Source organism: Nicotiana tabacum, chromosome 8, assembly GCF_000715075.1.
Source record: "Nicotiana tabacum cultivar K326 chromosome 8, ASM71507v2, whole genome shotgun sequence".
Lineage (NCBI taxonomy): Eukaryota > Viridiplantae > Streptophyta > Magnoliopsida > Solanales > Solanaceae > Nicotiana > Nicotiana tabacum.
The window spans coordinates 114,560,234-114,632,322 of NC_134087.1; the positions used below are offsets into that span (position 1 = coordinate 114,560,234).

General features: G+C 39.2%; 3 protein-coding genes across 3 annotated transcripts; 1 reads left to right on the top strand and 2 right to left on the bottom strand.

Moving 5' to 3' along the window:
- Nucleotides 1-2,234: 2,234 nt before the first annotated feature.
- LOC107807313 (putative pyridoxal 5'-phosphate synthase subunit PDX1) lies at nt 2,235-3,613 on the bottom strand. The gene has a single exon (XM_016631667.2). The coding sequence runs from the start codon at nt 3,370-3,372 to the stop codon at nt 2,443-2,445; it is 930 nt and encodes a 309-aa protein (XP_016487153.1). The 5' UTR covers nt 3,373-3,613; the 3' UTR covers nt 2,235-2,442.
- A 44,134-nt stretch (nt 3,614-47,747) lies between these two features.
- Nucleotides 47,748-57,188, bottom strand: LOC107830862 (uncharacterized). Its single transcript, XM_016658533.2, has 6 exons — nt 57,001-57,188; nt 56,259-56,842; nt 55,343-55,532; nt 55,146-55,210; nt 48,992-49,202; nt 47,748-48,501 (listed from the first exon to the last, which is right to left on the bottom strand). Exons 1-6 carry the CDS (start codon nt 57,097-57,099, stop codon nt 48,253-48,255), a joined length of 1,398 nt encoding a protein of 465 aa, XP_016514019.2. The 5' UTR covers nt 57,100-57,188; the 3' UTR covers nt 47,748-48,252.
- Nucleotides 57,189-65,874: 8,686 nt separating this feature from the next.
- Nucleotides 65,875-66,492, top strand: LOC142163256 (uncharacterized). Its single transcript, XM_075220525.1, has 3 exons — nt 65,875-66,051; nt 66,208-66,348; nt 66,397-66,492. Exons 1-3 carry the CDS (start codon nt 65,875-65,877, stop codon nt 66,490-66,492), a joined length of 414 nt encoding a protein of 137 aa, XP_075076626.1.
- The last annotated feature ends 5,597 nt before the right edge of the window (nt 66,493-72,089 follow it).

Consider the following 72,089-nt stretch of genomic DNA (forward strand, 5'->3'; position numbering starts at 1 on the left):
ATATAAAGGGGACCCCAATCATTTAGATCACACATTATTCAATGCAATAGAATATCCTACTCTGTTGTCTCTTGTTTAACGTGTTCAACAAGTGTTCTTCAGCTTTATTGCTTTTTACTTTATTGTTCATACTTCATTGATCTTAGCTGACCTCAAGACACCCAAGAAGGTCAAGCTCGAGGTCCTCACTGATATAGCAACACTTGTTTGGTTCATCAATTCTTTTTATTTAAACTTAATATTACTTGTATATTCATTAGTATTAGAATAAATCACATATATCTTTAAAATCACAAAATACATCTAATTATTACCCTCTTTTTCGAGGTAAACAGTTATAAAAAACTAGTCTAGTCCTACAACCAGATTTCTTGATTACCTGATTCTGTTCGCTCACAAAGTTAATGATATCTTTCCTTCTCAATATTGTGGTGCAAGTGACGTTTCAAATTCTCAAGGACTTTATAAAAAAAAAACATCAAATGATAATCATAAAGTCGATTCAACCTTCTAGCAATTGTTTCGAGCCATGAACTGTGAAAATTACCTAAGTTAAAATATCACTGATTACTTACATAAGTAGTTTATTTGCATCCAATTTACTATTGAAGGAGAAAAGTAAATTTTAAATTAATTAGATAAGTCGTAATTGGCATCAACCATTATTGATGAATAAAAAGAACTGAGAATGTAATTCTTGTTGGAAGTGAGAATTTTGAACTAAAAAAAGTTCTCCATATCTCCCATCTCGCTAGAGTTTTCCCGTCTGATTTCCAGTAACCGCACCTTACCCTGTTTCCATGTGTATGCCGCGCTTCAATACTGAAAGAGGTAATGCATAACATTGCACTCGCGAATTAGCAGGTAGAGAGCCAAGTGGGTTTTTGTTTCTGTTTTCCAGCTGTAATTATCCTATTTTCATTGACATGCTAACCTTCTCCATTCGTTCCAATTTTATCAGATGTCTTGAAGGGACGGCAAAACATAATGGTTGTGTACACGGCATACACACATCACTAGATACGGACATTTGATAGGGGAGAAAACATACTTGTTGCATAGTTGCATAACGTTAAAAGTGTATCTCAACGTACCATTCCCGAATGCACTAATGATAAATTTTCTTTTAACATGTAGTTAAGAGTAAGGTTTGCAGTGAAAATATCACTGACGCAAATTGTGAAGATATTTTTACAGAGCAAAAAACCCACTGCATGATATTGGCATGTGTACCTACCAGTAAATGGCATAAGCTCACGAGTGCAACCATGGAATGGAAAAAGGAAAGATTTGGTAAATGCCACCCACTCAAAGCCGGTTATATATCAAATTGCCCGTGATTCACTGGATCAAACTACAATCGAAACAGAAACCAACTTCTAATGGCATTTCGAAGAAACAAGTTAAATCAGGGGTATGTTCATTCGAATCATCACAAACAATAGGCAACCCAATTTCTTTCTCTAGATATTCAATTGCAAGAAGCTGAAAATAAGTGAACAAGGAAACAATACCAAGATGAACAGAATAGAGCTCTATTAAATTCACAGCTGAAACTAAACACACCAGAAATCAACTTAGAGTGCATTTGAAACCAGAAGGGAGAAATTACTTCTACTTCTACAAGAGGTAATGGAAGGTGAATCCAGCATAGAGGTACACCCACTGCCTCAAACTACAATAAGATATATTACTACTCAAACTAGTTGAAGTTTACTAATATAAATCCTTCAAGTTCATTCTGCTACAGCTGCACTCCTTTCATTAGCTACTCAATAATCTGTCCTTGGATTTTCTAAAATTAGGGATCCTCTAAATATCCCATGTATCCTCTATCGTCCAATCTATAACCAAGTTCAAAACACTCCTGATAAATACCGGGCCTAATGTAAGTGTGCCAATAACAATTAACCTTAACCCAAGTGAGTTCCTTTTGCCAACAAGGATTCTTGATTTCTGTTCCATGCTTAGTCTCTATGGACTGAAAGAAATTGTTCCATGTAACTTTAAGACTACATACATTTAACATACATGCATTTGTGCATCAAAACTTATAGAGATGACTGTATATGGCACTCCTATATTATCATGTGTATCCGGTATCCAGATTCCTGTGCTTTCTTCAGTCACATGCTAATCAATAGAAAAGCCATACTTCCCCAGAATATACGCAGAGACAAATTTTACAGAGCTGAATATACAAATGCATAACTAAATGAATCTTAATCATCCCATTTGAGTAAAAAACATTATCCCATTCCAACGGTTTCAGTACTGAAACCTGAAATAACAACTGGCCAGAAAATCAAAACTACAATATACGGAAGAACATATCCCAAAGTATAAAATACGCTCATCCAAAGCACAAGAGAAGGCTCCTTAACCTCAATTACTGTAAACATTTAAAACGAAATTAAGAGTTTTCTAGACTTACAAACCATCTCACTCGGAACGATTAGCATACCTCTCCACCTTATCATCAAGATTAATTCCAACCATAGCCTCACCAAGCCCACAGCTAATTTCAGCCAGCAGTCCTGGGTCACTGTAATGAGTCACGGCTTGCACGATAGCGCGTCCCCTTTTGGCAGGGTCACCACTCTTGAAAATTCCAGAACCCACGAACACTCCGTCACATCCCAACTGCATCATAAGCGCTGCGTCTGCTGGTGTTGCCACCCCACCTGCTGCAAAGTGAACCACAGGGAGCCTTCCGAGCTGTTTTGTTTGCATCACCAGGTCGTACGGTGCCTGAAGCTTCTTAGCAAAAGTGAAAACCTCATCATCATCCATGTTTCGCAGCACCCTGATATCACCCATCACGGAACGCACGTGACGGACGGCCTCGATGATGTTGCCGGTACCGGCTTCCCCCTTGGTGCGTATCATGGCGGCTCCCTCCCTGATACGGCGGAGGGCTTCGCCGAGGTTACGGCAGCCACAGACAAAAGGAATGCGGAAATTGTGCTTGTTGATGTGGTTCTCATCGTCGGCGAGAGTGAGGACTTCCGATTCGTCCACGTAATCGATTCCGATAGCCTCGAGGATTTGGGCCTCGACGAAGTGACCGATACGGGCCTTGGCCATAACGGGGATGGTTACTGCCTGTTTGATTTCTTTGATAAGCTGGGGATCCGACATGCGGGCTACGCCGCCCTGAGCGCGTATATCAGCGGGGACGCGCTCAAGGGCCATGACGGCACACGCGCCTGCCTCCTCGGCTATACGGGCCTGCTCGGCATTGACGACGTCCATGATAACGCCGCCGCGAAGCATCTGAGCGAGACCCACTTTCACTGAGAAAGGGGATTGCTTTGTAGTCTCGGTGAGTGCACCATTTCCGTAAAGTGTTACCACACCGCTTCCGGCCATAATTGAATTGTGTGTGTGTGAAAGAGAGGAACAGAGCAGAAGAGAAAGGAGGAGGAGATAGGAAATGAAAAGGTGGTGGAGGAGAATAGGAGTAAAGTGGCTAGGGATTCTGTGTCTGAGGATTTCTACCTTGTTTATAGGAGTAGTGACTGCTCTATTAATTTAATTATTAATCGGCTTTAATTCTGAAAAAATCTTCATGTTCTGTACACCAAACAAAATCAACATACTTCCTTATCAGTCCCCGTTTTCGTTTTTTTGTTTGTGATAAACATTTTTATATATGGGGGTGGGCCAGTGGGAGCTCTTTTACACGGTAAGGGTCAATTTGGTTGGAATACGATTTATATCAATATAAGTTGTGTCGGTATAAGTTATATTAGGATAAGTTATGTTAGAATTAGTTATACTGAGATTATTATTTATTCATTATTTGGTATGTTGTATTAAGAATGATAATTGCATAATTTCTAAGAAGAAGGTATAAGTTATATCGGTGCTAATTACCCCACCTTCTATAAGGTATAAGTTATCCCAGTGTTAAAATTAACACCGGGATAACTTATACCTGACCAAACAGACTATTAAGGTGGTATTAAAATTTTATACTACCCTTATACCTTCTTATACCTCATACCAAACGACCCCTAAGTTTTTCTTTTACTTCTCATTTGGTTTGATGTTTGATATTCACGTTGTGCGTAGACTAAGAGCCCATTTGGATTAGCTGATTTGAAGTAGTGCTGAAACTAATTTAATACATAAGCAATTACGTGTTTGGGTACAAATACGGAACTTGATAATAAGTTGTTACAGTATTTGATAAAAAAGTGCTAATAAGCTCTTTTTATGTTAAAATGACTTAAATAATCTTAGAACTGTTTACACTTATAAGGGCATAATTTCTTTAAAATTATAGATTCCAGATCGACTCAAATAAAAATATTCTATTTGTCATTTTATTTTAAATTCAACTGTGCTTAGATAAAATAATTTTTATGATAAATATAATTTATTTTATGATAAGCATATAATCATAAGTTATAATAATTAATAAATTGACAAAAGTTTCTCAATAAAAAATAAACATAAATAGGACAAAATATTTGAAGAGAAACAAAGTAAAAAATATAAACCTAAATATGACAAATTACTTGAAGAGAAACAAACATTGTCTTCATCACCACAACACTTAGAAAGCAATACACCAAAAGTTTGATATATCCTCATTTATTACGTACAGTTCAAAGATTAATACACAATCACGTAGACATAAATGTAAGTATGCAAAGGAATAGAGAATTTGCTTATCTTAAATAGTAAATGAGAATTGCAGTCTTGAAGAGGTTGGGGGGGGGAGGCAGTGAGTATCGATGTAGGAGTTTTGTTCTAAAAAAAATATTTTAAGGATAAAATAGTAAAAATCTTGGTCAAACTTAAAGTGCTTATAAGCTAAAAATTCATAAACTGGGGGTGACCAGCTTATGGTATTTGGCTTATTTTTGGCTTATAAGCACTTTTAACTTTACCAAACGCGTAAATATGCAAAAAAGTGCTTATAAGCTAGTTTGACCAGCTTATAAGCTTAGCCAAACACCCTCTAATTAGGATTCTTATAAAAAAAGGTATTCTCATTGCCTATCATTTAAATTAAGTATCCGTAAAATAGTACAGTTAAATTTATATGTGATTTATTCTTAACACTCAAATTTAACAGTGAGACGCAATAGATTGAAGAACCCTAATTTAGCCACAGTAGCAGACAAAAAGATCTCTAGGAAGATTTTTATTGAATGTATAAGAATCAAAAATAAAATCCGTCAATGTAATACACACTAACTGAAATATACAATTTTGGGTCGGATAACTTAATTTACATTTGAGCCTAAATACAAGTAGGGTATGTTACTTTAACCAGGCTCATCTTTACTACTATTTTCATCTCCAACACCTGTCACGATCCTAAACCCGGACCTGATCGTGATGACGCCTCTCGTAAAGACAAGGTCGGCCGACACTTACCATTTCGACTTTAACAATTAAACAATAATATTCAAGTCTAAAGCATGATAAAATAATCCAAAATATAAGCAGTCAACAATACAAATATGCGGAAGAACAACCAAACACAGGCCGATACCGGGGTGTTACTAGTCATGAGCATCTAAAATCCGAAATAATTAAGAAAAGTCTATAGAGTTCAATACAAAACTAAGACAAAGAGAAATAAGATAGGGAAGAAGCTCTGGGCTGCAAATCCCGACAGCTACCTAGAGACTCCTCGGATCTGCCTGAGCTGGAAAGATCAGCACTCGGGAGCGGGACCAGATGCGCCTGAATCTGCACACGGGGTGCAGGGAGTAAAGTGAGTATTCCAACTCAGTGAGTAATAATCATAAATAAAGACTGAAAGCAGGAAATCACGTAAGGCACATTACAAGCTATAATGAAGCAGTAAAAACAGTAAATCAGTAAAAGATATGTGAAAGTCATTTAACTAAAATGAAACTTCATGAAAAGCCTTTTTCAAGAATTAAGTAGGTAATTGACATGCAATTAAGGAGATAAATACATAAAGGTTCGCCCCTCGAGCACAGTATCAACAAATCCACCCCTCGGGCAATAACTCAGAACAGTACCAGCCCATCGGGCTATATCTCACATCACTATGGGTACCCGCGCTCACTGGGGGTGTGCAAACTCCTGAAAGGGCCCCTTACGACCCAAGAGCAATATCAAGCCATCTCGTGGCCGGCCTCATATCAACAAGCCATTTCGTGGCGTACATATCTCAGGCACTCGGTCTCAAATTATGATCAGTGTTTCCTCACAACATAGGCCCTCGGCCTCATATCAACAAGCCACTTCGTGGCGTACATATCTCAGGCCCTCGGTCTCAAATCATGATCAGTGTTTCCTCACAACATAGGCCATCGGCCTTACTTAGTCAAAAATCCTCACAAGCCACTCGGTAGTAGTAAAACATAATTCTCAGCCCAATTATCATTTAAAAGATCATTTAAGTATTAAAACCTAGTAAACATGGCTGAGTATAAAAACAGTGGAATATACATGACTGAGTTCAAGTATAAAATCAAAACAGTGAGGAAATATCAATAAAAATTCCTGAAGGGTTCAAATAGTTGGCACGAGGCCCAAATATAGCATTTAGCCCAAAAAATGATGATAGCAAATATATTTCAGACAAATACACGATAAAATAGTCATTCGGGACGGACTAAGTCACAATCCCCAACAGTGGACGACCCCACGCTCGTCATCAAGTGTGTGCATCACTTCAATATGGCACAACGATGTGCAAACCCGGGGTTTCATACCCTTAGGAGATCATTTACAATCATTACTCACCTCAATCCGGTCAAATTTCTAGCCCGCGGCGCCCTTACCTCTCGAATCGGCCTCCACTCGCATCAAATCTATCCAAAATCAGAATCACGACGTCAAAATATGCTAAGGGAATGAAGCCCAAGCGAAAATAATCATTATACAACACATATTCCGAAATTACCAAAACTCGACCCCCGGGCCCACGTCTCAAAATTCGATAATTTTTATATTAATAGATTCCTTATCTCCTCATGAGTTCATACATATCAAAAGTTCTGAAATCTGACCTCAAATGGTCCTTCAAATCCTCATTCAAAGGTCTAAGTTTTCAAGCCCTAGTTCTTCAATTTTTGGCTTAATTTCCATGTTTATTTAGGTAGATTTCACATTAGAATCGAATTTTAAGTCCATGAATCTTACCTCCAAGTGATTCTCCTTGAATCCCTCTTCAATCTTATTCAAAAAGCTCCAAAAATGATCAACAATGGAAGAAATAAACCTCAAAATCGCAGACAAGACGACTATTTAAACATTCTGCTCAGGCCTCAAATCCTTCATCGCGATCGCGGAACCTCCTTAGCGATCGCGAAGCACAATTTCTCAGAACCCAAAATTTAACCCTACGCGAACGCGCCAACTCCAACGCGAATGCGATGCTCAAGCATCCTACACTACGCGATCGCGGACAGTGGACCGCGTTCGCAAAGAACAAACTCCAAGTCAAACCCCTGGTCCATTTAACTCTCACGAACGCGACCTTCTCCACGCGTTCGCGATCAACAATCTCTCCACCTTATGCGATTGCATCTCCATCTTTGTGAACATGAAAAACAACCTGGGCTGTCCCCACAAAAGCTCTACGCGATCGTGAGACTCCCTACGCGATTGCGAAGAAGAAAACTCTGCAACAGCTGAAGCTCAAAATTCTGCAACTTTTCCAAAGCATGAAATGCTCCGATTGACCACCCGAAACTCACCCGAGGCCCCCGGGACCTTAACGAAACATGCCAACATATCCCATAACCTCATTCAAACTTTTTCCAACCTTCGGATCGCTCAAAACAACATCAAAACACCAAATTCGCATCGGATTCAAGCCTAAGAATTCCAAAATCTTCTAAATTACGCTTTTGGTAAAAAATCCAACCAAACCACATCCGAATGACCTGAAATTTTGCACACACATCCCAAATGACACAACAGAACTACTGCAACTCTCGAAATTCCATTCCGACCCCTATATCAAAATCTTACCTTCCAACCGGAAATCGCCAAAAATCCAATTTCTCCAATTCAAGCCTAAATCTACACATCCGAGCACTCTAACACATAAGTCAACATCCGGTTGGCTTTTCCAACTTAAGCTTACTCAAAAGAGACTAAGTGTCTCAAAACTTACCAAATCCTCTCCGAACCCGAGCCAAACAACCTGATCACATATAGAACCGATAGGCAAAGCAATAAGAAGCAGAAATGGGGGAAATGGAGCGGTAACTCATGAGACGACTGGTCGGGTCATCACATCCTCCCCAGCTTAAACAAATGTTCGTCCTCGAACGAGTCAAGACACATACTTGAAGACTCAAATAGGTGAGGATATCTGCTCCGCATCTCCCGCTCGGTCTCCCAGGTAGCCTCCTCCACGGGCCGACCTCTCCACTGCACTTTCACCGAAGCTATATCCTTTGACCTCAACTTCCGAACCTGACGCTCCAAAATAGATGTTGGCTCAACATCATAAGTCAAATCACCATCCAACTGAACCGTGCTTAAATCCAAAACATAAGATGGATCCCCAATATACTTTCGGAGCATAGAAACATGAAATACAAGCTGGGTGGCAAAGCAAGCTCATAAGCCACCTCCTCAATCCTCCGAAGCACCTCAAAAGGCCCAATGAACCGAGGACTCAATTTACCTTTCTTCCCAAATCTCATGACACCCTTCATGGGCGAAACTTTCAACAGAACCTTCTCACCAACCATGTAGGACACATCTCGAACCTTCCAGTCAGCATAACTTTTTTGCCTCGACTGCGCTGTATGAAGCCTCTCCTGAATCACCTTCACCTTTTCTAAAGCATCCTGCACCAAGTCTATCCCCAATAGCCTAGACTCACCCGGCTCAAACCGACCAACTGGAGATCTACACCTCCTCCCATACAAAGCCTCATATGGAGCCATCTAAATACTCGACTGGTAGCTGTTGTTATAAACAAACTCTACAAATGGTAGAAACTGATCCCATGACCCTCCGAAATCAATGACACAAGCACGCAACATGTCCTCCAATATCTGAATAGTGCGCTCGGACTGCCCGTCCGTCTAAAGGTGAAAAGTTGTGCTCAACTCAACCTGAGTACCCAACTCTCGTTGCACAGACCTCCAAAACTACAAAGTAAGTTGAGTGCCACTATCTCAAATGATAGAAACTTGGACACCATGCAAACGAAAAATCTCTCGGATATAGATCTCTGCCAACCGCTTTGAAGAATAGGTAGTACAAATAGGAATGAAGTGCGCGGACTTGGTCAGCCGATCCACAATCACCAAAATAGCATTAAACTTCTTCAAAGTCTATGGAAGTCCAACTATAAAGTCCATAGTGATCCTCTCCCACTTCCACTCTGGAATATACATCCGCTGAAGCAAGCCACCCGGTCTTTGATTCTCATATTTCTCCTGCTGACAATTGAGACACCGAGCTACAAATCCCACAATGTCTTTCTTCATTCTCCACTACCAATAATGCTGCCTCAAATCCTGATATATCTTCGCGGCACCCGGATGAATGGAATACCGCGAGCTATGGGCCTCCTCCAGAATCAACTCCCGAAGCCTATCCACATTGGGCACACAAATCCGGTCATGCATCCTCAACACCTCATCCTCACCAATGGTCATATCTCTGGAATCATCATGCTGAACTCTGTCCTTAAGGACAAGCAAATGCGGATCATCATACTAACGCTCTCTGATTTGATCATATAAGGAAGACCGAGAAACTACACAAGCCAATACCCGATTGGGCTCCGAAATATCTAACCTCACGAACCGATTTTACAAGTCCTGAACATCAAGTACCAGAGGTCTCTCCCAACTGGAATAATGCCAAACTCCCCATCTTCACCGCCTTTCAGCTCAAAGCATCGGCCACCACATTAGCCTTTCCTGGATGGTACAATATAGTGATATCATAATCCTTAAGCAACTCCAACCACCTCCACTGCCTCAAATTAAGATCCTTCTACTTGAACAAGTGTTGAAGACTACGATGATCGGTAAACACCTCACATGACACACCATACAAGTAATGCCTCCAAATCTTCAACACGTGAACTATGGCAGCCAACTCCAAATCATGAACGGGGTAGTTCTTCTCATGGGACTTCAACTAATGAGAAGCATAAGCAATAACTCTACCCTCCTGCATCAACACACAACTAATACCAACTCTTGAAGCATCACAATACACGGTATATGAACCTCAAGCTGATGGTAAAACTAACACTAGAGTTGTGGTCAAAGCTATCTTGAGCTTCTGAAAGCTCTCCTCACACTCGTCTGACCATACAAATAAAGCACCCTTCTGAGTCAACTTGGTCAAGGGCGATGCGATAGACGATAACCCCTGAACAAACTAGCAATAATAGCCTACCAAACCAAGAAAGCTGCGAATCTCCGTGGCTGAGGACGGTCTGGGCCAACCCTGAACCACCTCTATCTTCTTCGGATCAACCTGAATACCCTCGCTGGACACCACATGCCCCAAGAAAGCCACTAGAATGAGCCAAAACTCGCACTTGGAGAATTTTGCATAAAGCTTCTCCTCCCTCAATCTCTGCAACACAACTCTCAAATGCTCCACGTACTCCTTCTTACTACGCGAATACACCAGAATATCATCAATGAAGACTATGATGAACGAGTCGATATAAGGCCGAAACACGTTGTTCATCAAATGCATGAACGCTGCTGGGGCATTGGTCAGCTCAAAAGACATCACCAAGAACTCATAATGGCCATATCGGGTCCTGAAAGCCATCTTAAGAATATCCGAGTCCCTGATCTTCCACTGGTGATAACCTGAACGGAGATCAATCTTGGAGAACACTTTCGCTCCGTAAAGTTGGTCGAATAAATCATCAATGCAAGGCAAAGGATACTTGTTCTTAACTGTTACCTTGTTCAATTGCCTATAATCAATGCACATCCTCATAGTGCCATCCTTCTTCTTCACAAATAGAACCGGCGCACCCCAAAGTGACACACTAGGCCGAATGAACCCCTTATCAAGGAGTTCCTAAAGCTGCTCCTTCAACTCCGCTGATGCCATACGATACGGCGGAATAGAAATGGGTTGAGTGCCCTGCACCAGGTTAATACCAAAATCAATATCCATGTCCGGTGGCATACCCGGTAGGTTTGCAGGAAACACATCGAAAAAATCCCTCGCAACTGGAACAGAATCAATACTGGGAGTCTCAGCACCGACATCACTCACAAAGGCTAGATACAAAAGACGAACCTTCCCAACCATACGCTGGGCCTTCAAGAATGAGATCAATCTACTAGGAACATAATCGATCACACCTCGCCACTCAATCTGTGGCACACCTGGTATAGCCAATGTGACTGTCTTAGCATGACAGTCCAGAATAACACGACATGGAGATAGCTAGTCCATGCCCAAAATGACATCGAACTCCACTATACACAATAATAAAAGATCCACTCGGGTCTCCAAACCCCCAATAGTCATCACACACGACCGTTACACACGATCTACAACAACAGTATCGTCCACCGGGGTAGATACATGAACAGGTGAAGCAAGAGACTCATGGGGCGTACCCAAATAACAAGCAAAGTATGATGACACATAAGAAAAGGTGGAACCAGGATCAAATAATACAGAGGCATCTCTATGGCAGACTGCGGAAATACCTGTAATAACAACATCTGAAGCAATAACATCGGGTCTAGCTGGAAGGGCATAGACCTAGCTGGCTGAGCGGGTGGTGATGAAGTAACTGGTGCTGAAGCCGATGATTGACCCATCTACTGAGATGAACTCGCAAGACGACAAGGGCATTGCCTCCATATATGACCCATCTCTCCACACTCATAACAATTCACAAGTGCTGGAGAAGGGGACTGAAGGGAAACCCTCGCACCGGAGTGACTAGCAGATGCACCTGGCGTAGAAGAGCCCTGAACTGATGGAGCATATGACGAACTCTAAGCTATAAGGGCACTGAGTGATGACTGGTTATGATGTGAACTGTGAGAACCATGACCCGATAATTCCCCACGATAACCTGGGCGAGCTGGCTGAGCATGCCTGAATGGACGACCTCTGTCGTGCTGAAATTGACCTCTCGAAGGAGCACCAGTATAACTACCAGATCCTCGAGGCCTCTTGGCCTTCCTCTACTCTCGCTCCTAGAGATGAATAGACTCAATGTCATATGCGATATCCACAACCTCCTCAAAAGTAGCACTAGTCATCCTCTCTTTGGTCATGAGAATACAAAGCTGATAAGTAAGGCCATCAACAAACCTCCTAATCCTCTCTTTATCTGTCGGGACCAACCAAATGGCATGACGAGCTAACTCGGAGAATCTCAACTCATACTGCGACACTGTCATCTCTCCTTGACGCAACCACTCAAACTGCCTGCGCAGCTCCTCTCTGCGAGATTACGGCACATACTTCTCTAGAAAGAGAACGGAGAACTGCTGCCAGGTAAGGGGTGCTGCATCAATAGGCCTACGCCTCTCAAAATCCTCCCACCAAGTGAAGGCAGCTCCAGAAAACTAATAGGTAGTGAAAGTGACCCCGCTGGTCTTTAGAATACCCACTGTACGAAGCATCCTCTAACACTTATCCAAGAAACCCTGGGCATCCTCGCCCTCTGCACCACTGAAGGTCGGAGGCTGAAGTCTACCAAACCTCTCCAACCTACGCTGCTCATTCTCTGGCATGGCAGAAACTATATAGTCCTGAGCAGCTGCAACCGGCTGGGCTGGATGTGCCCCCAGTGTCTGAAGTCCCTACACGACCTGCTCAGGTGTGCGAGCAGCAAGAGTCTGATTGCCTCCCCCGGCCTGAGAAGTAGCTATGGCTGTAGTGGCTGAGACCCCCTGAGCTAGGCTAGTTCAAACTGGTAGAATCTGAGCCAAGGCCTCCTAAAGACCCGGAATCACAATGGGCACAGCTGGTGCCTGAGCTGGTGCTGCTGGAGCATCTATAACTCGGACCTGATCCAGAACTAGGGCAGCTAGTAGATTTGTAGGTGCTGCCCTAGATGTTGTGCGGGCCACACCTCTGCCCTACCGCGACCACGACCACGTCCTCGGTCTCTAGTGTCCACAGCTGGTTGTATTGGTGTCGTCCATCCTGACCGGTAGCGAGTGTCCTCACCATCTATGAGAGAATAGAATAACAGAAGTTTAGTACTCGGATCAACAAATTCGCACGACAAAAATTTCAGGAACATGAAATTTTTCCTAAAGGTTCTGCAGCATCTCGAGGATAAATACAAACGTCTCCATACCGATCCACGAGAGTCTACTAAACCTGCTCATGACTCGTGAGACCTATGTAACCTAGGCTCTAATACCAACTTGTCACGACCCTAAACCCGGACCTGGTCGTGATGACGCCTTTTGTGAAGACAAGGCCAGCCGACACTTCCTATTTCGACTTTAACAATTAAACAATAATATTCAAGTCTAAAGCATGATAAAATAATCTAAAGTTTAAGCAGTCAACAGTACAAATATGCGGAAGAACAACCAAACACAACCTGATACCGGGGTGTCACTAGTCATGAGCATCTAAAATCCGGAATAATCAAGAAAAGTCTACAGAGATCAATACAAAACTAAGATAAGGAGAAATAAGATAGGGAAGAAGCTCTGGGCTGCGAACGTCGATAGCTACCTAGAGACTCCTCGAATCTGTCTGAGCTAGAACGATCAGCACTCGGGAGCGGGACCAGATGCGCCTGAATCTGCACACGGGGTGCATGGAGTAAAGTGAGTACTCCAACTCAGTGAGTAATAATCATAAATAAAGATTGAAAGCAGGAAATCATATAAGGCACATTACAGGCTATAATGAGGCAGTAAAAACAGTAAATCAGTAAAAGATATGTGAAAGTCATTTAACTCAAATTAAACTTCATGAAAAGCCTTTTTCAACAATTACGCAGGTAATTGACAGGCAATTAAGGAAGATAAACACATAAAGGTTCGCCCCTCGGGCACAATATCAACAAATCCACCCCTCGGGCAATAACTCAGAACAATACCAGCCCCTCGGGCTATATCTCACATCACAATGGGTATCCGCGTTCACTGGGGGTGTGCAGACTCCTGGAGGGGCCCCTTACAGCCCAAGCGCAATATCAAGCCATCTCATGGCGTCATCACTAGGCTCTCGGCCTCATATCAACAAGCCACCTCGTGGCATACATATCTCAGTCCCTCGAACTCAAATCACGATCAGTGTTTCCTCACAACATAGGCCCTTGGCCTTACTCAGTCAAAAATCCTCACAAGCCACTCGATAGTAGTAAAACATGATTCTCAGCCCAATTATCATTTAAAAGATCATTTAAGTTTTAAAACCTAGTAAACATGGCTGAGTATAAAAACAGTGGAATATACATGACTGAGTTCAAGTATAAAGTCAAAACAGTGAGGAAATATTAAGAAAAATCCTTGAAGGGTTCAAATAGTTGGCACGAGGCCCAAATATGGCATTCGGCCTAAAAAATGATGATAGCAAATAGATTTGAGACAAATATGCGGTAAAATAGTCATTCGGGACAGACTAAGTCACAATCCCCAATAGTGGACGACCCCACGCTCATCATCAAGTGTGTGCGTCACCTCAATATAGTACAACGATGTGCAAATCCGGGGTTTCATACCCTCAGGACATCATTTACAATCATTACTCACCTCAATCCGGTCAAATCTCTAGCCCGCGATGCCTTTGCCCTTCGAATCGGCCTCCACTCGCGTCGAATCTATCCAAAATCAGAATCACGGCGTCAAAATATGCTAAGGAAATGAAGCCCAAGCGAAAACAGTCATTATACAACACAAATCCCGAAATTACCAAAACCCGACCCCCAAGCCCGCATCTCGGAATTTGATAATTTTTATATCAATAGATTCTTTATCTCCCCACGAGTTCATACATATCAAAAGTTCTGAAATCCGTCCTCAAATGGTCCTTCAAATCCTCATTCAAAGGTCTAAGTTTCCAAGCCCTAGTTCTTCAATTTTTTGCTTAATTTCCATGATTATTTAGGTAGATTTCACATTAGAATCGAGTTTTAAGTCCATGAATCTTACCTCCAAGTGATTCCCCTTGAATCCCTATTCAATACTCTTCACAATGCTCCAAAAATGATCAACGATGGAAGAAATAAACCCCAAAGTCACGGACAAGACGACTATTTAAACATTCTGCCCAGGCCTCAAATCCTTCATCGCGATAGGGGAACCTCCTTCGCGATCGCAAAGCACAATTTCTCAGAACCCAAAATTTAACCCTACGCGAACGCGCCAACTCCCACGCGAACGCGATGCTCAGGCATCCTACACTACGCGATCGCGGACAGTGGACCATGTTCGCAAAGAACAAACTCCAAGTCAAACTCCTGGTCCATTTAACTCTACGCGAACGCGACCTTCTCCACGCGTTCGTGATCAACAATCTCGCCACCTTATGCGATCGCATCTCCATATTTGTGAACACGAAAAACAACCTGGGCTGCCCCCATAAAAGCTCTACGTGATCGCGAGACTTCCTATGCGATCGCGAAGAAGAAAATTCTGCAACAGCTGAAGCTCAAAAATCTGCAACTTTTCCAAAGCATGAAATGGTCCGATTGACCACCCGAAACTCACCCGAGGACCCCGAGACCTCAACCAAACATGTCAACATATCCCATAACCTCATTCAAACTTGTTCCAACCTTCGGATTTCTCAAAACAACATCAAAACACCAAATTCGCATCGGATTCAAGCTTAAGAATTCTAAAATCTTCTAAATTACACTTTTGGTCAAAAACCCAACCAAACCATATCCGAATGATTGAAAATTTTGCACACACATCCCAAATGATACAAAGGAACTACTGCAACTCTCGGAATTCCATTCGGAAACCTATATCAAAATCTCACCTACCAACCGAAAATCGCCAAAAATCCAATTTCACCAATTCAAGCCTAAATCTACTCCGGATCTTCAAAACTCATTCCGATCACGCTTCTAGGTCCCAAATTATCTCCCGAAGCTAACCAAACCATCGGAACTTACATCCGATCCCTCTAATACATAAGTAAATATCCGGTTGACTTTTCCAACTTAAGATTCCTCAACAAAGACTAAGTGTCTCAAACCTTACCAAATCCTCTCTGAACCCGAGCCAAACAACTCGATCACATATAGAACCGATAGACAAAGCAATAAGAAGCACAAATGGGGAAAACAGAGTGGTAACTCATGAGACGACTGCCCAGGTCGTCACAACACCCCCCTCAAGCTGGAAAGGCTGGACATTCTAAGTTTGACAATGAATCCCTGTTGTTGTACATCAAGTAAGGATTTAGTAAAAATTTTGGCAGACTGAGTAGAAGTAGAAATAGAGTGATGAGAAATAAGACCAGCAGCTAATATATTCCGGACAAAGTGACAATCCGCCTCGATGTGCTTAGTACGCTCGTGAAAACAGGATTCTTTCCTATGTGAACAACATCCTAATTGTCACAATATACCTGGACTGGACAGGGATTATCAATACCAAGTTCACCCAACAAACGAACCAACCAAGTAATTTTGGCTACCAACATTCTGAGGGCCCTATACTCAGCCTGTGCAGAAGGTAATGCTATGATGGGTTGCTTCTTGGATTTCCGGAGACAGGACAACCACCAAGTAACAATAGAAACCCAGATCTTCTGCTATTAGAATCAGAGTATCCTTTAAAGACAAATCAACAATATTGTTCAAGAAGAGCCCTAAACCAAAGGTACCAGCCAAATATCTCAATACATAATAACCAGCCTCTAAGTGAGGCACCCTAGGAGCAGACATAAACTGACTGAGGTGTAGTACTGTGAAAGAAATATTAGGTCGAGTGTGTTACAAATAATTCAGTTTACCAACCAATTGTTTGTAAATGGAAGGGTCAGGAAGTAGATCACCAGATTCAGCTGATAGTTTAACATGAGATCCAATGGGGACACAGATAGACTAACAATAGATCATTATATTCTTGGAAAAGGTCATTAGTACACTTATGCTGACCAACCAAGAAACCATGAGGAAGATTAACAATTTCAAGACCAAGAAAACAATGGATTTCTCCAAGATCCTTAATTTTGAATTGGGCATCAAGAAAGTGTTTGAGGGTAGTAATTTTATAAATGTCATCCCCAGCTACTAATATGTCATCCACATACACAACTACAATAGTGAAATGATCCCTTGATAACTTCCTAAACAGAGAATAGTCATTTAGACTAGGCTAAAAACCCTTGGATAGCAAAGAAGTGGAAAGCTTAGCATACCACTGCCTAGAGGCTTGTCTCAACCCATAGAGAGACTTATTTAGTTTAAAAGCTAAGGAAGCAACAGGAATAAAATCAGAAGATGCGACCGAAAGACCTCGAGGAATTTTCTTGAACACTTCCTCATCTAAATCTCCATGTAGAAAGGCATTATTTGTATCAAGTTGGTAAACAGCCTAGCCCCTTTTAGCAGCTACAAATAAAAGACATTTAATAATAGTCATCTTAACTACAGGAGAAAAAGTCTCATTAAAGTCTACACTCTCCTGTTGAGTATCACCCCTAATTACTAACCTTGTTTTAATAGACCCATCAGACCTTTGTTTAATTTTGTACACCCATTTACAAGGTATGGCCTTTTTACCGACAGGAAGAGGGACTATGTCCCCAGTGTTGTTGGCTTCCAAGGCTTGAAATTCCTTAATCATAACCTCTTGCCAAGAAGGTTGAGAAGAAACTTGATGATAAAACTTAGGTTCTTGGAAGTAATCTCCAGAAGACATAGAAAGCACCCTAGAAGTAGAAGTTGTATTGCAAACATAAGCACCAAGATATACAGGAGGAGGATATTACATCTCGCGTTTCTCATACGTTAAAGTTTCATCTTCAGTTAATTGACATAGAATCGGGAATGAGATTATCTTGAGGTTAGCATATTTATGCTATTTATAACAACCGATAAGTAAGTGTCATGAAGGATAAAGGGTGCACGAATTAAAGAAAATGAGTTTCGTTGAAGGTTGACGATTTGGGATAAAATACGGTCTGAGGTATAATATCCGATATTTAAGGACTAGTACCATACAAGGTACCATATGACCGTGATAGTATAATGTATAAAGTATATTAAAAATAAGTAGAATTTTAAGTAATTTGAGATAATTCTTAATTATGCGGGTAATTGGTTAATTACGAGGTAACAGGACATTACCTAATTAACTAATAAGTGGATAAAGATTAAAATTCCCCCAATCTCCACATGGCAGCATGCCACATCCTAAAGAAATGACTCTTTGTCATTTCTTATTAGGTGGCATAATGTGTTAGTTACACATTCACTGGTTTCCAATATTTTCCATATCAAAGATACTACAATGACAAGTGGGGACGTTAGTCATTCTGATGAATTTCAACAAATTAATTCTCAAGATACTACAATCAAATTTTAACATTTCCATACCAAAGACTCTACCATCAGAAGTGAATTCATATAAGCTTTCAACAAATCTCACCCTCAAACACTACAATTAGAAATAGAGGAAACGTTGGCCATTCTTAGGAGTTTTCAACTTTTCATTTTCAAACACTTGAATCAGATTCCAAATATTACATTAAGCAACGTGATTCTTCAACCAACCCAACGAGAATTATTGGAACTTTAGCAACATAAAATCTTGCGATTCTAACGGAGTGCGGTGCAACCTTTTTCAAGAACATCATATGTATTTTTTCTTACTCCAGGTATGTTAAGTCTAAGCCCTTCTTTCATTTTGGTATGATCTCGTAATTACAAAAGTTTTATAATGAGGCATAAAGAAAAATTCATATCCCGATATTTACATATATTTTTCATAGTCGGTAAGTACAATATTCAATTGAGTATTTCTTTCTTCCAGTCAAAAGAACAAAGAGTCTATATATACAGTGTTACAGTATTTTCATTACCATCGAGCTATAATCGATGAGCAAGCCCCTATTGTGCAACCTCTGATCAGATGGTAAGTTATATACCGAGCCTACTATGGCCGAGCACCTATGAGCGAGCCTAGTTGGCCGAGATACAGAGCCTAGTATGGCCGAGCATCAATGAGCGAGCCTAATACAGTAGAGCATCTATGAGCGAGCCTACTATAGTAGAGCATATATATATATATATATATATATATATATATATATATATATACTGAGTTTTATAAGGTCGGACAGCTATTTTACTTACTATATTGAGAGAGTTAAGTCAATATTAGCAGGTAAGCATATCTTCAGATTATCTTTGACCCCTAGTTGCTTTCAGTTATTATATTATCACTTCAGCTTTAGCTTCAGTATATTGTCTTACAAACTCAGTACATTATTTCATACTAACGTCCCTTTCTGGGGGAGGTGCATTTCATGCGTGCAGGTTTAGACAGACAGACGGGTAGACCTCCTCAGTAGGTGTTGTCCGAGTTCAACTTTATTGGTAAGCTCCCCGTCCTTTGGAGTTGCCGGGTCTAGAAGTTTTGTGTAGATATTGTATATATATATAGATAGGCTATGGGTAGGTCGGGACCCTGTTTCGATCATAGTACACCCATCAGTAGAGGCTTGTAGACATATCCTGTCAGCTAGTACAGTATGTTGGGCTTGTAGGCCCTGTACGTATATTTTGTTGGCTTGTCAGTTGTAGTAATTATGACGGCCTTGCCAGCCCAGCTTTATGTTGACATTAGTCAGTGTTAGTCTCTATTCAGTTTTATATTTTTCTTCGCACATTATCTTGTAATGTGGGTCATGGCCAAAGTATGACATTACATGTTCAGAGTCTTTTAGTCGCAAGTGGTACGCAAGGATAGGTGAGGCACCGGGTGCGGGTCTCGCCCCCAGGCTCGGGGCATGACAAAAGTGGTATTAGAGCAGTTCTGTCCGAGGGAGTCTACAAGCCGTGTCTAGTAGGGTCTTATTTATAGATGTGTAGTGCACCATATTATATAAGTAGGGGACTATAGGGAATCTAGGAGTTGGTTACCCTTCTTTCAAATCTAAATCATGTTGTAGCACTGAGTTATAAGAAATTTGAGTTAAACTTATGTGTTAACATTTGCATGCACAGATGACAGTAACTAGGAAGACTACAGCTAGCCAGAGGAGAGAAACAACAGTAGGTAAGGGGACTAGCATGGTACCCCTAGTAGATGGGGCCCAATCCGAGGCCCAGGGAGAGACCCCTACCCAGCCATTACCGGCTCCTCCGCCACGTGAGGAGATTCCTAGGGAGACTGCACATCTAGTTCCCCCTCCGCTTCCATCATATCGGGACTTGAGGAGTGCGATGCATTTGTTGGCACAGTTGACAGCTACCCAGCAACAAACTAGGGCATCCGTTAATGCAGGACCTTCTGAGGGATCTGGGAGTTCAAGGGTTCGAGAGTTTATTGCTTTGAGTCCCCCAGAGTTTAGGGGGATAGATCAGAGGGAGGACCTGCCGGATTTCATAGATCAGCTTTACAGGATCTTTCGGGTTATGCATGCCACGGAGAAAGAGGCAGTTGAGCTAGCAGATTTTCGTCTCCGAGATGTAGCCATCCTTTGTACGAGGGATGGGAAAGGTCCAGGGGACGTGATTCACCTCCTGCTATTTGGAGAATTTTTCAGATGCCTTCCTTGATCAGTACTTACTACAGGAGATCCGACATGCCTGAGTCGATCTGTTTCTAGCCTCAAGCTGCACAATATGAGTGTTCGAGAGTATAGTCTCCATTTTGACTCATTGGCCAGATATTCACCATCCACAGTTGCTACTTTGCGGGACAGGATCCACAAGTTTATAGCAAGGTTGGCCCTAGAGTTGACCGAGGCATGTGCTATCGCTACATTGCAGGATAGTATGGATATCTCCTGGATTTAGGAATTTGCCCAGAATATAGAAAGGGGTAGGCATCGGCAGCAGGGTACGGAGAGGACTGAGTCATGGCAGCATAGGAGGATGAGATTTGCTAGATCTCAGGAGCAATCTCAGAGTAGTTATAGGCCTCAGTACTTCGAACGGCCACCTAGACCTCCGCCACCTCAGTCATAGGGTTGCGGGTATGACCGTTATACTTAGTCAGGACCAGGGGAAAGCTCCCAGGCATCAAGTTTGCAGCGACAACGAGGTTCATGGCAGACATGACCATTTTCGTTGTGATGTGCCATCTGTGGTAGAGGACATTTGGGCCAATGCCAAGCCGGTTCTGATGCTTGTTATATATGTGGACGTCTGGGGCATATGATACGAGATTTCCCAAATAGAGATTCTGGGCATATGGTACAACTAGCAAATTTAGCAATAGGATCATCTATGTCTGTGCATCCTTCAGGGCGGCGAGACTCATACTTCGGCTGGTAGAGGTCGAGGCAAAGGTAGAGGTTCCAGTTCAGGTGGTAACCAGAATCGTAGCTATGCGTTAGCAGGTCAACAGGACCAGGAGTCTTCACCAGACATTGTGACAGGTATGTTGACCATTTGCTCTCACGATGTTTATGCCTTAATAGACCCAGGATCTACTTTATCATTTATTACCCCATTGTCACGGGGAAATTTGGTATAGTGTCTGAAATGCTAAGTGATTCTTTTGCGGTATCTACACCAGTCGAAGAATCTATTATTGCTAGACGGGTTTATCGAGGTTGTATGATGTCAATTTGTGGTCGACAGACCTCAGCCGACCTAGTTGAGCTAGAGATGTTGGATTTTGATGCAATCATGGGCATGGACTGGTTGGCATCTTGTTATGCCACAGTTGATTGTCGAGTAAAGATAGCCAGATTTCATTTTTCGGGTGAACCAATCCTTGAATGGGTAGGTAATACAACGACACCCAGAGGTAGGTTTATATCCTATTTGAAGGCGAGGAAAATGATCGCAAAAGGGTACATTTATCATATTGTGCGAGTTAAAGATGTAGATGATGAGATACATATACTTCAGTCTATTCTAGTAGTCAAAGAGTACGCAGATGTATTTCCAGATGAACTTCTAGGTATTCCTCCAGAGCGAGAGATTGATTTTGGCAGCGATTTTCTTCCGAGAAAGCAACCGGTATCCATCCTTCCGTATAGATTGGCACCTGCCGAATTGAAGGAGTTGAAGGAGCAGTTAAAATATTTACTGGAGAAAGGTTTCATCAGACCCAGTACCTCACCTTGGGGTGCGCGGGTACTATTTGTATGGAAGAAAGATGGCTCGCTGAGGATGTGTATCGATTATAGGTAACTGAACAAGGTAACTATTAAGAATAAGTATCCACTTCCAAGGATAGATGGCTTGTTTGATCAGTTGCAGGGAGCTAAATGCTTTTCAAAGATAGATTTGAGGTCGGGGTATCACCAGATCAGAGTTCGGGAGAAAGATATTCCCAAGACAACCTTCAGGACCCGATATGGCCACTTTGAGTTTCTGGTCATGTCCTTCGGGTTGACGAATGCACCTGCCATATTTATGGACTTGATGAATAGCCTATTCCTACCATATTTAGATCTATTTGTGATAGTCTTTATTGATGATATTCTGGTTTATTCACGTTCAGAGGATGAGCATGTGGACCACCTGCGTGCGGTACTCCAAACCCTCTGTGCTAATAAATTGTATGCTAAGTTTTCTAATGTGAGTTATGGTTAAAATCTATAGCATTCTTGGGGCACATTGTATCCGATGGAGGCATAAGGTAGACACTCAGAAGATTGAGGCTGTGAAATCCTGGCCTAGACCTACCACTCCGACAGAGATTCGTAGCTTTCTAGGCTTAGCAGGATACTACCGGAGGTTCGTAGAGGGATTTTCTTCTTTTTCAGCACCATTAATGAAGTTGATGCAGAAAGCAACTAAGCTTCAGTGGACAGAGGCCTGTGAGCAAAGTTGCCAGGAGCTTAAGAACAGGTTGACCTCAGCACCAGTTCTAACATTTCCAGAGGGTCCAGATTGTTAAGCCATGTATTGTGATACCTCAGGTGTCGGGTTAGGATGTGTCCTAATGCAACATGGGAAGGTAATTGCATATGCTTCAAGGTAGTTAAGGAAGCACAAGCGGAATTATCTAACCCACGATCTCGAATTGGCTCTGGTTGCCCATGCACATAAGATATGGCGGCATTATTTATATGGTGTTCATGTTGATGTATTCATAGATCATAAAAGCTACAATATATCTTCAAGCAAAAAGAGTTGAATTTGCATCAGAGGCGATGGCTTGGGTTATTGAAAGATTACGATGTTAACATTCTCTACCATCCAAGGAAAGCTAATGTTGTAGCAGATGCCTTAAGTCGCCGATCTATGGGTAGCTTAGCACTTGTAGAGGTTGCAAAAAGACAATTAACTAGAGAGATTCATCAATTGGCTTGTTTGGGGGGTTCGGTTAGTAGACTTCGGCAATGGTGGATTTGTACTCCAAAATACTGCAAAATCATCTCTCTTAGCTGAAGTAAAGGAGAGGAAGTACGAGGACCCAGAGTTGGTCGAGTTGAGAGAGCGAGTTCTGTAGCAGAAGAATCCATTGTTAGAACTCAAGGGAGATGGGGTTCTCAGATGCAGGGGTCATTTGTGTGTTCTAGATGTAGCAAGGCTAAGAGACAGGATTATGTTAGAGGCACATTATTCGTGGTTACTCTATTCACCCTGGGTCGACGAAGATGTATCATGACATTAAGGATGTGTATTGGTGGAATGATATGAAGAAGAACATTCCTCACTATGTCGCACAGTGCCCTAGTTGCCAGCAGGTGAAGATTGAGTACCAGAAGCCCGGAGGACTAATGCAGGCTATAGAGATCCCGACATGGAAATGGGAGGCGATAAACATGGAGGTTATCACAAGTTTACCTCGTTATCATCATAAGTTCGATTCCATATGGGTGATAGTCGATAGGCTCACGAAATCAGCTCATTTCCTACCGGTCAGATCTATATATACAACAGAAGATTATGCAAAGTTATTTATTAAAAAGATAGTGCGACTACACGGAGTGCCAATATCCATTATATTTGACTGTGGTGCCCAGTTTATGGTTTGGAGGACATTTCAGAAAGTTCTAGGGACTCAGGTGAACCTCAGCACAGCTTTTCATCCACAAAATGATTAACAAGATGAGCGCATAATTCAGACGCTCGAGGATATGTTACGAACATGTGTGTTGGATTTTAAAAGAAGTTGGGATGAACATCTACCTCTTATCAAGTTTGCTTATAATAAAAGTTACCACTCTAATATTCAGATGGCTCCTACCCGAGTGGTTCCCACAGATGATGTATAGATTATAGAGGACTTGTCATACAAGAAAATTCCGGTTTCCATCATAGATCGACAAATCCGTAAGCTACGAAATAAGGAAATAGCATCCGTGAAGATTTTATGGAGAAGCAAGAAGGTGGAAGAGATGACGTGGGAAGAAAAGGAAGAAATAAAGTCTAAATACCCCCACCTATTTCAAGTAGGAGATATGGCTCGAGGTGGGATACCTTAGCACAACCCTATTCAGGCCAATATGTTCTCAGGTAAGCTCTTATTTTTTACTTACCGAATTTATAATAGACAGCTGTGTGAGGCCAAGTGTGGAATATATAGTATTTTTTTTGGTCGCGTGCAGGGTGATTTTAGTCTAGTATACATAGGAGACTCTGGAAAAAAATTTCCAAGGTATCCAAGAGTAAACATTCGAGGACAAATGTTTCTAAGGGGGGAATGATGTTACATCTCGTGTTTCTCGTACATTAAAGTTTCGTCTTCAGTTAATTAACATAGACTCGGGGATGAGATTATCTTGAGGTTAGCATATTTATGCTATTTATAACAAGTATAAGTAGGTGCCATGAAGGATAAAGAGTACAAGAATTAAAGAAAATGAGTTTCGTTGAAGGTTGTTGATTTGGGATAAAATATGGTCCTAGCTATAATACTCGATATTTATGGACTAGTACCATACAAGGTACCATATGACCGTGAAAGTATGATGTATAAGGTATATTAAAAATAAGTAGAATTTTAAGTAATTTAAGATAATTCTTAATTATGCGGGTAATTGGTTAATTACCAGGTAACGTGACATTACCTAATTAACTAATAAGTGGATAACGAGCCTAACGGGCTTTTTCCGTTCTGGGCTATTTTTTTAAAAAAAAAAATTTATCTAAGACACTTTCTTGTAAACTATATATGTATAAACTAGTATAAATTGCTTATATATAGTTATATAAATATATATAGTATATATAGTATGTATAGTATGTATATATAAGGGTGTATTATGTGTATATATAATTATATATTGCCTTATGTAATATATATTGCCATATATATATATATATAGTTTATATGTATATATGTGTATGTATATATACATACACACATATATATATATAAGCTATTTTTTTTAATTTTTTTTATCTAAGGCACTTTCTTGTAAACTATATATGTATATACTAGTATAAATTGCTTATATATAGCTATATAAATATATATAGTATATATAGTATGTATAGTATGTATATATAAGGGTGTATTATGTGTATATATAATTATATATTGCCTTATGTAATATATATTGCCTTATATATATATATATATATATTTTTCGTTTCAGGCTATTTTTTTTATCTAAGGCACTTTCTTGTAAACTATATATGTATATACTAGTATGAATTGCTTATATATAGCTATATAAATATATATAGTATATATAGTATGTATTGCCTTATATATATATATATATATATATATATATATATATATATATATATATATAGTTTATATGTATTAGATATATAATATATATACTATATCAAGTTTAAACACAAAATAAATTGCAAAGAAATATTCAAGGGAATGTCTTATATATTTTACTATTATGACATTAACAAAGAATGACAATATCTTTCTTAGTTTTCCTCCCCCCAATGGAATGAGCACAACAAGGTACTAATACCACCATTAAAAGGAAAAAAAAACTAAGGAAGATGTGCCAAAATACAAGTTATATGTTAGTCTATGTATTATCTCTAACAAATCTCATAAATCCTTCAAGGTCCGGAGGAATTTCCGTTGGTGGTGGTGGAAAAGAAGCTTGTTCATCACCGCTTCCGGGCGAAGCAGCATCCTGCGCAAGTTCCACTAGCATTTCTTCATAAGCTTCATCTATCTCCGGTTGTGATTCTGCAAGTCCAAAATTTCTTCTTTCCGAACGGATCCAATCTCTGAAGAGTACTGATTTTTTCAAGTTCTCCCTCATAGACGCTCTATGATCACCGATTTGAAGTCTCGCTTGACTGAATGCGTTCTCGGATGCCATTGTTGAAGCTTGAACACTTAAAATATCTCGAGTCATCCTTGAAAAAACCGGATAGTGTTTTTGTTTGTCCTTCCACCATTCAAAAACATCGAAGGAGCCGTCGGAATTCTCTGATTCAAGTCTCTGCGACAAATAAACTTGAAGCTCATTTAGTTGTGAACTATCACCAAAATTATCAACTTGAGAACCCCTGAACTCCGTCCAAGAACTAAGGGCTTTTAGGCCCGCAGTTCTTTTAGATGCTTGCAAACTAGACGAAGTAGGAGTTGGAACATTTGGTCTAGCTTGATCTAAGGCAAGTTGATAAATATTATAAATTGTTTGAGCATTTATTTTAATTGAGGCTTTTGCATCTCCAAGTGTAGCAAATTCCTCAGCTGAAAGTGATAAAGCATTATAAATTTTTGAATACCAAAAGTGAGGACCTCATAATTTCATTGTAGGATTTAACAATGCAGCAATACCAAAAAATAGGGGGATAGGGAAAAAATATTTTTTAAACTTAGCTTTCATAGAATTAATAGCTTCTTGATAAATTACTTCACCCTCTGAAAATTGAGTAAATAAATCTACAAGTGCTGTAATATAAACTAAACAGTTAGAAATAGTAGGATAATATTGGCCAGATAATTCATTTGTAGAAATATGAAATTGTTCTAAAAAGTCTACAAGAATTTTAACATTACTCCAATCTAGATTTGTAAGGTGCTCATCATCATCATCATCACCATCACCTACACGAGCATTATACGTTGCGCTTATTGGGTTCCTATATTCATATGCAACAACTAAACTTTCATACATGTAATTCCATCTAGTTGGACAAGGTTTAGGAACCTTTCTTTCTCTAAGGCCAAATTCATCACATTTTTAAAAATACTCTCTAAGTCTACTTCTACGGTTTGAATAAAAAAGTCAATTAAGAGCCATTTTAACCTTCTCAATTTCTACATTTAAAACTTTCATACCAGCATCGATGATTAAATGGTAAATATGACAAATACATCTAACATGAAAAATATTACTAAATGCAGGATTTAGTGTAGTTGTAAGCAAGCCTATAGCGTTAGTGTTACTAGAAGCATTATCCATTGAAACCGACATAATTTTATCTCTAATGCAAAAATATCTACAAATATCTGCAACTGTGTTAGCAATAAACTTACCTGTGTGGCGTGAATTAATTATTCTATAAGCAATAATGCGCTTTTGCATTATCCACTCCTCATCTATCCAATGACTTGTAACAGTTAGATAATCACAGTCATTACCACTTCTACCAATATCAGTAGTAATAGCAATGCGACAATCTATATGAGTAAATAAATAGCGCAAATATTGTTCATATTCATGTTTATATTTATAAATATCGCTCTTTACGGTTGTGCGAGGCCATCCTTTATAAGTAAGATTAAAAACTCTTCTAATATAATGCACAAAATAAGGGTTAGAAGGAAAACTATAGGGTAAGCACATAACAGTAACCATTTTTGTCAATTCTTCACGATCTTTATTTGGATCATAATATAAAATGTCACCGGTAACAGTGTTAATTCCCGGTTGAACTAGATTTGAACCTGTACTAGGTTTAACCGTAGTATCTACACTTGTCTCCTCTTGCGCAGCTTTCATTTGAAGATATTTAGCTTTATCTCTAGGGTGTTTCTTATGTGTCTAGTCAAACTACCCGTACCGCTACGGTCTCCAGTAAATTTATGAACTAGTTGAGACCCACAAGTTTTACACTTAGCCTTATTTTGTTCTCTTAGTTGAGTAAAAAAATGCCAAACAAGAGATGTTTCGGGTCGTTTAGAAGGTTGTCTATTAAAAGTAGGGGTTACTACAGGAGGGTCAGGCAGGGCATCAGTTGGGTTATTAACAGGACTAGTAGGGTTATTAACAGGACTAGTAGGTGTATCATTTAAATCCGGTTGCATTTCATCTAAATCATCATTTTCCTCATAATTTTCAAAGATAGTTTCATTAGGATAAAGAACATTCATAACTTCTTCATTTAATTGTTGACCCGGTGCAACATCATGGCAAAATTGACTATCGAAAAATTGAAAACAAGGATTGTCACTATCAAGAATAATGGGTGGAGGAGGACGGGTAACAGGTCTGGGCCGGGGAGCCGGGGGAAGAGTAGTAGCTTGGCGACTAGATTCACCAATTTTAGATTTTCCCTTACCCTTACCACCAAAAATATTTTTCAAAGAAAATGCCATATTAATTATAATTATACTAAATAAAACTAACAAAACTATAATATTAAAACTTAAGAGTTTGAACGCGTTTACCGAATTGAAGAACAACTTCTTGAAAATTGAATATCGTTGAAGACTTGAATACTTCGATTCACCAACTTCACAATTTTTCACGAAATTGCAATAATAAAGCAAGCAATTATAGAAGAAAATTAAAGAGAGATTGATGAATTTGTGAGTAAAAATGAAAGAATGGGGGGTATTTATAGTTGAGAATTGGGAAAAAGTGTAATTATAAAAAGTTTGGGGTTAAAGCAAAGTTTGGGGGCCAAATGGCTATTTTTTAAAGTGGCCAACGGATAAATTTTGAAGGCCAACGGCTAGATTTTAAAAATCTGACCATTGGTCTTTATTTTTAAAAAAAAAAAAATTAAAAATTAGCTGTTGGAGCCCGTTAGGCCCGTTAGGCCCGTTGGGCCCGGTTGAACCGGCCTAGGCCCGCCTGCCGGTCCCGGGCTTAACGGTCCTGGGCTCATGGGCTAAATGTGTTGAACCGGCCCACCACGGGCTTTTACACCACTAGAGCCCAGGCCCGGTTGATCCGGCCCGTTAGGCCCGCGGTCCTGGGCCGGTCCCGGGCCAGGTCCGGGCCACAATACAGCCTTAGCCCACCACGGGCTTTTACACCACTCGAGCCCAGGCCCGGTTGAACCAGCCCGGTTGGCCCGTTAGGCCCACGGTCCTGGGCCGGTCCCGGGCCAGGCCCGGGCCACAATACAGCCTTAATTGGAAGTAGGGATACCTGTCAAACCTGCAAAATTGGCAGAACCAACAGTGATTTCCCGAGGACCTGTTTGCATTTTGAATTATTGTAGAAGATTCATTAAATGATCAAATTGCTCCTTAGTAATGCTTGTACCTCTAGAGTCCGAAGACAAATGCTTAAAATCTCCACCACCACCTTCAGGCTGACCCTGAGATTGTGCATCAGAAACTTAAGCAAAAGCTGCAGCTCTTTTGAACTTAGCTGAAAATCCAGGTGGAAAGCCATGAAGCTTGAAACATTTTTCAATCGAGTGTCCAAGCCTTTTACAGTATCTACAGACCATATTGTTTCTCTTAGCTGTGTCAAAATTGACTCTCTGAGAATAGGGTTTCTGTGTGCCAGTGGAAAATGCCACAGAATCAGAATTGAAATAAGGAATAGTAGCGTGTATTGTGGACTGGCTCTCATAATTTATAAGCATGGTGTAGACAATGTCCACATCAGGTGGGGGCTTCATCAAGAGAATATTGCGCCTCATCCTGGAAACAGCCTCTCTGCCCCTCGGGGTAGAGGTAAGGTCTGCGTACATATTACCCTCCCCAGACCCCACTTGTGGGATTACACTGGGTTGTTGTTGTTGTTGTATTGTGGAGTAGGACTCATTGAGACCCATCAGAAACTGGTGAACCTTTTGATCTTCATCCAGTTTATGAAACTTTTCCTTGCACCCACAAACACAATCAGGATAAGAGATAGCAAATGAAAGTTCATCCCACAGCTTTTTGATCATGTTGAAATAGGAGGAGATACTGGATGTTCCTTGCAAAATGGATGAGATTTCCTTTCGAATCTGATATATCTTAATACCACTGCCCTGTCCAAACTTTTTTTCAATTTCATTCCACAACCTTTCAACAGATTTTGTGTATATAATAGTTTCCCTAATCTCTCGATCCAGACTATTGAGTATCTAAAAGACTACCATATCGTTAAATCTGGTCCAAGGCTCAAATAGAGGGGAATTAGGGCTAGGTTTCGGAATTGTACCTTAAATCATACCTAAATTGTTCTTACAAGATAAACTAGTAAGATGCCCCTTTGCCAGCTCCAATAACCAGTACCATCAAATATGGTAGAAACTAACACCGTACCAAGTGAGTTAGACAACAAAAGATATAAAGGGGAAGAGTGATGTACAGTAGTATCATCACTACCAAAGGTACTGTCGACAAGAGTCGAAGTCGAACCCATAACAATTTACTTAGGGTTTCAGAAAGAGAAAAATTGATACTCACACTCTACTAAATCAATTCACAAAAATAAAACGACAGTAAGGGAACAACACTGATGAATTCTTCAAATACTTGAAGGAAATTTGAGGAATCATAATACTATAATCAACAAAGAAGAAATTGATCGAAGACTTATCATCCAAAGGTGAAACCCACTGACGAAGAGTTAATCCATCGGAGAACGACCAAATCCTCACATAGCTACCGTAAAACCAACAGATTAGCTGTGATCGATCTTCATAGTGGCTCTGATACCATGTTAACACTCAGATTTAGCAGTGTGATGCAATAGATTGAAGAACCCTAATTTAGCAATAGTAGTAGTAGAGAGAGAAGCTCTAGAAAGATTTTTATTGAATGTATAAGAATCAAAAATAAAATCTCACACTAACTCATATATAAATTTTGGGCCGAGTATCTTAATTTACATTTGGGTTTAAATATAAGTTCGGCCTATTACTTAACCAGGCTGATCTCTACTACTATTTTCAGCCCCAACATTTATAGACAAGTGAATCGATTTGATTCCAAAATGGTAAATAAATTAAATAAGAATGTAAGACTTAGCATTGAAATCGAGATAAAAAAATAGAAATCCTAATTCCGGGAGCATAGCTTCTAGAGGCAGTAGTAACGATATTAATAAGCAAGAAGATAAATATTTTGAGTTTTGAACAATGCATATTATGAGTTTGCCAAAAGATTATCTCCCCTTACAATAGTTGTTGAGCTCACTATTTGTAGTTGCTCCTAGGAAATAAGGTGTTAGGATCAATCCCCTCTTAAATGATAATTACGGGGCCACTGAAGAATATGTAACGGTTGACTATGAATATCATATTCTCTATAACAAACTACATACTTAATGCTATAGAATATTCTCCATTAAATGTTACCGGGTTGTAGACATTTATTTTGTCTTTATGAACATCATTCCCTTGGGGAACAAACAGGGTTGCTGCCTTCGTACTTGATTTCCATTTGCCTCGCTTTCCATCTGCCTTCAGCTCCACGTGTCACATTATTATACGAGCATTTAATATGAACATATTTAATTATAAAAAATTATACAAGCCTACATTTATATATATACTATATTAAAAGCATTAAGCCCCTATCAAAATGTCATTCACCTTTTTTACCTTTCAAAAGTTAATCTCATACAAGGTAAAAAAGTCATTTAATTATTTTCCTAATATTAGGACTTCAAAATCAACTAAAATTTTATTTAAGAAGATTCTAATATTTAGGTCTTCAAATTCAATTAAAATATACCTTATTAATTTTTTTTCTTATTTGACCAATATGTTTTTTGGTTTTCCACCCGGTGTCTAGTACCCAAATTGGAGCCCGACTATATCCGGATTCACGCTGGGTAGGACTCCATTCGGGGGATAGCCCTCCCTACCAAGGATTTTTCCATACCTAGGGCTTGAACTCGAGATCTCTAGTTAAGGGAGGAGGAGCCCCATCCACTGCACCATATCCTTTGATAATTATTTGACCAATTTTTATAAATATCCTTTTGGAGTTTAGTATGTGGCCATTAGAGTTTTTTTTTAATTCTTAGCCTCTTAGGTATATAATACTAGTATTTTTTTTTCTCCAAATTTCCAATAATTGATTACCTTAAAATATGGAACATCCATCATCAACATATGTTGGCTTTTTTCATGTTAAAATTTTAAGAGTTTTAATTTAGTCTTAACTTTAAATTTTTAGAAGTCTGAACTAATATGGTGTTAATTTAGAAATAATTTACAACCATGCTATGTGAATTTGCAATTACAGTTAATTTTTTAAACTTAAGTTAAACTAATGTATTTGGAACTCTTGAAATAACTATAAATTTGTCCCCCCGATAATTTCGAAAAATTAACTTCAACATTATGAACTCCGAAACTTTAAAATTGTTATTAGCAGAGTGCATTCAGAGTGAGTTTATGATAGTATTGACTCTTAATTGGTATTGGATGAACGTGCAAAGAAGAAAATTTAGACTTAAATCAATAAGAGTTTGGACAACTTTTTCACAGAAGAAGAGGTTCATTTGATTATAATTTTAATTAACTTTGGATGGAGAAATATTTTTTTATATAATGACAATATGAACATAGACTTTACAAAGAGATGTTGGATAAGATACAACACCATAGCATACTCGTATATTATATAATAAAATATTTATAATGATAAATATTATACAACTAATTACACTAAATTTGTTCGGAAAATGTTGAATTCAGCTATATATTATATTTGTACTAATATTTTTTCATCATTTAAACATATATTGCATTTAGTTTTACCCCCATTGCTATTTTTAAATAATTTGTACACATTTTATATTTATTAACGTGAGCACACGTGCAATACACGTACACTAAAACTAGTCACATAAAATACTGAAAGTGAGCCTCTATTTCATCTATCCTTCCCCGATACGATGTGTTCCCCAGTATAACTAACCCAATGTACTTGAAACTTTTCATAGGGATGACTTTTGAATCCATCCGCACATCCCCATTTGCTTCTTGATTCGCACCACTGAACTTGCACTCCAATTATTCTGTTTTGGTCCTACTCAACTTAAAACTTTTAGACTCTAGGTTCTGACTCCAAACCTCTAACCTCGTGTTAATACCGTCTCTCATCTCGTCAATCAGTACAATGTTATTTGCGAACAACATGCACCAAATAATGCAAAAGCGCATTATTGCTTATAGAATAATTAATTCACGCTACACAGGTAAGTTATTGCTAACACAGTTGCAGATATTTTTGCATTATAGATAAAATTATGTCGGTTTCAATGGATAATGTTTCTAGTAACACTAACGCTATAGGCTTGCTTACAACTACACTAAATCCTGCATTTAGTAATATTTTTCATGTTAGATGTATTTGTCATATTTACCATTTAATCGTCGGTGCTGGTATGAAAGTTTTAAATGTAGAAATTGAAAAGGTTAAAATGGCTCTTAATTGGCTTTTTTATTCAAACCGTAGAAGTAGACTTAGAGAGTATTTTAAAAAATGTGATGAATTTGGCCTTAGAGAAAGAAAGGTTCCTAAACCTTGTCCTACTAGATGGAATTACATGTATGAAAGTTTAGTTGTTGCATATGAATATAGGAACCCAATAAGCGCAACGTATAATGCTCGTGTAGGTGATGGTGAGGATGATGATGATGAGCACCTTACAAATCAAGATTGGAGTAATGTTAAAATGCTTGTAGACTTTTTAGATCAATTTCATATTGCTACAAATGAATTATCTCGCCAATATTATCCTACTATTTCTAACTGTTTAGTTTATATTGCAGCACTTGTAGATTTATTTACTCAATTTTCAGAGGGTGGAGTAATTTATCAAGAAGCTATTAATTCTATGAAAGCTAAGTTTAAAAAATATTTTTTCCCTATCCCCCCTATTTTTGGTATTGCTACATTGTTAAATCCTACAATGAAATTAGGAGGTCCTCACTTTTGGTATTCAAAAATTTATAACGCTTTATCACTTTCAGCTGAGGAATTTGCTACACTTGGAGATGCAAAAGCCTCAATTAAAATAAATGCTCAAACAATTTATAATATTTATCAACTTGCCTTAGATCAAGCTAGACCAAATGTTCCAACTCCTACTTCGTCTAGTTCGCAAACATCTAAAAGAACTGCGGGCCTAAAAGCCCTTAGTTCTTGGACGGAGTTCAGGGGTTCTCAAGGTGATAATTTTGGTGATAGTTCACAACTAAATGAGCTTCAAGTTTATTTGTCGCAGGGACTTGAATCAGAGAATCCCGACGGCTCCTTCGATGTTTTGGAATGGTGGAAGGACAAACAAAATCACTATCCGGTTCTTTCAAGGATGGCTCGAGATATTTTAAGTGTTCAAGCTTCAACAGTGGCATCCGAGAGCGCATTCAGTCAAGCGAGACTACAAGTCGGTGATCATAGAGCGTCTATTAGGGAGAGCTTGGAAAAATCAGTACTCTTCAGAGATTGGATCCGTTCAGAAAGAAGAAATTTTGGACTTGCAGAATCACAACCGGAGATAGATGAAGCTTATGAAGAAATGCTAGCGGAACTTGGGCAGGATGCTGCTTCGCCCTGAAGCGGTGATGAACAAGCTTCTTTTCCACCACCACCAACGGAAATTCCTCCGGACCTTGAAGGATTTATGAGATTTGTTAGAGATAATACATAGACTAACATATAACTTGTATTTTGGCACATCTTTCTTAGTTTTTTTTTCCTTTTAATGGTGGTATTAGTACCTTGTTGTGCTCATTCCATTGGGGGAGGAAAACTAAGAAAGATATTGTCATTCTTTGTTAATGTCATAATAGTAAAATATATAAGACATTCCCTTGAATATTTCTTTGCAATTTATTTTGTGTTTAAACTTGATATAGTATATATATTATATATCTAATACATATAAACTATATATATATAAGGCAATACATACTATACATACTATATATACTATATATATTTATATAGCTATATATAAGCAATTTATACTAGTATATACATATATAGTTTACAAGAAAGTGCCTTAGATAAAAAAAATAAAAAGATAGCCCTAATACATATAAACTATATATACATACATATATATAAGGCAATATATATTACATAAGGCAATATATAATTATATATACACATAATACACCCTTATATATACATACTATACATACTATATATACTATATATATTTATATAGCTATATATAAGCAATTTATACTAGTATATACATATATAGTTTACAAGAAAGTGCCTTAGATAAAAAAAATAAAAAGATATATACACACATATATAAGGCACTATATATATCTCTAATACATATATATATATATATATATATATATATATATTACATAAGGCAATATATAATTATATATACACATAATACACCCTTATATATACATACTATACATACTATATATATTTATATAGCTATATATAAGCAATTTATACTAGTATATACATATATAGTTTACAAGAAAGTGCCTTTCTTGAGGAAAAAATAATATTACAATTTGTGAATAATTTCTTCTAACAAAACCCTCTACATCTTCTCAAATCGATTAACCTAATTCGCATTAAAATATTGTTATTGACCTTTTCAGTGTTAAGTAAATAAGGAAATAATTGAATTATATTCTAAATAAGACAAAATAATTTCTGGAGAGTATGTAATCAAATTTTGTATTACTTCTGTCATTATGATTTATGATTGCAAAACAATGCGGATTGCCAAGAGGGTGTAATTTCAGAAATACTTATCTTTTCGTGGGAAAAGAAATTTACTAATTGCAAAATATGGGCCAGAAATATACCTTGAAAAATAAGGTTTGTTACTGTTGGACAGTGAAAGAGAGGCGGCGAGAGCAAAGGGCAAGATCTGATAGTGGCTGATGCATTAATGCATTAGAGAAAGAAATATGGCGAGTCCAAAACACTTTTGATGTTTTTTTTTTTTTTTTTTTGGATAAAAATCACTTTTATACTGCTTAAAAAAAAGTTACATAAATGAGTAAAACGCAGTACTATACTGTGAACTACGTTAACGGAAATTAGTCCGTTAAAGTAAAACGCAGTATGGTACTGCGTTTTACTTTTTTTTTTTTTTTGTAATTCGCAGTACCATACTGCGTTTTAATTTAATTTTTTTTTTGTAATTCGCAGTGTAATACTGCGTTTTATAAAGCTGTTCGCAGTATTATGCTGCGTTTTACTTAAAACGCAGTATAATACTGCGAACAACTTTATAAAATAAACCCACTTCTTCTTCCTTGGACCACTGAACCGACGCCCCCCTCCTTTAAAAATTTCGTTTCTGCTGGTCCCCCCTCCCCCACCCCGCGACAAACTTAAAAAAAAAAAAAAATTCGGCCCCACCCGTCACCTAAAGAGCAAGGAGTGTAGGTCTCACATACAAGACAAGCTTTGGATTCCTTCTTTCGGGTGCAAAAATTCGATTTCAATCAAATTCAAAAAACTTAAATCAAGGTATTTTGATTTTGTTTATGTCGAAACTCGTATAGTACATGCATATTTGTATTGTTTAATGTGTTTCCATGTTAATTTGTGTTATGTTTGTGTTTAAATTTGTATCTTATTTATACCCGGATTGATTTATTAGCTTTGGTACAAAAAATTGTTAAAATTTGATAAATTATTTGTATTGTTAAAAAATTAATATTATTTATTTTGTTTGTTGTTCATATTTGTATTTTATGTTAGTTGTTTTTATATGTAATATTGACCTTTTAGCGTAGTAAAATATAGAACCTTTTAGTGTAGTACAATATAGAGCCTTTTAGTGTAGTAAAATATAGAGCCTTTTAGTGTTGTAAAATATAGAACCTTTTAGCGTAGTAAAATGTAGAGCCTTTTAGCGTAGAGTCTATGTAGTTTAAGTATGTAGTAACCCATACATAATTATTCAGTCCAATGTTAAACATAATTAATTATTTAATTTATTAAGCTAACAGACACAATTTTAAAAATGTTGAAATTAACACGCATAATAATTAAGGATAACTCGGTGCTACCGGGCCTCAAATATCGAGCCTGGAACCCATACATAATTATTCAGTCCAATTTTAAACATAATTAATTATTTAATTTATTAAGCTAACAGGCACAATTCTAAAAATGTTGAAATTAACACGCATAATAATTAAGGATAACTCGGTGCTACCGGGCCTCAAATATCGAGCTTGGAACCCGTACATAATTATTCAGTCCAATTTTAAACATAATTAATTATTTAATTTATTAAGCTAATACACACAATTAATTTTGTTTAAATTATAGACGCATAATAATTAAGGATAACTCGGTGCTACCGGGTCTCAAATATCGAGCTTGGAACCCGTACATAATTATTTAGTCCAATTTTAAACATAATTAATTATTTAATTTATTAAACTAACCACACAATTCTAAAAATGTTGAAATTAACACGCATAATAATTAAGGATAACTCGGTGCTACCGGGCCTCAAATATCGAGCCTGGAACCCATACATAATTATTCAGTCCAATTTTAAACATAATTAATTATTTAATTTATTAAGCTAACACACACAATTAATTTTGTTTAAATTATAGTAGACGACATGGACTTTCCTCCGCCTGCGCATCCCGGACCTGCCGAGGATAAGCTACTAGTGTTGTAGGGCGACCATAGGTCCTCATTTGTATGGGAGGGACAGCTATCGATGCAGCCTCTCCGCCCTAGGAGACCTGACGATTTGTGGGAGTTCATTGGGGAGCATCCTTTCCATGCCAGCGTAGTCGCGCGCCTATAGGCTACGGGCTTCTATATGATTTTTGAGCTTGGACGGATGCAGCTTGATTGGTCTCTCATCACGACCTTGGTAGAGCGGTGGCGACCAGAGACGCACACTTTTCACTTGCCCACTGGAGAGGCCACCATCACGCTGGAGGATGTTCAGGTTTTGTACGGGCTGCGCGTAGATGGACGAGCTGTAGCACTGCCCTAGTACATTAGATCCATGACGCATGCACAATTTTTGGATATGCTGATGCATTTTACTGGTTATAGACCTCAGGGTGACGCTGGGGGCAGTCGCGTTGTTTTGTCAGCCATCAGAGATCATATGGCGTTTTTGCACCCAGACATTACCGGCGAGATGGAGGATCTCCATATTGAGAGGTACACGCGGTTGGCGATGCTCCTGCTTTTCGGGTGTGTCTTGTTCCCGAACACTTCGGGGAGTAAAGTGAGTATGCGCTTTCTCCATCATCTTCAGGAGTTGGATGGTTTACCCCAGTACAGTTGGGGTGCTGCTGTTCTCGCATACCTGTATAGGAGCATGTGCCGGGCGAGCATGGGCCCAGCGGTGGACATATGTGGTTTTCTGCCCCTCCTACAGGTGACAACATTTTCGAATACTCTGTTCATTTCTCCGAATTCTATATGGTCGAAATGACTCATAAATTTTACATCAACTTTTTATCTTAGGTTTGGTCCTGGCAGCGGATCATGCCGTTGCAGCCACCTCTACCAGCACTTGCGCCTAGTGAGGCTTATCCGTTTCTCCCTCTAGCTTCTAGGTGGATTCTCCGGCGTGGGAACTACCGAGGGACCGATGCTCATCATAATCTCCCCCTTATCAGGGATGTGCTAGATATGCTGGTGGACGGACATGTAGATATGTACCTACACTTACTTGTTTAAATTGAGTTGTGTTGCGCATACTCACTTTTATGTTATTATTTGGCAGTTCATCTGGACGCCATACAACGACGAGTTGGTAGCTCAGCTGCCCTTTTATTGCTCAGTCGATCGAATGCTTTGGCACACCTCCGTCCCGATGGTCTTCTTCGATATGGTTGAGTATCATGCCACAGAGCGTGTGCTTCGCCAGTTTCACTGTCCCCAGCCTATACCGAGGGATCCTGGATGGGTGGCTATACACTATCAGCGGGATGACCGTGCCAGGCTGGACGATATATATATGGGATGGCTAGAGCAGCAGGTCCTTATTTGGGAGGAGCACCGAGCTGACCGTATTCCGCCAGCACCTACATTTACCCAGGAGGCCACTATTCATATGTATGCGTCATGGTACCGCCGTCACACCCGACTGATTATCGGGAACCCCATTCATGTACTTAGCGAGCGCTACAGACCATACGCCGGGAGACACGAGGCACTGGTATGTTTTTTGGCTTATTAATATCGTATAATTGTGATATAGCGTTATTTAATTAATATTTTAAATATTTCACAGGCTATTGGCCATCATCACCTCTACCAGTTGGGACAGGAGATGCAGCAGCATACCGACATCCCTGCAGTCGTTGACTATTGCCGGCGGGTGGCACAGTTGGCTCGTCGGGACCCTGTTTCAGGCGAGAGATGCCGCGAGGTTGGACCACGAGACTCAGTATGCATCGCCAGAGAACTACCATCAGGGTAGGGGTGTCCCACGAGGCAGGGGTATGGCACGAGGGAGGGGTGCCCCACGAGGTAGGGGTGCCCCACGGGGTCGCGGGGGAAGGCGAGGAGGTGGTCCCCAGCAAGGGGGCGTTGAGGCACCCGTCGACCCACCTGTTGAGGGACATGATGAGGACTTTGGAGTTTTGGCGCTTGGAGATGATCAGCCGGATTATATACCTCAGGAAGATGAGCCTTCCAGCAGCATGCCTTCGTACAGCCTTCAGCTATCTCTGCCAGCATCGCGGGTCACCCCGTCAGGAGCATTGTCGATCATGGGTACATTCGACGGGGATGGATACTAGTACTTTGCATGCCCATCTACCGCTGCTGAGGATTGGCCCACCCGGGACGTGGATGACGGGCGCAGGTTGAATTATGCCTCATCCCCGGAGGTTGATGCAGATCTACCACAGGCGCAGGTATGTTTGTATTACTTTAAAATTTCAATTTGTTTTCTCTTCCTTAATGAGCTGCCATTAATTAATTTTTAAGGTTTTTATGAAGGATTCGTCCCAGCCCATCTTTGAAACCACTACATGCTTTGATGAGGACACCACGGATGCATATATTCAGGACGCCGACGAGACCACAGTGGGAATATATTTTTTGACTTAACACGTACAATACAAATATACTTTGTCACCTGCTAAGTTTAGTACTTGTTTTGTAGGTTGCTGACGGCCCGACGACCTATTCTTCTGATCCTGCCAGCTCTGGTGTCGATGCTGCTGCACATCCTCACATAAAGAGGCGGCTTGATGATGCTGATCCAGATAGTGTACCCGAGCGACAGGGGATGCGACTCAGGCTAGCAGCAGCACTGAAGCACACAGGCTGCGGGACTCACTGATTTACTTAGGTTTTTAGTTTGTGTAAATAGTGCATTATGCAATTAATGATAACAATTATCTTTTAACAACATTTTTATTTTAATTGCGTTTGAACAACAGTTTTACTTAAACAGTACACAAGAAACACAAACATTGCAAACGTAACACAAAAACAAACAGTAGAACTAAAACCATCACTGCACAAAGGATAACTAAAACCAGCTTTTTTCACATGGTTTTTATCTTTTTCAGAACGACAAGACAACTCCATAAAATGCAGTACTATACCACGCTTTATGTATTAAATTTTTCTGCAATAAACCAGCTTTTTTCACATGGTTTTCATCTTTTTCAGAACGACAAGACAACTCCATAAAACACAGTACTATACCACGCTTTATGTATTAAATTTTTCTGCAATAATCCAGCTTTTTTCACATGGTTTTCATCTTTTTCAGAATGACAAGATAACTCCATAAAACGCAGTACTATACCACGCTTTATGTATTTTTTCTCGACTATAAATAACGGCATCATTGTAGTTATTTTGTGTGCTCAAAAATTAGTAAAAGCAAATATTTCATTAAAAGTAAGGTTTTTTTTACTAAAAGCAAATATTTCATTAAATGGCTCAACCTCTTCGTCCACCAAAGTGCAACTGTGGAAAAGAATGCTCGATGCAAAATTATTGGGACGGTGGTGAAGTTGGACGCCGCTACTGGTGCTGTATGAACCAGTTATACAAGGTTCCCGGCGAACCTATTTGTGATTTTGAAGAATGGGTTGATGAACCATGTTATCAGGAATGCTACAGAGAACAACTGCAGTTTCTTCATAATATGTATTTATGCCAACGGAAAACACAAAGAGAAAGCGATAGAATTATTGTAGAAATGAGGGCGAAACTGAAGGAGGTGGGAGAAGAAAAATGGAAAGCACAATGGAATTGTGAAACACAAAAGGAACGAAAAGAAAAATATAAACAGGAACTTGCGGAGGTGAAGGCGAAACTGAAAGAGGTAGAAGAAGAAAAAGAATGAATGGAAGAACGATTTAAGTGGTTGGAGTGGAGAATAAATGGCAACCGGGACTAAACATTGGCATGTATGTGTTTAGTGTATTTTTTATATTTCATGTATTTTTATAATGTTGGCCTGTTATGTTTGTGTTTGTGCTGTAGTAATGTTTTATTTACATTTTCCTACAATTAAACAGCTTTTTTTTCACTTATTCCAAATTGTGGAACATAATTTTATTTGATATATATTGCAACATATACAAGTACAAATACGTATTACAAAAAACAATACCAAAATAAAAGACTAGGGGTATCCTTGATAGTTGGGTACATTCGACGAACTTGCACCAGGAGCCGGATTACCACCGCCACGCATACTACCTGAAGGACATTTACGACAGTCGTGTCCTGTTTGCGAGCATATGCCATATTTACGCGTATAAACGGTGTCACCAACATCCATTTGGTTCCGTATACGAGTTCTCTTTTGCACTTGCAGCTTGCGCAAATAGTCCTTGTTACATACCATCTTAAAAGGTTCCGGCGGCCAATAATGCTCAGCACCTAATGGTTGCAACTTCCCACTATACGTGTCTACGTATGCAGCAACACTGTATTTCCTATCAATATAGTTTGTTGCCCCATATCCAACTTGTTGAAAGCACTTCAACGCATGTGCGCACGGCATGTGGTAGATGGTCCATTTCACACATGAACATAACCTTCTATTTTCATTCACCGTTTGTAGATTATTCCCACGGTGTCCGCGGATAGCGGTCTTAACTTCAAAAACACCCCGTTCATGATCGTACTGAATAAATGAATGTCACTGTGCTCGCCTCCTGGACTTTTCAAATCTTCTCATGGGTATTGGCATAAATTGAACACCCCTATCCATCAATGCTGATGCAGCTGCATGCCTTTCAACAAACCTCTCCGCACTCTGTTTGAATGTCCTGTGGACCATGGCAGTGACAGGCAGTCCACAGGCAGACTTCAACAAGCCGTTGAATGACTCCGACACGTTTGTAGTGAGGGCTCCCCATCGTCTTCCGCCATCAACATGTAATGTCCACATGTGAAGCTCATGCCCCATCAACCAAGTATAGGCTCGTGGTTCTAATTGTCGGATCGCTTCCATGCGCCTCGTGAATTTGCACTGCTGGTGCTCAGTTGCAGCCATCCACATTAAGTCATGCAATGCCTTGTCAGGATATTTCTTCTGGAAATTGGCCTTCAGGTGACGCACACAGTAACGGTGGTATGCATATCGTTCCTGCCATTTAGGTAAGTGACATACAGAACTTAAAATACCACCATGCCGATATGATATTAGACAAATACCTGAACGCTGTTTGACAACGTGCTGCTTCAAGTGGTTCAAAAAAAGCGTCCATGTCTCTTCACTTTCGTTGGCACATATGGCAAAAGCTAGTGGAAATATTTGCCCGTTGGCATCTACTGCAACTGCAATCAAAAGCTTAATATCATACTTTCCATAGACATGAGTACCGTCTATGGAAATAACAGGACGACAATGCACAAAACCATCAATTGCTGGTTTAAATGACCAGAACACATAGTTGAAAATATATTCGGGTCTGTCCGGACTCCGCTCACGCCTCCATTCAACAACAGTCCCGGGGTTAAAGTGTTGCAGTGCGGCCATGTACCTGGGCAGATTTGAAAAAGACTTATCCCAGTCGCCATAAATAAGTTCAAAGGCACGTTTGCGACCGAGATATGCCTTTCTTTTGGTTATAGTACAACCATATTCCTGGTGGACGGCTGTAATACATTCTTTAATCTTGAACCTAATGGACACTTCCAAATATGGAATCAAGACAAGAGAAATCAAGTCCACATCCAAGTTGAAGTGATTCTCATTGTATGTGTCCATTTCACATCTGTGCTCGCTAATAAATTTACCCACTTTCCACAAACCTGATTTCTTCTTGGTGGCACGCTACATCCAGTGACAACCCATAAAGTCTCTACGACATACAACCTTGTATTTCTCTGTAGTTGACTCACTTACCGTCATCTCACAACACTCTCTTATACTGTAGATTTTTACAGCCCTAATAAAGCGAGCTTTATCAGGAAATACATGCCCTTTGTCAGAACAGCTGGTCTAGACTCATCCCACATCGCTGATCGAAATTCATCATCATCCCTTGTGGGGGCATCCACGTTCGGCATGCTTGGCAAATTATCAAGGTAGGGAATATTCCGCTCATGAAATGGCACGTGGGACTCGTACACTCTTGGTCTAGCGGGAGGTGGAGGAACATGCTCCCTCGTCAGCTCAGGTTCAACATTCACTTCCTTCTCATCATCACCCTCATCATGGAAGGGTGTGTCATCCCCAGACTCATCCGCATTGTTGTCATAATCACTATCATCTTCCTGACTCTGCGCATCTGCCAAATCACGAGTAAATACGTTGTCTATGGGCAACTGTGTGAGGTTAGGAGCTTCAAGAATCTCGTTTTCACTGCACAAAAATAACAAAATGATAATATACCCAACTAGATAAATACTTTAGATATAGCTATATCACTTTACTTACAAGTCGTACTGTCTTGACGTTTCATGATGGATATTTACTTGTTGGTGATGACTCCCGGATGGACCACCGTGGTTCAATACTCCAGAACTACACATATTCCAACTAGGGGCGGGGTCATAACTTGTAAAATTCGTATCCGGACGGTACCCCCTATGAAAAATATGAGTGTTAATACAAATCCAATTAAAACATAAAATAAACATCGCTAAAGCACCCACGGAATTGAAGTTTACCAGTCGTCTTGTTGATTATATAAAGTCGAAAAATTATTTTGCGGCTGCTCATTCGCTGGTGGTGACAAGTTTAAATCAAGGCAAGCTCTTTCATCAGCAATCTGTCCGGCAAAAAGTGCTCCAGAATAACCACCCGATGACTGGGGGTTATCCCTACTATGCACGCCCTCATTATTGGGAACGTCTTCCACCTTGACGTACATTTACAATAATTTTATTACAATAAATTCCCTGTATTCATCCGGAATCCGCAAAAAATCTCTAAGAGTATCATCATCCTCGATGTTAAACTCAGAATAATAAGCAAACCCATGCGGAGTCACTAAATACGGAAATCTACCGGTTATTTTAAGGTTAACCGAACGCCACCTCTCATTCATTTTTTTACGTAACAACGATACCAATTTATCGTACTCCATAGTAAGCGGCAATTTAACATGACATTGTGGAGGTGAGCTATACCTCACAGAGTTATTCTCCAACACAACCTCACCCCCCCCAATATAGTGAAACCCTTATTTTTGCCACTTCAGACATTGTAAAAAAATAATTGACAAGAAGAAGAGAGAAGTATGAACGTAAGTTTGAAGATTAAATGAATTTTCATAAAATTGAAACGCCTTTAAATAAGGCAAGTCCGAATGTAAAACGTAGTACAATACTACGATTTATGTATTGAATTATTGTTATGTCAGTTCATTATTGGTGGGCCAAAAACCAGAGTAAAACGCAGTATAATACTGCGAACAGCTTTATAAAATGCAGTATTATACTGCGAATTATAAAAAAAAAATTTAAATTAAAATGCAGTATGGTACTGCGAATTACAAAAAAAAATAAAAATTTAAAGTAAAATGCAGTATCATACTGCATTTTACTTTAACGGACTAATTTCCATTAACGTAGTTCGCAGTATAGTACTGCGTTTTACTCATTTATGTAATTTTTTTTTAAGCAGTATAAAAGTGATTTTTGTCAAAGAAAAATAAAAAAAAAATCAAAAGCTCGAAATATGGCGTCCTCACATTATTAATGATGATGCTATTTTCCTCGAAAAGGCAAAAGGCAAATGAACCACTTGAAAGAAACAACAAAAGTTGGAAAACGTAAAAACCATTGGGTAGACCAAAGTCCTGTAGTATAATAATTCCTGTCACGGATCTGTTGACTCTGATGCCCAAATCTTGCGAATCCTGTGCCTTCTTTTAGTTCAATTATTACTTATAATTTGAATTCTTCCTTTATTTTCTTATAATTCATGTACCAAAACCGGTATGTATCAAAATATCATTTTCCTTATCACAACATTCCTAAGCACAACAGCAGGAAAACAAATGAATGAGCGCAACTTGCAAACAGTTCGTAAGCAGTGATCGCAGAAGTGGAGAGTGTGGTCATGGGCGAATTAGGATTTTTATAATATGAGTCTACTACTAAAGGTAGGAGAAAAAAAAAAGTAATTAAGTGGGATTTTATCCTTGCTCGTCTAAGAGAATAACTCAAGATTTAACCAAATGTACCATTTAGCCTCATTGAAATATGTTTTAACAATAAATAATATTAGATCAATTCTAAAAAAAAATATATACAAAATAACTAATTTGACGGAAAGGACATAAGTTCACCTGTCCCGTATATTTGTCTATAAATCCGCCCATGAGTGTGGCAGTAGCTCCTTTCCCAATGTCATCGCGGGTTCCCCACAAAACTCCCAAATTTTGGTTTGTCAGCAAAATTAGAGCTCGTTTGGACATATGAAAATTTTCCTTTTTTTCAATATTTTTCAAAATAGTGTTTGGTTATCAATATCTTATATTTTTTTCAATCTCACTTGAAAATGCATTTTTAAATTTGAAAAACTAATGAAAGCCAGTTCTTCAATTGAAAATTGGAAGGTTGCTATTTTTTAGTTTCACAAATTTACCTTATATTTTTAAAATTTATAATAAGACCCCATCAGTTACCTAAATAACCATCAACTACCCACTTTTCTTTCCATAAAGTTAGAAACACAAAACGCAACCAGCAGGTCATCTTCTTTCAGACGAGAATTCTGTGATAGGGTAACTTGATTTAAGGTTTTATTTTCCTTTTTGCTCTTATGTGTGTGCCTTCAATATTACTTATAAAGCTTATATTCAGTTGTTATGCACTCTAAAGATGAAAGCTTTCATATGCGATTGATTATTCTATTATTGTTGTATTGTAGAAACATAAAAGAATGAGTAAATCAAATTGGGGTGGTTTTGATATTTTTTTATAAATTGTGGGGTATAAATTATGTTTCATGGTTTTTAAAAAAAGATATCCAAATATATTGCAAAAATTATACCCAACACAACTTCATCTTCAATTCAAATTTTAGTGATTTTTTTTTTTTTTTATGACATTCATATCCAAACGCCTACTTAGAAACGCTACAACTGCAAAAGTACCGGTAGAGGACCAACAATTTAACAAACTTCCGAAGGACGCATTTGACTGAAAAAATCCTGCATTTATTTTGTATTTTCGGATTTCATTTAACAATTATTGCAATTTTATATGGTTAATAAGGGTTTAAATAAATAAACATGCTTAGCATTTTATTCTTTTTCCTTTTACACTTTAAACAAACTGAATTTAGTCAAAATATTTAATATTTTAAAAAATAAAACATATTTTAAAAATAATTACTCTTTAATTCAAATAAATTGGAATTGGCTATAAGCATTCTCACGGTTCATGTTTTGCATTAAGTGTAACTCAAGTCAGCATCACAGAAAATAAAAAATAAGTTAAATATATATATATATATATATATATATATATATAACCATGTAGTAGGCTCTTTTTAAAAGGATAGAAGATGCCTGGGCAACGCCAATCCAGAAATTTGTCACGATACAAACTACCACAAGCCTTTTTCCACTACTTTTTGAAGAAATCCCTGTTTTTTTCTCGTTCATTAATCACCATTGCAAGACAACAAAAAAGAGTTGCTTGTGACCCAACCTACTACAGTTGCCACTAACATTGCTTTTTGGGCTGTTGGCCACGTCATTTTTCTTACTCAAAATTAGGCAAATATTGGTAACGCCTTGATGGCTCATTTCATGCCTTAGTTTCTTTCCTTTTTCCTTATCCCACAATCACAAGACTACAATATCCCACGTAACAATGAATTAAGCCCTTCACCCCTCTCCTTCCCAGTCAAGAAAAGGTAATAAAAAGAAAAGACACACAAGCAAAAAAAAGATATTCTCATTGTAGGAAGGTGAGGAAGAACACGCTTTTGACCTATATAACTTAAATCTTTTTAACTAATCTAGGAGTACTAGTCACGAATTGAACTAAATTAAGTTTGTCGTGTATGATCTTTTCCTTGATATGCATTAGTACAAAATTGAATGAGTGTTTAACATCATTAGTAAATTAACTTAATTGACTAATTGATGCGTTTACTGATCGTAGGCATTTAGAACATATTCATATTTTTATAAGAAAATTCTCCCAAAACCACTCGCATCAAAGGGGGAATTATCCCAACGAAATTTTGAGAATGAACATTTACAAGAAGCAACACCACAGAATGAAATGGAAATATATTTCCCTTAGAAAGAGAATATGCTTCACAGTTCACACTTCCCTTCTCTCACAAATGATCAATAAGCTTAACGTCTAATCTTTACAATACGTACTCCAGCCCGTCTGACCATTCCGATAACACCTGCGTCTTCTCTCTTCAATGCAGAAATCAAATGTCTGAGACTTGCTTGGAGAAGGCTATAGAATATGTAATGATATAAAATCTCTTTCTTTTACAATGGTTTATTCTAAAGTGAAGTTGAAATTTTCCTGTAAAGAGAGGGAAGGAAAACCGACTACGTGTGTTTTTCATCTTCTACAATTTCCTATTCGTTTCTAGGTAGACAGTGGCCGACTAGACTAGACGCAATGGGTTTCATACATCTAGCTTGGACTGTTTATGTGCGTGAAAAAAGAATATAGATTTAGTTGACTGATTGTAGAATTTCTATCTCGAAAGTGAGCAAGGACTTCCAGGTGAAGGGAATGCAATGGATCTTTTGAGGAATTGTTTTTGCTTGTCATCAGCAAAACAAAGCACTGAATCAATACAAATCTCAAGAGCAGAGGGGGGTTGAACAGGAACAAAGTCCTGCAGCTTTGCATACTCTGAAATCAAGTGATACATGTAATCATATATCCGATCAATACTCAAACTTTCCATGAAGTCTTGTCCTGCTTTTCCAATGGCTTCGGCCTATTCAACAAAACATTTCACGGAAAACAAGTATAAAGATATTGGTAAATAAAAGAGTCAAACGATAACCACAACCAATTTAATAGCCTGTTTGGTCAGCCTACAAGTTTGCTAGTCCTGCTTGACCTGCCCTTCGTCATGGGCATCACATTCATTCCACCCTCCCCTCCTCCCCCTGGACTCAGGTTCCTCGCTGAAGTTTGCTCCACCATCATATTGAGGGAGCTTCGATTCTGATACTATATTTGTCATAACTCAAGGTCATGACACATATTGTTTGCTTTGGACCTAGTATTATCATGATCCAAGTCTATGACACGTATTGACCCAAAGCCGACAGGCCCAAAGCTGAAAATACATACCTAGGCTCAAACGGACCATGGGCTTGGGTCGTGTACTTTTCAGAACCATAACATCACTACCATTATCTGAGGCTCTCAGCATAGCAAAAAAGTAGCTACACTGACATAATCTTGGGGCGAAAGCATACCTCTGATGGATTTGCATTACCCCAATCAACAGCAGCCTTTATTGAAGGGCATAATTCAAATGGAGGAATTGGCCAGTAATTTTTCTTTGGAATGAGACCACGACTAAAGAAATCCTGATACTGTGGGCTGATTATCAGGGGAAGAGAACCACATGCTAGAATATACTTCAAGCTCACTGACCATGCATATCCTTCTGCATAAATCTTGTACCTGCATTATTAACAATATAATAATTGAATATAAGGAATGCAATTTTCTCTACTTCATGGGAACTTTAAAAATCAACTATTGAACAATACCCTAGGGGTGCGACGCTCCATGAGATGAATTAAGAGCAATGTTGAATTCGAGATTTAAAGTCAATGAGTTTTACTCTTTACTATACGTGCCAAATTTTACCCGCCCCCCCTCCCCACTCGCACACACACAACATATATATAAATAAAAAATCCGAGTTCAATGTATTGAGATAGTGTATTGTATTTATCATTATGTTAACAATTAGTTAGGTGTGTATTAGCATAGCTTTAGATAGTTAGTATTGGGTCCCACATGTAATATGTATATATACTCAGTTGAGTTTCTAATACAAGTTAGTTCATTCTCACACTTAACCGACTCTTCTTTCTCCTCTGTTTCCCTTGTTTTCCTTCAAGAACCCTCTGTGGTTCCACCATTGTAGCTCAAGCTTGAGCTCTACTCCTCTAATGGCTTTGCATCTTTACATGGTATCAGAGCGAGGTATTCTACTCGCCATTCTCTCCAATCTCTCTTAGTTCTTTTTAGATTCTAGAACCACAATCACGATCTCCGTCTTTTGCCCTAATTTTTCTCAATCCGATATTCTCTTCTTCTCGTTCCTTTTCTTTTCGACAAATTGATACTGCTTTCTCATGGCTAACCTTGATCCAAACAATGATTCTGGAATTGAATCGACTGATTCAACTCATGTCGCCGGTATTGATCCCGAAGTCAACCTAGCTGCCCTTTTTACATGCATCCATCGGATAATCCTGGTGCGATGTTGGTGACGACTCTGTTCAATGGCATTGGATACCGATCCTGGAGAAGAAGCGTTCTTTGAGCCCTCTCAGTCAAAAATAAAGTAAGATTCATCACTAGCGAGTACAAACGACCAGACCTAGATTCCCCGCAATTTCGTCAATGGTAAAGGTGCGACGATATAGTAACCTCATGGATCCTGAATTCTCTGTGTAAGGAAATCGCTAATAGTGTTGAGTATGCTAATAATGCTTTTGAACTTTGGAGAGAGTTGGAAGATAGGTACGACCAAACTAACGGTACCAAATTGTATCAAATCCAAAAGGAAATCAATGATCTAGCTTAGGGAACCCTTAATGTTACTGATATTATACGAAAATGAAGAAGCTTTGGGAAGAATTAAGCACGATAAATGCCAAGTCACAGTGTAGTTGTCAATTCACTTGTGGGGCTAAGGAGAATATGCACAAGGCTGAACAAGATAAAAGATTCATTCAGTTTCTCATGGGTCTGAACAAAGTGTACACCACAGTGCGAGGTAGTATAGTCATGATGAATCCACTGCTTTCCATGGCACATGCCTTCTCCTTGTTAATTCAGGAAGAAAAACAGCGAGAAGTGAAGCCACATAATCAACTCATGCTCGACTCTGCTTCTTTGAATGCTAATGTAACTTCACACAACAACTTCAACAACAGAACACCTGTACATAACAATTTCAAAACCAACTACTCTCCAAACAATTCCTCCACGAGTACTAGACCTCGCCCCTTCTGTGATTACTACAAATGTGCTGGCCATACTAGAGAGAAATGCTTCAAACTCCATGGCTATCCGCAGGATTTGAATCAAAATCCCAAGTACAATAAGGGGAAAAGGACTGCAACTAATGTACACAGTTCTCCACTCGATTCTTTTTCTATGAAAGGTGAAGAAACACAGACTCAAGGTAACAATTCCAATGTGAGTCTCACTAAGGAGTAGTATGGGCAGTTGGTGACTTTGCTTCAACACTTTCAGACCAGCACTGGAGGAGATAGTTCAGACAATAATGTGACTGGTGGAGCTGTGAACTTCGCAGGTATTTTTGCCTGCTCTGCTTCTGTCCTTTCTGTTGATTATGGCCTACTTTCATGTAAATGCTTTAAATCAAGGGCTGACATTTGGATCCTAGACTCTGGGGCTTCTAATCATATGATCTTCAATAAATCTTTACTCAGTCATATTAAAACCCTAGCATACCCTATGTTAATCACACTGCCAAACGGCTATAGAGTTAAAGTCACAGAAATTGGAACTGCCACATTAGCACCAAACATTGTTCTACATAGAGTCCTATTTGTTCCATCCTTCAAGTACAATCTTATTCAATTCACTCTTTAGCTTCTCAACTTAAAGGTTTGATTGCTTTCTCTGATTTTCTTTGTCTTCTGCAGGCCCCTACAATGAAGAGGCCTCTGGAGATTGGTAAGGTCAAAGATGGCTTGTACCTTATATGTTCAAGCTGTCTGAAGAATTCATGTTCTGCTACATATACCTCTTAACCTGTTTCCTATTTTGTTTTGTCTAGTTCTTCTGATGTAAATAGTTTGCAACTGTCAGCATTCTACATCATCTGTAAATGTTTCCATTTACAATTCACAGTCTTTTGTAAATAATTCCATCAGTAATAAAACTTAGTGCATTTCTTCAAATTCTCTTTTGTCTAACAAGAATCAAGATGATTTGTTGTGGCATTACAGATCAGGCCATGTGCCCTTTATCAAAATGAGGGGGATATCTTCTATCCTTGTTCAATTCTCAACTAAACAACCTTTCCTCTGCTCCATTTGTCCTATGGTTAGACAACCAAGACTTTCTTTTTCCCATAGGACTAGCACTACTACTTCCATTTTTGAACTCCTTCATGCAGACCTCTGGGGACCCTACCACATTGCTACTCATTTTCTCACCTTAGTGGATGATTATAGCATGGCCACTTGGACTCACCTCTTGAGTAGCAAGAACAATGTCTTGCAAATCATCAAAAATTTTATATCCTTAGTTGAAACCCACTTCAATTCCACTATCAAGTACCTTAGATCTGATAATAGTTCAGAATTCGTCAACATGGAAGCCTTGTCATTCTTTCAGTCTAAAAGAATAGTTCATCAAAAAACACGTCCCTATACTCCCCAATAAAATGGAGTTGTGGAGAGGAAACATAAATACCTCCTGGAAACTACCAGGGCACTCCCTTTTCAGTCCAAGTTGCCTTTACAATACTGGGGTGAATGTGTATTGGCTGCAACACACATTATAAACAGACTTCCCACCACTTACCTAAAGAATAAATGCCCAATTGAGATCCTCTATAATAAAGCACCAACATATTCTCATTTGAGAAGTTTTGGATGCTTATGTTTTCCTACCATACCTAAAGTCCATAGAGACAAATTTGAACCTAGGACCATTCGCCATGTCTTTGTGGGGTATCCTTATGAAACTAAAGGGTACAAAATTTTAAATCTGGCCACCAAAAAGATTCATGTTTCTAGAGATGTAATCTTCCATGAGTACATCTTCCCCTTTGCTATCCTACCTACTTCCTCATCTTCTTTTTCATTAGTACTCAATTCTGCTCCTTGCACAGTAGATATGCCACCTCCTACAACACACCCAAATGACTGTGACTGTGTGTCTAAACTACTACCAGATTCAGTTCACTTCTCCAATGTGCCCTCACCTGTGACAATATCACCTCCCAGTTGTCCCTTTTCTCCAGAATCTCCTATAATTCCTCCACCACCTCACATTCAGGGAAATTATGAACCTAGAAGGTCTACTAGAGAACATCATTTACCTGTTCATCTAAAAGACTATGTATACTCTTTACCCAACTTATACCCTACTGCTCATCCTTTTTCTAATCCAACTACTCTTGCTACTACATCCAATCAGATTCTTCCTTTTCTCTCAATGCTTTTTTCTCCAAACATCATCATATCTCCTTCACCTCATTAGTTCCTGATAGTCAGCAACTTGTTCAAAGTGTTTGCCATGATAGTGAACCAAAATCTTATGCAGAAGCAACCTTGAATCCTGCTTGGCAAGCAACTATGTCACTAGAGTTTGAAGCTCTTCATGCCAACCACACTTGGGACCTAGTTCCCTTACCTCCAGGGAAGAAACTCATAGGCTGTCGATGGGTATACAAGGTCAAACACAAAGGTGATAGTAGTATTGAGAGGTTCAAGGCCAGGCTTGTAGTAAAAGGGTATACACAACAGGCTGGTGTTGATTACACTGAGACTTTCTCACCTATTGTAAAAATGACAACTATTAGAGCACTTATAGCAACTGCAATGAAGAAGCATTGGGGTATCTTCCAACTTGATGTCAATAATGCCTTTCTTCATGGGATTTACATGATGAAGTGTATATGGACCTGCCTCCTGGTCTGTTGGTTGACACACCTGGCCTAGTATGTAAGCTGCACAAATAATTGTATAGCTTGAAACAAGCTAGTCGACAGTGGTATAACAAGTTGGCCGGGGCATTGTGTTCCAAGGGCTATGTACATTCCCTCAATGATTACTCTTTGTTTTACAAGAAATCTGACTCCTCTACTATATATGTTGCTGTCTATGTAGATGATGTAATTGTCACAGGGAATAATCCAGAAGAAATCAACTGTTTGAAGGTTTTTCTACATGCTCAGTTCAAGATCAAGGACTTGGGTCGACTACATTATTTCCTGGGTTTAGAGGTCCTCTACAAGGAGGATGGTGTAATAATCTCTCAGAGAAAATTTGCTCTTGACCTACTGAAGGAGTATGAATGCCTTTATTTGGTGCCTTCAGCTCACCATTGGATCCTGCAGTCAAACTTCAAGCCAAGGAAGGTACACCCTTAGCAGACCCTTCTGTTTATAGAACCTTGATAGGCAAGCTGAACTTCCTAACAAATACAAGGCTGGACATTGCCTATAGTGTCCAACACCTTAGTCAGTTCATGCAAGATCCCAGGGAACCTCACCTCAAGGCTGCTTATCACTTACTTAGATATCTGAAAGCTGATCCTACTCTTGGAATCTCCTTGTCTGCAAATCCAGATTACACAGTTAGAGGGTATTGTGACTCTGATTGGGCTGCCTGCCCAGATTCTAGGAAGTCTGTCAGTGGATATCTAGTATTACTTGGTGACAATCCCATTAGTTGGAAGTCTAAGAAGCAAGCTACCATCCCTCTTTCTTCTGCTGAAGCAGAGTATAGAGCCCTGAGAAATGTAGTTGGAGAACTGGTGTGGCTGTGCAGACTGTTTACTAAGCTTACTGTTCCTTTTCTTTCCCCTGTCACAGTGTTATGTGACAGCCAATCAGCTCTACACACAGCTCGTAATCCTGTTTTCCACGAGCGGACCAAACATATTGAAGTAGACTGTCACTTTATGAGAGACAAATTGCAAGAAGGGCTGGTTTCCCTTCATCATGTTGGGACTGATAATCAACTGGCTGATGTTTTAACCAAAGCACTTACTGGAGTCAAGCATGTAGCAGTGATGAGCAAGTTGGCTGTGACATCTTAACCTCCAACTTTATTTGATGAGGTTTATTGAGATAGTGTATTGTATTTATCATTATGTTAACAATTAGTTAGGTGTGTATTAGCATAGCTTTAGATAGTTAGTATTGGGTCCCACATGTAATATAATATATATATATATATATATATATATATATATATATATATATATATATATATATATATATATATATATATATATATACTCCGTTGAGTTTCTAATACAAGTTAGTTCATTCTCACACTTAACCGACTCTTCTTTCTCCTCTGTTTCCCCTGTTCTCCTTCGAGAACCTTCTGTGGTTCCACCATTGTAGCTCAAGCTTGAGCTCTACTCCTCTAATGGCTTTGCATCTTTACACAATGGAATAGGTCGACCAGCTACCAAAGTAGAGATAGAATAAAGGCATTAATGAACTATTGCAACATGGAATTTTAGAACAATATGACAAGCAAATTATTAAGATTGATCCTAGAAAGTCTCAACATCAACCAAGAAATCTTTGGTACCTCAAATTAAAATACCAAGCATGTCAGGATCCAAAACTTGAATTCTCAAATTGACAACCCAAGAATGTTGCAAGCTCACCTATGATTACATTGCTTTGATAGCTTGGACTTCTCAAATCCAACCTTTGCTTCTTCTGCCCAATCCTATATCCATATCATAATGTACAATTTGTAGTTAAGAAAACAAAGGGATTCACAGAAAAAATGAAACAAAAATAGAAAACAAGTACTAGTAGTTATAACGAATCTATAAGAATAAAATGTCTAGTCATGAACCTGGCGCATAATTTGTGCTCTCCACATTTGAGTGTCATTGCAATTGAGCAATTCTGTGCGAATCGGAGAAACAACATCTGGATTTCCTTTCCAGTATGCTACCGGGATCTTCCTTATCCAACTTCGAGATTTTGAACCCTCTTTGATGCTTTTAAATTCTTCTTCCCATGGTCTTATGTTTATTTCCGACCTGAAAAGTAATCACCCAACATATAAATTGAAACAGAGGAAATATAATTTATGGGATGAGAAAGAAACACAATTTCCCACTGTTTCTAGATTAGTTCACTAATAATTCAGCATGTGTTAGAGGTTTAAGTTAACATAAAGGGTGCACACTACAACACTAGCCAATATTTTATTTTGGGAACCTTCATATGAGTTTGTTTTTCTATTAATCCAATATAAAGGTTCTAAATTAGCTCGTGAATACGAAGGATAAATACCAATAACCTGAAGACGCAACTCGCTATATCAGCAGTAGTTCAACCAAAACAAATCATTTTATAATAATCCATTTCTAATAATGTTAGAAAAGCATTAACCTAAAATAAGCGCACCTTGTATATACTAACTTAAGCTATGGTTGTGGCGGACATAGTATGGATTCTGCAGTTTCGACATAATTCACTGCTTTTGGTTCAATCTTATGTGTGCGCGTGAAAAATAAGTGTGGATAAAATCAGATATTATGTATTTCAAAATTTTCAGTTTCAATTCAAAACTCGTGGTGTCTAAATTATAAATCTGTCACAGCATTATAGACTTGTATGAAAATAGATGTGCAATGAAATGATATGATCCTATATGCTCCAAACATGTTAAACTCAACCATTTTCTACTTACAATGTTACAATATGTCAAAAAGTAAACAATTGTAGTTCGCATCTGAATAAAAGAAGCTTCAAATTCTTACCAGCCCCAGAAAGACCAATCTGGAAATGGTATATCAAAATGGTGCGGTGTGGTACAGTACCGAAACAAAGGCAAAGGCATTGAAGAATGTTCAGTTCGATTAATAATAGGCTTGTCCATGCAATCAAACATCAAATCAACATCTGGAACCTTTCCAGGATACCTCCTAAGTAACTGCAATATTCCCCAGATCGTGAACATAGCCCTACTCTGTACACAAGCATAGTAAAAATCTACAAATAATTTGCCACCAACTATAACAACTCTAAAAGCCGCAAACTTCTGTGCCTCCATTACATGGTTCATAGAAATCCTGGACTTGGTCCATGGTTCAAGGTCATAACGTATGCTCCTGAAAAATTCTGGGCAAGTTTTGGATTCAGAGGTTTTCGATTTGGATGCGGAATTGCTATTTTGAGGAATGGTGACATGACTCGGGCAGCTAAGATAAGAACATCCTATGATCTTGGAAGCCTTTGAAACAGTGGATTCTTCATCGAATGATTTTGCAGGAAATACATGCCACGGCGTTGGCTCTAAATTGTGACCCACGATGGTTTTTGTCTGAGAAATTAAGTTGTCAACCTAAGCATCACAAAAGAAAAAACAACGACAATAATAAGAATGCCATGCCATCATAAGTTAGAAAGAACGTTGTTATTTATAGAACGTCTCAAAAAAGAAACTGGTGCGGACACCACAGCTAACATAAACAAAAGTATATAGAGATGAAGGACGAGGACCTCGAAGAAGAGGAGAAGAGCGAGGAAGAGGAAAGCAAAGAAGATAACGTTGCGAGGAAGGAAAGATGGCCGGCGACTATGTCTAGAAAGTATCCCCATTGAATCTATGTAGCTTGTCTCAGATTGAATTGCTCAATTATATTCATGTCCATGATACTTAACTTTGAGTTAATTGTGATTAATTGATCTTTAATTTCTTTGCGCTTCTTGATCTCTGCTCTTTGCCTTTCTTTCTCACACGATAATTGTTGCATGGCTGAGGGATTGCCTCCCGTACACTACCAACGTGGAAAACCAACAGTATTTAAGGCCCCACAAATATAAAGTGTACTACATTATTATATAATATATATGATTTATATTTATATAATTATTAAAGAAGGATTTCAAATTTTAGCATTTCTTTTTAAATTTAGTAGAGGTAGGATTGAGTGAGTTAATTAGATATAAAAAAAATTCTCATTAAATTAAATAACATATTTACTTTCTCATCAACTCTATTTTTATTTCCTCTCTTTTTTCCTACAATTTTGCTTTCTAATTCAAAAAGCAAGTTCTTTTGTATCTATCAATTTAATTAAGAAATTCCCGAAGCAAGTCTCGCAAGGTTCAAAGCTCCATGAATATTGGGCTCACTCCTTTTCATTATCACTTAATACTATATCTTTATAAAGGGAAGAGTTCAATACCATGCCGTGCTCTCGCCACTAGATCAAAACCGTGTAGGGCTTTTTTTTATATCTCATTATTATATAAATTTTATGAAAGAAAGTTTAAGCGTCTTTTAATATATTATGGTTTTAGGTCATAGCAATGCCCCACGAACATTATATTCAACCAGCTTTATTCATATTTGGTAACTGAATGACCAATTTATTACCTTTAATATTCTTTGTCATTATAGTCTTCTCTTAATTTAGACTCTATAAAATTTGATTGAGAATATCACAGGTGGATAGATGGCTCAAGGGGAGGCTACTAACACCTTGCTTTAAACCTCAATTTTGAGGCCCCAAAATTTTGTAGTAAATTTTACAATTTATTTTAATTTAAACAATACTAAAGTTTACAAACAGAATTTAAAAGTATAGAAATTGTGTAAAAAGAAAAGAAAAAAAGACTTCTACTCCTAAACAATAAAAATATTTTAGAACTTTGAATTAAACTGCTTAGATCTTCATATTAGTAAATATAGTTTTATATAATAATATCAAAGATAATATATTGTAAATAGATGGCTAACATCTTAGTTATTTAAATTGCCCTCACTAATATTAATACTACTACTATGTGAAGCTAAAGGCTTTATGTCATTTAAGAATATTATATGTGATTCTAACTAAAAGAAAGTATAGCCTCTTATTAAAATTTACCTTAGGCCATTACTTTTATTGAGCCGCCCTTACTCACGCTTTCTCATTCCCGACTAGCTTGAACAATAATTGTCACGACGGTTTACATTCCCTCTAAATATTAGAAAGAGTTTAATTTTCTTTACATCCCACTAAATATTAGAAAGATTTTAATTTTCATGCTTTATGTTATTATGTCAGCTAAAAAATAATTCTAAATATCCATGAATAAAAGTGAAACTATACTAACTGATAATATGAAAATATTATGCATAATATACACCTATAAATCCAAAGCTCTGATACCAATTTGTCATGACCCAAATTTCCCTCCATAAGATGTCGTGACGGCACCTAGTCTCTAAGACTAGGTAAGCCTAACAATTGCGAAATAACTGAAATAACGACTAAACTTCAATAGATATATATAAAACTGAAACCGCCGCTCGGCATGTACAAGTAAAATCAACAACTCTGAGTAAAAACAACTCCCAAAACCCGGTAGTTAACAACCACAAGCTCTGAATAAAAACAACTCCCAAAACCTGGTAGTCACAAGCCACAAGCTCTAGGGGATGTACTAATAGTCTCTATACATCAGCATCTAAGAGAATAAAGAAAAGACAATATAGTAAGGATAGAGGGGGACTCCGAGGTCTGCGGATGCTAGCAGATACTCCTTGAAGTTTCCAAGCAGCAGTACACACTCTCCTAATATTGGGGTTGGTAGGATGTACCTAGGTCTGCACAAAAAGATGTGCAGAAGCGTAGTATTAGTACACCACAAACGTTACCCAATAAGTGCCAAGCTTAACCCCGGTAGAGTAGTGACGAGGTCAGGCCGGGGCCCTACTAGAATATAAGAAATAAGGCAGAAGGCGAAATAATAATAAAAATGGCAGGTTAATAAAACAAATAGGAATGTATGGAGCAGCAATATCACGGGGAAAAACAAGAGAGAATTGCAACACGTAATGAAAAGAACATCTTACAAGATAAGGAACAACAACAACAGCAAACAACACAGCAAAAGCGGGAAATCAACAGGGGGCTAAGACCGCCTCGCTGTCCCAAAAGTAAATATGCAACAGGGGCGCTCCCGAGTTACCGCCTCGTAATCCCAAAAATAAATAGCTTACAACGGCACGATAGAAACCTCGTGCTACAATCTCACTCCGTAAGGAAGAAACCTCGTGCCAAATCACACTCCGCACGGAAAAAATCTCCTGCCAATAACCCAACAACCATCATAACAAGAATCACGAAAGTCAGCACGTAATAAATACAACAAAATGATATTACAAGCAAGAAAATCCTATAGTTAAAAAACAAACAAGTAATCAAGGAAAAACAGGTAATTCAACTAAGCATGTTGTATAAGTTGCAACTAAGAGATAAAACACATAGACATATGAAATTAGGCTAAACATGAAGACTACACGTGCTAGAATAACACATTTAAGATATAAAAAGGAAATTACTTAGCAAAGACCGGATTTTTCAATAGTTAGCCCGTGTACGCACTCGTCACCTCACGTACACGACACTCACATTATCATAAATTGTTACAATAGTACCAAATCCTAGGGGAATTTCCCCCACGCAAGGTTAGACAAGTCACTTACCTCAAACCAAGCTTAATTAGTCAATAAAAATGCCTTTCCCTCGTCTTTCCAACTTTGAACGACCCAAATCTAGCCAAAATCAATTTACATGCTATAAATATAACTATAAGAAAATAATTTAATTAAGAAAATCAAGACTTTAACAAGAAATTAGAAAATCGCCCCAAAAGTCGACCCACACTCATGTTTTGGAATCGGGCAAAAGTCACAAGAAATTGAACACCCATTCAACCACGAGTTCACCCATATCAAAATTACTCAAATCCGATACCAAAATCTCGATCAAAACCTCAAAATTTGGTCTAAGAACTTTCCTCCATTTTTCACCCCAAATCATTAATTTAAAGATGAAATTAAAGACATAATCATAGAAATTAACCAAAACTAGGTAAGAATCACTTACCCCAAACTCCCACATGACAATTTCTCCAAGTATCACCTCCCATCGAGCTCCCAAATTAATTTTTGTATTATGAACTCAAAACCTCATTTTTGAACATTTAAATCTGCCCAGGCGTTTCCTTCTTCGTGAACGCGGAACTTGCCTCGCGTTCGTGAAGCAAAAAAAAGTTACAGCCCAAAAATCCTCTTACGCGACACAAGGTCTCTCTCGCGAATGATGCACACATGGCCCGACCTTTGCGAATGTGGTCATTCTTACGCGAACGCGAAGAACAACATCACCTGCCTCTCATGTACCCCTTCGCGAATGCGAAGGGAAAATTTCCAGTAGCACTCAACCTCCTCTACGCAAAAGCGGAAGCATCTTCGCAAATGCATAGAAGAAAACCAGACACCAACAAGTCTAAAGCTTCAGCCATCATCCAAGTCCAAATTCCAATCCGTTAATTATCCGAAATCCACCTAAACCTAGCAACAAGTCCCAAAATATTATACGAACTTAGTTGAGCCTTCAAATCACATCAAACAATGCAAAACCACGAATCGCACCCAATTCAAGCTTAATGAACTTTAGAACTTCTAACTTCTACATTCGACGGAAAACCTATCAAATCAAGTTCGATTGACCTCAAATTTTGCACACAAGTTATAATTGATATTATGGACCTACTCCAACTTCCAGAATCAGAATCAAAATCGATATCAAAAACTCCACTCCGGGTCAAACTTCCCAAAAATTATCAAATTTTCTAACTTTTTCCAATTGACGCTAAAATGACTTACGAACCTCCAATTCAAATCGGAACACACTCCTAAGACCAAAATCACCCTACGGAGCTATTGGAACCATCGAAACTCCATTCCAGAGTGGTCTTTACACAATTCAAACTATGATCATATTCCTAGAACTTAAACTCCAAATTTAGGGACTATGTATCCCATTTTACCCCGAAACCAAAACCAAACCTCCCAGCAAGTCAAGTAATATAAAATGAAACAAAGGGAGCAATAAATAAGGCTTCGGGGCTCCTACACTCAAAACGATCAACCGGGCCGTTACATCTTCCCCCTCTTAAAAAAATTATTCATCCTCGAACGAGTATAGAGACATACCTGGAGTGGTGAAAATATGAGGATAAAGGCTACACATATCATGCTCGGTCTCCCAAGTCGCCTCTTCCACCGGATGACCCCTCCACTGAACCTTCACTAAAACGATATTCTTCGACCTCATCTTTCGAACCTGCCTATCCAAGATGGCTATCGCCTCCTCAACATAAGACAAATCTTTGTCCAACTGGACTGAGCTGAAGTCTAACATTGGGACGGATCACCGTTATATTTCCAGAGCATAGAAACGTGGAATTCTAGATAAACTCTTGATAGATTGGGAGACAAGGCAAGCTCATAAGCAACCTCCCCAACTTGACGCAACACCTCGAATGGGCCAATAAATCTTGAGCTCAACTCACCCTTCTCCCCGAACCTCATAACACTCTTTATGGGCGAAACCCGAAGCAAGACCCGCTCCTCAACCATGAATGCAACATCGCAAACCTTCTGATCCGTATAACTCTTCTATCTGGACTAGGTTGTACGAAGTCAATCCTGAATCACCTTAACCTTCTCCAAAGCATCCTGAACCAAGTCTGTACCCAATAGTCTAGCCTTGCCCGACGCAAACCAACCCACTGGAGACCAACACCGCCTACCATACAAAGCATCATATGAGGCCATCTGAATGCTCGATTGATAATTGTTGTAGGAAAACTCCGTGAGCGGTAATAAGTGATCCCAAGAATCACCAAAATTGATCACACACGCATGGAGCGTATTCTCCAATATCTGAATAGTGCACTCGGACTGCCCGTCCGTCTGAAGATGTAATGCCAGGCTCAACTCAACCTGAATACCTAACTCATGTTGTACGGCCCTCTAGAATCGCGATATAAATAGCGTACCCTAGTCAAAGATGATAGATACCGACATGTAATAACTAGGGATTCTAGTCTATTTTCTGCTCTTTTTTGCTTAAGTTTTGGATTAAAAGTGTGTACAAGTATTCTCGAAAGCTAACTTATTGTGCTTGTTTGCAATGTTTGGTCAAAAAGAGACAAGAAAGTCAAAACCAACTCATAAAGGAGTGAAACCTGCACAAGTTCAAAGCTGAGTCACAAGGGGCGCTGACAGTGGAAAAATAGGCGCAGATGCGGAGGGTCCACCGCTGAGGCGGTTTTGTTTACGCTCTCAGCGGTGGCAAAGTTTAGAGAGCTGTATTTTGGGACTAACAAGTTACCGCTGTCCGCGGTGAAATTGCATGGCAGCGGTAGCTTTTGCGCGACCGCGGTGAAGTTACCGCCCTCAACGAAAACCAGATTCAGAGAACCAAAGTGGAGCAAAAAATTGAAGACCGCGGTCCTCGCTCGCTTTTCGCTGTCAGCGGAACCTCCGTAGGGGCTTTTTTGTCCGAAAAATTTAGCTGTGTATAAATAGTTCTTTTTCAGATTTTTAGGTCATCTGTTGTTTAGAGGAACACGTGAATAGTCGTTTTTAGCCTTTTTGATTAATTTTAGAGCTTGGTTAACCATTAATCTTACTTTCTTCTCTTGTAATTACTTTTTATGGGTTATATTTCATCTTAATCTTTTATTTCTTCTTTGATTAGGAGTAGCTAAACCCATTAGCTAGGGTTGTGGCACATCCCTAGTGTGTGTATTTAATAAGTCTTCTATTTTAGGGCTTAAATGTTTATGGGTGAATGATATTTGGCTTGATTTATGCTTTAAATGTTGAATTGGTTATTGCAAATACTGCTTTGTGCCTTTTTGACTTAGGCTCTTCTTGAGAAAGAGAGACTAAGTCTAGGAAATTCAGGTCAACAAGAAATTAGGGTGCATTCAAGAGATTGATAGCCCCAATTAAAAGGGTTAAATCTAGAGATAGTAATACCCGACTTGAGCCAATTTTGCTTGCCTTGTTTGAACACCCAATTGGGCTTGAGAAAGCCAAATACGGCAAAGTCACTCAAACTACCGAGAGGTATAGAGTGAGTAGTTATGTGCAATGGCTATACCATGATCCCAATTATAGCAAATTTTCCCTAAGTTTTAGATCCCATTAGATACCCACCTAGGTGTAAGTCTCTTCCCTAGTGCCTTTAGACCAATTAAGAAAACCCTACAAAAATATCATACTTAGCTTATTTTCCTACATCATTAGTATTAAAGTAGAATAGTAAACAAACAAAGAATGATTGGAAGTGTAATTAAGAACATCACACATTACTAGATTAGATAGGAACCCAATTCCAAACATATCTTAGCTCTCTATGGATTCAATTCCGACCTTTCAGGTAAAAACTGCATCGACCTCTCTTGCCACTTTATAGTGGTATAGGGTTGGAACCGATTACTTTTTGGCGCCGTTGTCGGGGAGCTAAATGATTTTGGCTATCTATATAATTAGTTTTGTGTCTTGTTTTTCTTTCATTCTGTTACTAACTTGTGTGTGTCATCAATTCAGGTACAAAATAGCAAACAATAATACTCTTGGAAATGTTCTCCCGGGGGAGGAGGTTGATGATAATGGTGAAGATGAGGTGCCTCTAGTTCCTCAAGGTCAAAGAAGAGGCCGCCAAGCCAATGAAAATGTTCCAGACCCTCCCCCGCCTCCTCCAGGAGTCGCTCCTCGGGTGCTTCCAAATGAAGGATACGCAAGTGCAATTGTCCCACCCCGGATCCGGGCAGACAATTTCCAAATTACAAATGTGATGTTGACTTTATAGAGCAGCGAGGGTACTTCACAGGTGCTCCCCATCAGAATGCATATAAACATCTTAAAGGCTTTGTGGATACCTGTTGGGGAAGCAAATAGACCAATGTGTCGGAGGATGCACTGAGATTGAGATTGTTCCCTTTTTCACTTAGAGGGAAAGCTTTGAACTGGCTCGAAAGGATTCCCAACCATTCCATCACTACGTGGGATGAGTTGGCGGACAAGTTTATAGGTAAGTTTTTCTCGCCAGGGCATATGGCAACTTTGAAAGATGAGATTTTGGCCTTCAAACAGGAACCTAATGAACCACTTCGTGAGATCTGGGAGAGATATCGGACAATGGTGAAAGAATGTCTGAATAATGACATGACCGAAGCAATGATCCAGAAGACATTCTACCATGGCATTAATACGACCAATCAGTGTGTAGTGAACCAGCTATCAGGGGAAAATTTTATGAACACACCTTATGTTGAGGCATGTGAGATATTGGACGAGATGGTAGATACTTCCTCAGCTTGGCAAAGTCGAGCTAATGTGCCACAGGGTGATCCGACTATCATTCACTTGCATAAAGAGGTCCACGACCATGGCCAGGTAATTGCAGAGTTAACTACAACAATGAACCAATTGGCAAAAGCTCAATTGCAACAAGTTCAAGCGCCGAGACAAGTAAATGCTATGGAAGGTGTCAACATATTGGTCAACAAGAGGAGAAAAATAGGTCAACAAGGTCAAGATAGTCCGGATCAATATGAGTAGGGTAGTGGTGGTTTCAACCAAAATGACGGGTATGATGAGCAAAGTGAAGAAGTGCAGTACGTGAACAATTATCAAGGACAAAGGGGAAATGCTCCTAACCAACAATAGTGGAGATCCCAAGAAAATTAGGGGAATAAAAACCAACAAGGAAATAGCAACTAGGGGAACAACAATCAGAATTGGGGCAATCAGAACAACTAGGGCAACTAGAGTGACAATAACAACAATTGGGGAGGAAACAACAACCAAGGGGTTGGAATAATGGCAATCAAGGGAATCATGGGCAAGACTTTCAAAGATCTCCGATGTATCAACAACCAAACAATCCACCTCCATTTCCGTCCCAAGGTCCTAACTCATCAAACAATAAGATGGGAAGGATCGAGATGATGTTTGAACAAATGATGAAAAATAATGCCGACTCTGATGCTCAGTTGGCATCCCATAATGCTTCAATTCAAAATTTGGAGGTTCAACTTGGCCAGATTTCACAATCTTTGAATACTCGACCTAATGAGGCTCTATCTAGTGATACGGTAGTAAACCTGAAGGGTGGGAACAACATCGGGCATGCAATGGCGGTGATCACTAGAAGCGGTCGAAGTGGTGATGTGAATACCTCCAAGCAAAAGGAAGTTGTGAGTGATGAGGTTGAAGTGAAAGATGATGATGTTTATATAGTTGATTAGCAATTGAGTGAAGATAATTTGAATGCAGAAGTGAGGGTTGATATTCATGATAATGAGGTGGAGACTCAAAATGACGTGAATCAGTCTAGGGAACACATAATAGACATACCGAAAATGGTAGTTCCCAAGGCTAAGGCTCCCTTGCCAAGGCCTCCTCCACCTTACCCTTAAAGACTTGCAAAGCAAAAGAATAAAAACCAATTAAAGAAGTTTATTGAGATGATGAAAAGCTTGTCGATCAATGTTCCTTTGGTGGAAGCTCTTGAGCAAATGCTGGGTTACGCCAAGTTCATGAAAGACTTGGTGACTAAAAAGAGATCCATGGATTATGAGACAATCAAAATGACTCATCAAGTAAGTGCAATTGTACAATCGATGGCTCCAAATCTTGAATATCCCGACGCTTTCACCATTCCATGTACCATTGGGAGTGTAGATTTTGCAAAGGCATTATGTGATTTGGGAGCAAGTATCAATTTGATGCCTTACTCCGTGTTCAAAACTTTGGGTATTGGTCAACCGAGGGCTACTTCAATGAGATTGCAAATGGCGGACAGAACAATGAAGAGGCCGCTTGGTATTATTGATGATGTTCTTGTCCAGGTGGACAGGTTTATTTTGCCTGCTGACTTTGTGATTCTAGATTGCGAGGTAGACTATAAGGTGCCGATAATATTGGGAAAACCTTTCCTAGAAACTGGGAAGGCATTGGTTGTTGGGGAAGTAGGGGAGCTCACCTTCCAGGTGGGTGATGAAAAAGTGGTCTTTCATGTATGCAAATCAATGAGGCAGCCGAATAATACTGAAGTGTGCTCTTTTGTGGATCTTGTCATGGAGGTGCTAGTTGATGATACTAGTGCCATGATCAATGTGGAGGATCCTTTATAAGCGGTATTGTTGAACCTTGATGTGAATGAGGATGAAGGTCGAGTGGAGTGTGTCAATGCTTTGCAAGGAATGTGCTCTTATTCTTATGAGCCTCGTAAGCTCTCTTTGGATCTTGAGAATAGAAAGACTCTGCCAACAAAGCCCTCAATTGAGGAACCTCTCGTTTTGGAGTTGAAGCCTTTGCCTTCACACCTCAAGTATGAATTCTTAGTCCCTAGTTCAACTTTACCTGCTATATTTTCGTCTTGTCTTACTAACGTGCATGTAGATGCAACATTGGAGGTGCTCCAAAGAAGGAAGAAGGCAATTGGATAGACTCTAGATGATATTCGGGAAATAAGTCCCCCCTTTTGCATGCACAAGATTATAATCGAACATGATGCCAATCCCTCCGTGGAACATCAAAGGAGGTTGAACGAGGCTATGCAAGAGGTTGTTAAAAAAGAGGTGATCAAGTGGTTGGTTGCAGGGGTTGTGTACCCTATCTCGGATAGTTCTTGTGCTTTGCCGGTGCAATATGTGCCGAAGAAGGGTGGTATGACTGTGGTTACCAATGAGCAAAATGAGTTGATTCCCACCAGGACTGTCATCGACTGGAGGGTGTGCATGGACTACCGCAAGCTGAATAAAGTGACCCGTAAGGATCATTTTCCATTGCCCTTTCTTGAACAAATGCTAGATAGACTTGCTTGGCATGCCTTCTACTGTTTCTTGGATGGGTACTCAAGTTACAACTAGATTTTGATTGCTCGGGAAGATCAGGATAAAACCACCTTCACGTGTCCGTATGACACCTTTGCATTTTCTAGGATGCCATTTGGTTTGTGTAATGCACCGGCTACATTCCAGCGATGTATGATGGCTATTTACTGACATGATGGAGGACTTCTTGGAAGTTTTCATGGATGATTTTAGTGTTGTGGGTGACTCTTTTGATGAGTGTTTGAAGAATCTTGACAAGGTGTTAGCCCGATGTGAAGAGACAAATCTTGTGCTTAACTGGGAGAAATGCCACTTTATAGTTGTCACACCTCCTTTTTACATACCCGCGAGGGCGCAAGGGAGTTTTTTCCAATTAAAGGACAATCGAAACGGGATTTGTTTATTTATTTCAGAGTCGCCACTTGGGAGGTTTAGGGTGTCCCAAGTCACCAATTTTGATCCCGAATCGAGGAAATGAATGACTCCATATTACAGTCTGCGTACCAGAAATCCGGATAAGGAATTCTGTTAACCCGGGAGAAGGTGTTAGGCATTCCCGAGTTCCGTGGTTCTAGCACGGTCGCTCAACTGTTATATTCGGCTTGATTATCTGATTTTATACAAATATGAACTTATGTGCCAATTTTATCTTTTAACTGCTTTCATAATTATTATTATTTTTTACAGGGAATTGCAACGTCGTGAAAACATACCTCGAATCACGTTACATCAATGTACACGTGATTGTTGACATATCTCGACTCGGTTGAGATTTGGATTTGGGTCACATAAATGTGCACCCGAGTTAAGGAAAATAAATTATTAAAGGCGCGCTTAAAGCAACTAGCGTATTGTTATTTTGGGAAAAAGCCATGAAATTCGCTAAACGGCATGTCCCGAATTCTAAGTATTTTTATATATATACATTTAGAGAGCCCCGCACTTTGTACATCTTTGTTTGTCGAGGATCGTCTCATTCCTTATGAAAAGAATTTGCAACGTCATGGAAATGCATCTCAGACCACGCCACAATCAATGTACCCATGGTTAGAGACACATTTCGATTCCGTTGAGATTTGGATTTGGGTCACATAAATGTGCACCCGAGTTTAAGAAGATAACATTATTAAGTACGCGCTTAAAGAGACTATCGCGTTATTATTCTGGGAGGGCCGTGAGATTTGCTAAACGACCCGTCCTGGAAACTGAATGCTTCGATAATATACATTTAACGAGGGCCCCGTAGCTTGTGCGTTTTTATTTGTCGAGGCTCATCTCGTCTTTATTTTAAAAGGATATCCTGTAGCAACTACGTTTCTTGTCGCATGTGTCTCTATCAATTGAAAGCGGAGATAGTCCTAGTTAATTATATGCTTGCAGGTCATTTATAGCAGGATTCAGAATGTTTAAAAAAATCAGAAACGAGGCTGCGTGCACAGTCAGCCGAGCAAATAATCACGGGCCCAAATCCGGCCCATGCGTGATGGGCCAGACCTGGGCCACTGCTTGTTCGATGCGGGCCTGCTTGGTCTGTTTTGACCTGGGCTCGACCTTCATGAGGTTGAGATTGCAAGTTTTGTGTTCTTTGTCTTAACATGTGGTTTACTAGTTATATGGGACCATTAATCAGAAGAGGAAGAACTTAGCCAATGATGTACAGTTTTCATGCTTGGCATACATTACAGCACATATTACAAAGTAAAACTAAGTCTGAGATGCAACCTATTTCATTGAGAATATTTTCACCTATCAACATACATATGTAAACTACCATTTAGCTAATCTATATTGATATACACTGGGCATACATGCTGCTTCTATTATCAACACAGGAATGAAAATTATCATACAGTACATGATATCTAATATAACAATCTATGTATGAAAGTCAACTTCAGGTCTTTTCTTTTTGCATTCATGCTCAATGTTCCAATTACATTTGATAGTGCATTGGTTGTGTACCTGGTATAGAGGACAAAGAAGAAAGGAATGATCAGCTGGGCAGTATGCAGTAAACACAGCAACAGCAGATACACAGCAACAACACAGCAACAAACCAACAATCACAAGTGTTTTCCACAGTCCATAGACAACCAGCAACAATTTCCAGAACAAAGAAAAACAGCAGATGGTCGAGCACCAAACAAGTAATCCCAGAAAGAGTAATGAAACAAACAGAAGTAACAGAGTGTTCTATGCAGCAACACCAGCAGTCCAACAATCACAAGCAGCTCAATCAGTGCAAACAATAGAACTTGGCCGAGACAGCTTGACTAATACGAACCCTTATGTAGCTTTCAGACAGTGTTTGATTACAGTACTTACTAGAAATTTCCTTATGTTTTCAGTTTTCTTTAAACTCACAAGACCTCTCTTAAGACTCAAATTTCTAGCCCTTTTTTAAGTTATGAAATGGCCTATTTATAAGCCAAACGACCCAGTGCAGCTAAGCTGCCTGGATCCCCCACTTGCAGACTGCCCATTCCCTTTAAGCCCATGCCTAAGCATCTTTTGGTGCCAGCCATTTGTTCCCCACGCCTGGTTTATTCTTTAATCAAGGATTATGGGCTCATTTTAGTATTCATTTTAAACCCATACTCTTGTGTCTTGTTCCCCATTGGCATTAGTTTAATCCTAATTTAGTACCCTACTTGTCAGCTCATTTAAACTAAGCTTTTTCTGTCCTTTTCAAACCCCAGACTACCCCTGTTAAACCCTGATTATTACTGCCCTAAACCCATCGTAGCATCAGGGCATTTTGAACTTCTGAAAGTTCAATTTCAGAATTGCCCTAGCCTGATTCTTTTAATCGTTTTTTACAATGCAGCTACAAACTAGCATTCACAGATAATGTCCAATATTCATTTCACAATACAGGTTTGTTCAGTCATGTGAGGTTGTACGTATTAGCATATCTGAACATTCAGTCGTAGGGAGTTAATCGACGACATTTATCAAGTCGACTATACTAATTATAATAGGTAATAATCAATCGCTCATATAAACTACACATACAGGGTCCCGAATGACTTCAAATATCTTTGTTCAATTACTGGGAACCTATATGAGTTAACTTATTTGACGATTAATCTAATTGACGAGCATGTATATCACAGAGTACATTCAGAACACACATAGAAAATCAAACGACCAAATAAAAGGTCTTTGATAGAGACGGAAGAAATTAAGAAAAACATCATACAATAACACACAGTCACAACAAAGCATGCTAACAACTCAATCAAAAACTAAAACAAAGAAAGGGAAAACTTACTGAAAAAGTTTAAACTAAACTGAACCAAATTCAACTTAGCTTCGACCATTTGAGGCCGAACAAACTTTAATCAGGGCGTTCTCACACGAGAATACCTTGGTTAAGGTCCATTAGACCTCAAACCCCTGTCAAGATCGGCCGGATTCCCCAGGTGCATGTGTTCTGAGGTCTGGATTTTCAGATCTGGTTTTTTAGAAGTTGTGGGTAGATTCGGACCAAACCAAGCTTGGTTTGGTCACGAGGAGGGTCAGGGGAGTGTCTGGTATGAAGATGGGGTGGTTTGGTATAGGTCCGGGTTCGACTCGAATCTTCAAATGAAGATTCGAGACGAAGGAAGGTGATTCGAGGCTAGGGGGTGACAGATCCATGTTCAGGAGAGTGAGGGGGTCTTAGGGTGTTCAGGAGGTGGTCACCGGCGTTCATGCCGCCGGCTTTAATGGCGAGGGAGACTAGGGCGGCTGCTAGGGTTTGGGGGGGTTTCAGTGCTTTGGTGAAGACGGTGAGTGAAGGGTGGGGTTCGGATAGGGGGCGTGGGGTACGATAGAAAGCTTATATACGATCTAGGGGTTTAGATCCTAGCCGTTGGATCAAATGAGATCTATGGCCAGGATCTATTCACTTAGGGAAGACGGTGTCGTTTTGGGTTTGAAAGTGGGTGAGACCGGGTGAGGCTGGATCGGGTCAAGGTTTGACGGGTTTAAGGGGAATGGCCTAGGTCCGTTGGATCAAGGGGTTGGACGGCTCAGATCAATTTCCTAAGACGACGTCGTTTGTGGTTGAATGAGTGGCCTGATAAGGACCGTTCGTTTGAGTCAGATCAACGGTTCTAACAGGGGTATTGATACGATGTCGTTTGGGGTCCTGCTGGGGCAGCCTGGGTTGGGCTTGGTCTTGCATTGGCTTTGGTCCTCATTTGGGGTCCAAACCGATTCCTTTCCTTTTTTTTTAATTTCAACAAATTAACCAAAAATTCCTAAAAACAATGCAAATGATTAAAATGAACCTACACACATATTGGGTAACACCTACAACAATAAACACACATATTAGATTTTTTTTAAAAATGGTTAAATCACAGCCTAGAGTAAAAGCTGCATATTTTTTGTGAATTTTCTCTTAAAACCGGACTATGGCCTGATTACACACGGCGTTCTTATTTTTTGTGTTTTTTGTAAGATTAATTGCAACACGGGCCGAACCACAAATGACTAGCAGCACATGTCCCGTGAAAATTGTACCGCGATGCCATTTATTATTTTTGATTTCTTTTGGAGTGATTGCTCGTGGAGCAAAAATCACGTGCTTACAGCTGCCCCTCTTTGCCCGAAGACACGAAGGGTTTTCGCGCAAAGACAAAGCGGGCGATTTTTGCTTGTCTGAGTACTCCGTGTGAAGCATTTTTTGAAAAAGATTTGACCGAACCTTTGCTTCAGAGGTTTCCTACATATCCTGGGCTGAACAGGAATCAGGTCAATGTAGTTCGGGAAGCTTTGGTAGCTGGGACTACCGTGTGGCTGTAATGCTGGCTGTTGTTGTGCGCTATTGCATGCTGCTGTAGGATGCTACCGCTCACATGATCTCCTTGTTACATTGTTCTTGAAATGAAAAACAAGAAGCTAAG

Coding starts and splice junctions, on each gene's coding strand:
- LOC107807313 (XM_016631667.2), bottom strand. CDS start 3,372: ATGGCCGGAAGCGGTGTGGTAACACTTTACGGAAATGGTGCACTCACC.
- LOC107830862 (XM_016658533.2), bottom strand. CDS start 57,099: ATGGGGATACTTTCTAGACATAGTCGCCGGCCATCTTTCCTTCCTCGC. Junction 55,211..55,342: donor GAGCACAAATTATGCGCCAG/GTTCATGACTAG, acceptor ATATGGATATAG/GATTGGGCAGAAGAAGCAAA. Junction 48,502..48,991: donor GTAATGCAAATCCATCAGAG/GTATGCTTTCGC, acceptor TTTGTTGAATAG/GCCGAAGCCATTGGAAAAGC.
- LOC142163256 (XM_075220525.1), top strand. CDS start 65,875: ATGCTGGGTTACGCCAAGTTCATGAAAGACTTGGTGACTAAAAAGAGA. Junction 66,052..66,207: donor GGAGTGTAGATTTTGCAAAG/GCATTATGTGAT, acceptor GTTCTTGTCCAG/GTGGACAGGTTTATTTTGCC. Junction 66,349..66,396: donor TAGGGGAGCTCACCTTCCAG/GTGGGTGATGAA, acceptor TCAATGAGGCAG/CCGAATAATACTGAAGTGTG.